We start from the raw sequence: 72,089 nt of genomic DNA, 5'->3' as shown, positions 1-72,089 counted from the left end.
CTGAATCAAATTAAATACTAAATTAAAAGGTCACTATTAGCATTAATGTACTGCATGTAAGTGAAGCTTTGTCCCTTTTTCGTTATTGATTTAACAAAATTAAATAGTTTGGTATTTTTCAAATAACTCTATAAAATAAATCAGTCCAAGTAACAAACAAATCTCAGAAGGAATGAAATAACTTGACTTTTTTTGACATTTTTTTTTTTCAGAAATCAACGGAAAAGTTCTTTCAATTTCCTTATTTTTGATGGAGTTATTTATTTCAATCCAATCAGTAATAGCATGCAAATTACAAAGCGTTATATCTTTATTACCTTTAAACAGACCAATGACCTCCTTGTGGATGTTGAACTCAAATGCCGTGAATGCAGAATTGGGTCATTACACATTTTCACGAAAACACAAATTCATCGTCGTATTTCTGAATCGATACCAATATTAATTGGCTTAATTCACGATTTGTTATATTACAGATGCAAAATTTCATTGTTTGATTCTCAAAACCTCTATTCGAAATACGCTTATAGAATAAAAATATCCTTGAACATTTAACACAATCAAGCTCATTTAAAGATCTCCAGATAGCTTGCGATCCTCCACTTTGTATGTGATACATAGCATACTCCAAAACTTGATAAATACATATCCAAATAAGAACAAATACATTCACAAATTGTACTAGACTCCAATGTTTACAAAACTTAAAGAATTTAGGACACGTCGCCATTACTAACTGAAATACTGAACTGAGCATGCGCGATTATATATACAAAATGTAGCCAAAAATCGACCTACCCTTGCAGAAAATCGCTCCAGGTTATGTTCATTGATACAGTTAAGAGGTCATAATTGCTCAGAAGGTGTCCCTGTATCTCTTCTTTTGATTAATGACGATATCTTTTAGATATATATTTCATTTTATAAAGATATTCACAGAAAACTGGCGTCCGTACCCAATTAGGTTGTTTATCACACTTCGATATATACGCCAAAAAGGGGTAGTCCCTTAAAAAAGTCAATATTTCAATTAATTGACAATATACAAAGCTATCTCTTATATCAATGTAGAGATAAAAGGACAACGTTTCACATATATGAAGCATGTCTGTTGATTTTATTAGATGAAGGAGTTCTAGCGATAATAAAAACAGCCCTGAATTAGGTCCGGCTCAAAAACAGCACCTAATTTTCAGCCGCACCCAAGTTGGTGTAACTTCACTATAGAGCATCAGCCAAGTTAGGGAAAGGATGTATATCCTTAAAATTATTATATAAAAATTATTTTTGTTATGATTTTACTTTAACAAAGGACAAGATAGGGTAACAGACGAATCTGGCCCCTTTTTTGATGGAAAAATCAGAACACTGGTAAAATTGTGATAGTTTGTAGTTAAGAAGTTAAAATAATACATTTCTCTTCGGAAAACATAGAACAAAAGCTTGCCTATGCTTGCCTTTTTACATATAAACTGTATCTGATATAAGTGTTTAAATTACATAAATTTGGATAATAGGCAAGCGAGTGCTCTGTTTTCCGAGAGAAAATGTTCTGTAAATTTATTGAAAATTTGCATAAAAATGAGAAATTTCGAAAATTGACCTATTTTATTACCTCACTTTCACCACTGTATATTTTCTAAATATATACTCTAAATCTTAAAACCAATACTGTAAACCAACTTTTATTCGCGTGCGAGAAATTTTCGCGAAGTTCGCGGGGGCATTGTTATCGCGAATATTTCTCGCCGTGAACCAGTCCATAATGTCTATATGAACAGATCAAAAAAGGCTTGATCGCGAAAATTAATCGACGCGAACTAGTTTTATCCCGGCAAATCGCGAAATAAAGTCGTCGCGAATAAAAGTTGGTTTACAGTACTCATTTTGTGGCAGGGGTGACAACAGGTTTTTATGCATAAAGTGTTGGATCATTCTGAAAGACACCCCGAATCGTGGCCAAATAATTGTCTTACCCATTCTTGTCCTTTCCAGTTTATTTGTTGTAAAGAGACTAAAGTTTTGAATATATCAAATGAATCTGATTTTCGAATGAACTAAAATCATGTTAGCTTTTGTAAGCTTCCAGTCTGCGTACCAAAATGGCCATAGACCGTGCGAGTTTACAATGATTGTCTACTTTAAATCCGAATAAAATAGCCTAATTTATATTAAATATGAAAGATCGCCTGAAATATTCAACTATTAATGAGTTATCATTATTGATACGAAAATGCTCCATGAATATCAAAAATATATATATATATTTTTTTGATTTTGGTTTTAGGCCAAATACTTCGATTTTTTTCTACATTTGAACCTACCGATTCCTTCGGCTGCTTAATTATATAGAGAGATATGACATTACATCAGCTATTATATACCCAGTTGCATTCCTTCAGAAAGAAATTAAAAAAAACGTATGTGTAACTTGGATTATAAATACAGAAATACATAAATACATAAATAAAGAAAATACAGCCGTAATTAAAAGCACAAATGTTCACAAATATAATTGCGTATATTTTTTAACTGTGCTTAAATGCGCGTCATTATTAAAAAACATCATCTTGTATCATTATTTAAATCATTATATAAAAGCACACTTGTATTGATCAAACCATATGCTTAGCCAATCCCTATGAATATATGTGAAAGTATAGTTATTCAGTAATCATTTTGTCAACATATAATTGATTGTCTTTGATAAAAACATGGAGACAACCACAAGTCTCAAACAGCCCCTTGGAAGTATTGACACATTTGTAAGGTACCTTTTTTGTTTAAAAAGAGACCTTATTAGGTTTCTAGCTGTATTTTTCTCCTTCTTGGAATGTTTGGTTGTATTTTCATAATAAATTTCTTCACACGCGACGTTTAAAATTTTGTCTCACTATTTTTTTTTTCTCTATGGACCTGTAGTATTTTTGGGAGAAAGAAGTACTGTATATCTATATAACAAAAAACAATAATTTGTATTGCAAAACATCAACCTAACACTTTTATTTTATCATGGTCTTCAAAATAAAAAATTTAATTTTAAAGATCTCCGAAATAGAATTTATCATACACTGAAAAAGATTTACCATAAACTAAGACTATGCAAAACACCTAGCTTTTTGTTAAACCCGATACTTTTATTATATATGGAAAAATCTCAGTGGCTAATTGTAATGCATTTGATTAAAAAAGTCAATACCAGACATCAAATTTTCAACACAGTGGATCGATACAAAAAATGAAATGTTCTCTGAAAAGAGCACTAAATGCATATTTTATGCAACATATCTTACTTGAGTATCTTACTTGAACTTCTTATTCTTTCTTACTTGAAATTGCATGGTTCACTTTTAGATGCACAATTATTTCAATCAGAAAAGTTATTGGTAGTTAGTCAATCATGAATATATAAAGTCTGTTTAATCATTTATTAACATGTTATTTCATTTATCGTAATAAAAAATGAATTCTTTAACTATTTACATCTGAGAAATTGGAAAACTGTAAATAGCGAAACGAAATAAAAGCGAAACAAAACGAACTGAAACGAAACGGAATTTACCGAAACGAAACTTACTGAAACAAAACGAAATCTAAACAAAACCTACCGAAAAGAAGTAAAAAAAAATATCATTTTTTTTTCAAATCAAGGTACATTTAATTACATATGTGTAACTGCATGTTGAGTTTTTCTATTTCATATAAAATCTATATAGTTCAAGCACTTGTTTATATGAAATTAAAACCGATAAATTATACTCAGTTTTCTTGTGATGTATTTACTTTTATCCCGCTTCAGACAAATTTGTCGATTACTGGTTGGATGAAAGCTAATCACTTGATGCCCTGAAATTTTCCGTATTAGGTCTCCTTTTCCGTATTACGTCTCCATTGAGGCGTAATATGAAAATCGGGCACGCGATTCCGTTGGAAGCGTTGTTATTGTAAATAAAAATGGCAGCTAAGAAATGGTTTACGTAGGTAGTTTAGTTAAATTTCTTGTTACCAGAACGATATTTTATGTTGATTGTTATTGGATTAAAACTTAATATTTTCATAATATGCACAAATATTTTTTTTTATTGAAAAAGGTCTTCAGCGGGAAAAATTTGTAACACAGTCAGTTTGTGACCTAATACGGATTCATACAGGGTGTGAAATGGAAATCCGTACTTCGCCTCGCCCAATACGGATTTCCATTTCAGACCCTGTATGAATCCGTATTAGGTCACTAACTGACTGTGTAACTAATAGTATGAACTGCTGTCAACCGAAAACATGCACGAGCATACTATGCATGCAAAATTTTGGTATGTGTACATGTATTCTAATTTTTATGCCTTGATAGCTCTTAATTTCAGCCCTTATTCATCTAGATACAACATTTCTATAAAAAATGATGACATTGTGTGACATGTAAAGGTACTGTATTGTTGTATTGCGAATGTCTTAAAACCAGAAATTTTTGAGTAATTCAAACCGTAATTCCTAGTTTTATCGTTCACTTAAAACCCAAACCGGAGGCCTGTGTATCCCGTCTACATGTACACATACAGTGTTATTTTGCATTGAGGTAACTTTAGAGGAATAAATAAGTGCTTTACTATAAAGAGGCCCGACCAAAGACATCTAAAACGATTTAATTTACACAAAAAAATATCTCAAAGCGAACGTTTTGGTTAGTTTCATTTCGTCTTAATAATAATAACAGTAATAACTAGATGCGATCTCGTTGCAAGCAACGAGAAGGTCTTCCGTCCGATATCTGATCGAATAAGACCTGTGTTGGGATAATTCCACTGATCGGATAAAAAATGTCAAAAAGGCACAAGAATTCTTCAAAATATGTTTAGAAACACAAATAAAATGTAGGATCTTTCAATTCCAATCAACTTCCGGTGCGATCGTATGTGCTCAAAACTACTTTCAACTCTACATCAACCAAGCGGTTATCATCCCTGAAAGTTAAGATGGAAAATACTCATTTTTAGACAACTTCCGGTTTGAACGAACCGTTCTTCCGGTGGAAATATTAAGATGCTACGCATTCTTTAAATTTCTATAATGACCAATTACATTCATTAGAAAATGAAAAAAAAATCGCTACAAATGTACATGTATTTAAATTACATGTACTTCCGGTTTACAACGGAAGTGTCGACGAAAAAATGAAATTAAAAGTATGCATATTGTTGGGAACATTATGTTGACCATCTTTTGTTCAATATTGCTTATCAAAAAATTCACGCTTTTCGAGATATAAAGCGTCAAAGATTTAGTATTCTAGTCCCCTGTGTCCCTTTATTACGAAACATATGATCAAAGTTTTAGTATATATTGTTTCAAATCGTTAAGTTGAATATCTTTGCTTTAGTAATGTATCACAAAATAATAATAATAGGGAAAAAGAAACCGAACGAAAACGATAAGGTCTTCCGTTGGAGACAGAAGACCTTAATTGATTACAAGGGTTCACGGCAAAATATGGCTACTTCAAAATAATTCCTGAAATTTCCCCTTCAATTCGAGCATTTCTGCATTGGACAGGTCTGATATTTGTTATGAGATGATTAACCATGTGTAAACGTTCTTAGTTTGGCGGAACAATTGAACATTTTTCGGCGTGATGACTGTTTTGCTTATGGTAACGATGAGGCCATGCACAGCTGCTGGAGCGGATCCAAGGATTTATGAATGAAATAAAAAAGATGGAAATGAAGTTCGATTTCTTCTACATTATTTAATGGCATTATGCATATGCAAGTAATAGATATACAGGAAAACGCGAAATGCTAATAAATGCAGATGACAATCTTTATTTTCTCAAGATATTTTTTTTTTAATGAACTAATTATAAATTCTACAGACAAAACATAGGAAGAATGAATGATAGCAAATTAACAGATGATATTAGGGGAACTGATTTTTTATGAATGAAACTTTTAAAACGTTACTTGTAAGTTGTAAATGTTATATCTGCGAAGGCTACTTGTCTGCGCGCTTCCGGGGGGGGGGGGGCTCTCTTGAATGTCTATTTATGAGAAAATGAAATGAATATTTTTTAGTGTTTAAGGAAACGTTGAACCTACGTTTGCGAAAATTTTAAGATATTTAAATCGTTCTTAATCAAATCAAGAAACTGGTTATACGTAAAATCAGCAAATAGGGGCCTTTACTTTTGCCATGAATATCACAGAAAAAGAAAGAAAGAAAGACAAAGAAATTTTAAAAATCGACTATATTCAAAGTACTTCTGGTTTACAACGGTAGTGTCGACGGAAAAAATGAAAAAATGAAAAAAAATTAAAGTATGCATATTGTTGAGAACATTATTTTGACCATCTTTTATTTAATATTGCTTATCAAAATATTCACGCTTTCTGAGATATAAAGTGTCAAAGATTTAGCATTCTGACCCCGTTTGACCCCTTATTACGTAACATATGATCAAAATTTTATTATGTATTGTTGCAAATCTTTAAGATTAAAGAGTTAAAGATGAGAGACTTTTGGCCCCTCTTAGCCCCTAAATTGAAGGGCTAACCCCATTTTCTTGATATCAATTGAAAGGTCTCACTATATTGCACATCTTTTGTTATATATGTTATGACAAATTATTTACAAGTAAAAAGATATAAAAGAAAGCGTGTCAAATTTTGCGAGATGCTTGTTAGCCTATTTTTTGAGCCCAGGCGAGCGTCGATGCCTTTTCCCCTGGAAAGGTCTATATGCAAAATGTCACATCTACTATCCTATCTCTACCTTCACTGAAAATCTCAACTCAATATCTTAAGTCGTTTAGGAGATCTCAGGACAACCCGAACCTCTAAAAATCAGAAAATCCTCCATATCTCACGACCGGAAGTGACGTCATCGACGACGAAAATTTCCGACAAGGTTCACATAAATATCTATTTGATCTGAAAGTTTGGTGAAAATCGGGCGAGCCGTTTCCGAGAAATCGCGTGCACAAAATCGGTAAGAAAAAAAATAATAATAGGGAAAAAGAAACCGAACGAAAACAATAAGCTCTTCCTTTGGAGACGGAAGACCTTAATAATAGCAGAAATAATAATAATGATTATAATAATACTTCATTTAAAGAAGGTAACCTGATTAGTCCAAGCACTATTCTTCCCCAGGGCCTTCTGACAATCAACAATATAAAGATACATGGTTATACATATACAGACATTTTATAAATATATACATAAATATACAAATACAAATAAACATGAATCACAAATTATTCTGGCGTTGTTTTACATAAAGTTTTACTTGTCTCTTGAAAGCATTAAGTGTTGGTGACATTTCTATGTGCACCGGTAAAGTATTCCATAAAATTGCACCAGAGTACTGGAAAGAATTTTAAAAAAGTTTACATTTATGAATTGATTTCGTTTCGATTCAGTTTGCTTCGTTTCTTTTAGGTAGAGTTCGTTTCATTTCGTTTTGTTTTTACTCGTTTCCTTTTCGTATTGCATTTACAGGTACCGAAAAAAATGTTTTACACACATTATGAACTGTTATTAGGTCGACATCCTAAAGATCATTTACTAAACCACGCCGGTTTGCAGTGAAAAACTTGTAAGCAGGAGCTGTAGGAATATGTTTCCAGATATCCTCTTTCAGAAAACCCATCATCTGATCAATTTGGTCTTGTTTAAGCGTACCAGGGAGTAATTGTGGGCAAGAAACTCTAGGTAATTTTGGGCCTTGTTGAAACTTCTCATTTTTTGATTGATAATTTATTATCGCCGTTGGGTCATTACCACTAATAATATCTTTGTTATTTTTAATGATTTGCATTATTTCCTTTTTATCTCTATCTGCTAAAGAAAGACTTTCTCTGCTCATCTTTTCAGCTTCATCTTTCTCTTCAGAAATTTTGTCTTTTAGTTTAATGCTAGCTTCATATACAGCTTTGCAAATTTTGTCTTCTTGTTCTTCTATTGCAGACAAAACCTGATCAAACTTTAAAGTCGGGTTTATGTTTTGATATTTCGGAACAATGGTATTCTGTAGTTCATTAGTGTCCGAAATAATTTGCTTCCTCATTTTTTCAAGAGTATCAAGGATATCAGTAAATTCATGCTTTTTATGTGAACCCATCAGACACTGTATGCAAATTGGCAATTTACAGTCTTTGCAGTAAGTTTCACACCGGTTTTTCTTGTGTGTTAGACATGTTGGAAGAACGACAGTTTCTTTTTTTCTCGAAGTGTATTCGACTATTTCATGTTTTTTTGATTTGTCCGTCATGTGCGTTGGTACGCATGAGAGGCAGAGGTCTATTCGACAAAGGTTGCAGTGGTGTTCCACAGGGTCTGAACATAATTGACAACGAATGACATTTTGTCCTTGAACAGTAGCCATATCTAAAGAGGAATAAGATTTCAATTACATGTATTTCTTTTATCAATTGAACACATTTACATTTAAAGTGATGCACGAAACTCAGCCAAAAGAACGAGAACAAGCTGCTTGTCTGTCAGCACCTGTTAATTGTCCAGTTGCGTTTAAATTTGTTGAAATTGCACTTTTTTTTCAGAAAACATTTGTTTTAAATGCTGACATTCACAAAAAGTGCTGAATGTCGAACAAATACTTGTAAAAAAAATGTTTATAAAGTGTTTATCTGACTTTGAGGGTAATCAAAAAGTTGGCGAACTATCTCTATAAAACATAATTCAGATTAGAATAAAATTTGGTACTCAAATCGCCATATAGCATAATATGCTGTATGAAGTATTGCTCCTTGATTTTATGTCATAATATGAAATTGACTTTATTATGTAGATCACTTGTGACAAGATATGGTTGTCTTACATGTAGTCTTATTCGTTCAACGAAAGAGTGTAAAATAACTAGGTTCAATTTATCATATTTATGCATAAAACGACCCTGTGTTTATATCAATTAATTCACTACCACCCTTGTTCCCATTTCATATATATCATAATAAATTAGATACTTTGTGCTTTAATCTCCTACGACAAACTTTTTTTTTTGAGAATCCAGATATTGTAAAAGAAAAAAGGCTTTTAGAAATTGTAATGATATAAAAATTTGCAGAAAATGTGTGTATTTGACTATGTGTACCTTCACAAGAATTAAGATAACGATCCAAAAAAAGATGATTCAAATCTTCAGAATCAGATCTTTCATAATATATTTGTATATTCTCGATCAGAGGTTGTGCTCTATAAGAGATATTGAAAAAAAAACTTAAAGGATATGGGGAAAATGACGCATTCTATGACTTCATAATACATTGATTAGATGAAAATTAACGTCATGATAAATTGATACGTGGTAAACAAAACTCCAGGTGATAAATACTTCATTTGCCACTTAAACTGAGCAGTTTTATATTTTTTTCCAGAAATCATTATGGCCAACAGTTGATCTTGCTTTTTATCATTATCTCCGAAATTCCTTTGCTGCAGCATATGGTAATTTGAACAAATTTACTTTAGACAAAAGACTTCCTAAAAATTCAATTGGTGATTGGGTTGATCGTTTTAGTAAGGAAAGGAGATGGTAAAACATGATTGTTCATTGAACAGAATGACTGTTCCGTTGCCCAGTGAAAGTAAGTTTGAAAAGGAATTTTTTTCTAACCTATTCTGTTGACGAAATTTGACCATTTTTGACAAAAGAACCGTTCTTAAAAAAAACTTCTATAAAAATCAGTTTGCCTGAAAAGTCATATTAAACTTAGAAAAATCGTAGTGCTTTTGTGACAGAACGCTCAGGTGCAGGTCACTTGAACGTCTATATCACGTGATTCGAGCAAGAGCAGAACAGCGAATATATGAATTAAAATAAGAAAGGATTTAAAATATAATCAATACTGAAAACAAATAGTGTTGTTTCTTTTTTGGAAGTTGTTCAGTTAGTTCGCAGACTTGTTTTGCTTGCCCCAGCTCATCTTTTATAACCTTAAGGTAAGTCCAAATTTATAGCTCGTTGGTCAGAGATCAAGTGAGGTATTCATGTTTTACAGAAGGGCTACGAATGCTGTTTAAATGAATTCAGTCCATTGATGTCTAGTAACATGCTGAAATTAAACGAGGAAAAAAATAGCCTTTTGTATTTCACTTAAACAGTCGTATCAAAATGATGACCAAATTCGGCTTATCCTTTGAAGAAAACATTCAGAGTGTTTTGAATATCAGAAATCTTGGAGCATTTTCCCATCGAATCATATGTTGTGAAAAGCAATGAAATGCTGTAACAAGGACATGCTACTCGCAAATTCTCAAAATAGGACGCATTTGATATGTCCTTACGAATAGGGCTGGAAGTGCACTTGTCCACTCTCTGGGGACATCACAATTGGAGTACACACTCTTATTCAAGATCGACAACGCATATCTCAGTAAATTGAAGAGGGTTCAGAACACATCTGCTAGACTCATTACTCGACAGACAAGCGTGAACATATTCAGCCCATACTTAAACTTCATGAATCAGCATCTACTTATCTTTCAGATCTAATTTGCAAATTCGGAACTGCCAATTGGTTGTGCTTTGCTAGTGAAAAATTTAAAGTGTAAAGATCAAATCTTCAGGGATTAATGGTTAGTTGGTAAAATGTTTATTCATTTATGTGAAATAAATCCAGATTTAATTCCAGGTATACATTCCAATATATCTGCTTTTCATAACAAACTGTAATTAATATATATTTTTTCTAAATAAAAAAAGATGAAGCGAAAACCTCGCGCTGTAGAATTATCCAACGTTGAGTGCAAACTTTGCAATATTCTATTTTTCATTATTACTATTTTCAAGAATGGTAATAAATTCAAAATGTGTGTCCTATTTGTACCCTTTGAGAAGCGCCTTATATTTTTTTTAGTAAGCACATCTCATACTTTTACTCAAAGAAAGAAAAAGATTTGAAATAACCTTCGGACTTTTGTTGTGTTTAAAAAGAGAAGCTTGAGCTCGAAACAGCCTTAAAAGAGCTAAAGTATTTACAAGCAGTACACTAAGGTTATGTGTTGAGTATTTATTTCTCTGTTTTAGTAACATTTTGAAATCAGGATTATCATGTATTTCCTAAAACTTTCTGTAAATACATATATTTACTGGCTGTTTTTTTTTAATATGTTTGCTTATTGAATTGAATATTAAATAGGATATCCATGTATTTACTAAAACATTTATCAAGTTTTACCCATGCTGACGGAACTACATGTAAGCAGGATTAACATAGATAAATAAACATTTTTAAATATTGTCATTTGAAAATAGTAGAGTGTAAAAAAATACTCACTTATTTTTTCTCTGTACTTCACAAAGTCTACATAAAGTACAATTTTATTGATGTTAAATCTTCTGGACTGGTATGCAGATGTTTGAAACAGTCAGGTGATGTATATTGTTTATCTAGCATTTAACTGTGTTGTCTATTCATAGTCCAGAATTCTTTATCAGTGTCCATGTCTACATAATATAAGGTACAATTTTATTGATGTTAAATCTTCTTGACTGGTATGCAGATTTTAGAAACAGTAAGGTGATGTATACTGTTTACCTAGCATACATGTATAACCCTGTTATATGTCCATAGTCCAGAATTCTTTATCAGTGTATATTTCTACATAAGGTGCAATTTAATTGATGTTAAATCTTCTGGACTGATATGCAGATTTTTGAAACAGTCAGGTGATGTTTATTGATTATCTAGCATAAACCTGTGTTATCTGTTCATAGTCCAAAATTCTTTATCAGTGTATATTTTGTCCTTACGTTTAAAAACCTACTGATTTGTCAAGTTTCAGTTTGTGTTTTTAAACGAAAAACTCCATCTTATTCTGATAAATATTCAAGGAACAATAAGATGTAAGTCTGCAAAATAGTAGAAAACAGATACTAAATCTGAATTAATAAATACCAGATAAAATGGAAATGACTTAATAAGAGAGAATTCATCAAATCAAACAGTAAAAAGTAAAAAAAAATGTGCATGCAGCAATATTTATACTGTCCACGGTTTTGCACCTGAATGCATAAAAAACACAAGATTTTATTTCGAGCAAAAATAATTTTTAAAAAGCTAACAGCGTAAATGTTTTACGATCTGCTTAAATGGAATCTTTTACAAACTGGCAAATGTCTGAAATCATACTTTTTAATGCTATTAATGTCTTTGTTTTCATCTGAGACGGAAAAAATTAATCATGACTCTTGCATTTCTCATCATATTTAAAGGAAAAATTGAAAGATGTTTGAGATTCAAAAAGGTCAAAGATCAGACCTAAAATCTCTTTCATTTTTATAATGCTATCCTTTATATGTCATTCTAAACTTGAATTAATTTCTTTCTGATTTGCAGTTTGCTTGTACTAGGTATAAATGAACATTTCGAACTTCATTTTTTAAAACCTTCATACTGTTTTCCATTATCAATGTTCTGTTTCTATCCTTTTTACCACTGACAGCTAAAGTTCGTAGAGAAAGCTTATATAGGCTATGCCTGCTGCCCAATCCATTTATGCATTTACATAATAAAATATGTTCAAATCAAATCAAGCTAAAGTGTGTGTCAATGAGGCCATGTTGCTTAAGAAGGATATGGAAATAACGAACAGTATTCAATCTCAACGCCCATTAAACAAATATACAAAATAAGAGCAGAGCAAACACGGACCTCCGAAACATCAGAGGTGGGATCAGGTGCCATGGAGGAGTGAGCATCCCCTGCCGACCAGTCATAACCACCATGTGCTCCAAGTCATCGGGAACTAACGGAAAATCAGTCTAAAATCATTGTATAAATAATGGACTAACAATTGGTATGAAACCACTTTCGAGCTTTTTTAGGTCTCTCTTTCTGAAGATCCCAGTTATCTGTCCGATGACACACGTCTTTTAGTGCAATAAATTTCTGTGATATTTCTGTAATTTATTGGTCAGTAGTTTAAAGTTTGTGATTTAATTCTTGATAATATTGTTCAGTGGATTCAATTCTGAACTTAAAGTTAGAAATTTAGAAATTTCTGTCTCAGCTTCTGACCGATTCCTTTTAGAACTTGAGACTTCATTTGTAAGGAGTTGTACGCTGTTTTCTAAATGTGACATTTGTTTGATAAAAAGTTGGTGAATAGCCGCTGCATCTTTGGAAACGGAATTATGATCAACTGGTGTGCTGTTTACATGGTCATGAAACAAGAGGCACCAATCGAGAAAGTTGTATAAGATGAATATTTTGCAATTTTTCTCAAAGTTTTAAACTCCATCTTTCTAAAAGCTCAAACAATCAAATGATAATGCTTTATCTTTTGTCCACGCTACTAGAATATAGAAAGGTTCAATTGGTTTTATCAATGCTTAAAACTGTGCATATATGGTGTAAATGACTTTGTCATTTTTTCAATTGATAAAAAACGTTATCGCTCTAGTCAGGTCAGCGATATCATATTCCTGTTTTGTTCAAATATTGATCGATACATTTATAATGTACATGTATATTGACAACAAGAACTGCAGGGAACATTGTTGACATCACCAGATTTACAGTATTGGGGAGATCAGTATATCGTATCTCTGTAGCTCATTGGTTAGAGCAATGACACAATTGACAGAGGCGTTAAATTAAATTAATTAAGGACATATTTTTGATCACTTTTGATAATTGGTTCCCAACATTTAAAACAGCTTGCAGATATTCCTCTGAAAACCGAGTCATAATACAGGGCAGATTAAAGATGATATCATCTGGGGAGGCTCTGAACATGTTTGGCATACACTTTTACTAGCTTTCGTGATAAAATAGTAAAAAAAATCAGATGTAATTCCATGTGTTGATTTTATAATATGACATTCTATACTATAGGTTGTCTTTTTAATTGGAACCAATAAGTTTTAATTACACTCAGTCTTTATTAGATTTAAATGGTTCTTGTAATTTAATTTTCTTTACTCTAATACCTGTATTGTATAAGTTATATGTAAATGATATAATATACAATTATGGACTGTTTAGAAGGGAGACATCACCAATTATCAGGTCTGAGTAGGGTTGTCACCCGAGGGCGCTTGCGCCCGAGGGTGACAACCCTACTCAGACCTGATAATTGGTGATGTCTCCCTTCTAAACAGTCCATAATAGTTTTATTATCCTGAAGAATATACAATTATCAATAAGATAGATTTGAAAATATAATCAAACCTCTTGTTTTCTTCTACTCTGCTCCGATTCCATACTTTCAAAATATGTCAACAGACGACTCTGACGTCATCGTTAGAATTTATTGTTTACCGATCCCGCATATTTAGCCATTGTACTTATAAACAGGAGTTATCTCGCTTAAACCACTGTAGTTTTATTCAAAGGGCGACTACACAGTTGTAACCCTGCATACTGGCTTACGCTATCTCATTGTCATCTGAAGGGAGATAACAGTTGTCACCCTGCACGTGAGGGAGACATCACGAGTTGTCTCCCTGCACGTGACCTGCTCTAAACCAATCAGATTGACTGTATAATTCTGAAGGATAATAATCTATCTTATTTCAATCAAGGTATAATGAATGTACACTACCTACTTTAAAATCCGGTATGGTTTGAAGTCAAAGAAGTTTATGCCAGGTTAAATTTAAGATTGCCTAATCTGATAACAAAAAAAATGAAAATAGAACCAAGCCGAAAATTGTACGATGGAAAATGATACTTCTAGCCTCACTGGTTTTTAAATAGCACAGATGAATAGTTATTTATGTTAATAGCTGCATGTATGAATAATGAAAATGTTTCTATTTCTTTAATTAAGCTGTAAAGAGAACTATGGCTTTTAATACACTATTCTTTTATTTTTTATATAATGGTAACGTGAAATTTTTAGGTCCGTTTTTAGCACACCTGTACATGAAAGTTTGTAAAAATAAAAATGATAACAAGCATTCTGAGAGTATTGCATAAGCAATACATGTCCCCTACCGGGTTCCCCTTTTTCTTCAGGTTGTTATTTTTTAATGTGCAAAAGTCATGTCCAAGGTTCAACTGAAAGATGTTTAAGTTGTAAATGCCTTAAATCTAATAAAATAATAAACATTAAAACGACAATTCAACTCATTTATCCATCGTCTTTTCCTCGCTTCATACTTTTGTCGACAATCGGAAGTTAGCGCAGTTCAAACCCGATCTTAATTAAGCGATTATGAAAAATATTCAAAATGCCATAATTCTGTCAGAAATCAATGAAGCGAAACGAAATTCATACCTGATCTGGAACTTATTAAGATACACTCACTTACCAAAATTCAGCTCAATATCTGCAAGCGTTTAGAAAAAAAGTGCGGAAAACCAAGTGGGAATAAAAAATATTCAAAATGCCATTATTCTGTCAAAAATCAATGAAGCGAAACGAAATTAAACTTGATCTGTAACTCATTAAGATATACTCACGTACCAAAATTCAGCTCAATATCTGCAAGCGTTTAGAAAAAAAGTGCGGAAAACCAAGTGGGACAGATTGACGGGGACAGACAGACAGACGGACAGACGGACGGACACACATTTGGTTATATATTGGGTACATCAAGTCCAAGTCCTATTGGATACTGCTTATTGGATACAAAAAAAGTGTACACACGAGAGAGCATTATTTGGGTAGTTACTGTTCAAATCTTATTGGATATTAATCCTCGTGTCCGTATTTTATTGGGTTTTCTCTTATTGTTTTTTAATTCATTTCAAATTAATATATATTTAATATTTGCTGGTAAATTCAGACAAGACTGAAAACTTTTGGTTTTGAACCCATATTTTTGTCAATTTCTGTGATATAGCTCTTTTATTGTAACACCTAACTAATTTGTTCTTAGCAATAAGGATATACACCTGTATATTTCAAAATAACTAATATTAAAATATATGAATACTTAAGTGCAAAAAAACTGAATTGTGAAAACACAACTCAACACATCTCAACCTCTGTTCAACCTTTCTTGAATAACAAAATTAAGTATTTAAGGAGAAACCTTTTTGATTCATGACCACTTAATAATAAACAAATGCCCATTACATGTTGGACAGAATGAAGGTATCCAACAGGCATTGGACAGGTGTCCTATCCTTGTTGGGTTGTATTTTGACGAAAGGATTAAACTACCCAAGAACAATTGAACATGTGTACAGTGTCCGATTCTATTTGGGTTTCTTGAATCTCCTCATCAAAATACAACCCAACAGGTAATGGACACCTGTCCAACTCCTCTTGAATATCTACATCCCATCCAACCCAACAGGTAATGGACACTTGTCCAATTCTTCTTGGGTTTCTTGAATTGTTTCATCGAAATACAACCCAACAGGTAATGGACATCTGTCCAACTCCTCTTGGATATCTACATCCCACCCAACAGGCAATGGACACTTGTCTAATTCTTGGGTTTCTTGAATTGCCTCATCAAAATACAACCCAACAGGTAATGGACACCTGTCCAACTCCTCTTGGATATCTACATCCCACCCAACAGGTAATGCCCACTTGTCAAATTCTTCTTGGGTTTCTTGAATTGTTTCATCAGAATACCACCCAACAGGTAACGGACACCTGTCCAACTCCTCTTGAATATCTACATCCCACCCAACAGGTAATGGACACTTGTCCAATTCTTCTTAGGTTTCTTTAATTGTTTCATCGAAATACCACCCAACAGGTAATGGACATCTGTCCAACTCCTCTTGGATATCTACATCCCACCCAACAGGTAATGGACACTTGTCAAATTCTTCTTGGGTTTCTTGAATTGTTTCATCAGAATACCACCCAACAGGTAATGGACACCTGTCCAACTCCTCTTGGATATCTACGTCTCACCCAACAGGTAATGGACACTTGTCCAATTCTTCTTGGGTTTCTTGAATTGTTTCATCAGAATACCATCCAACAGGTAATGGACATCCGTCCAACTCCTCTTGGATATCTACATCCCACCCAACAGGCAATGGACACTTGTCTAATTCTTGGGTTTCTTGAGAATCCCCTCATCAGAATACAACCCAACATGTAATGTACACCTGTCCAATTCCTCTTGGATATCTTCATCCCTTCAATAGTATATAAACATAAAGGTATTGGACATTCTTCTTGGGTTACTCAAATTTTTTTTCATAAGAAAGAAAACCCAATAGGTTTTGGACATCGGTTCAACTCTTCTTGGATATTACATCCCAACATTAGAATAAAACCCAACAGGTGATGTTTACCTGTCCATTCTTCTTGGGTTACTTATACCCTTCATTAAAATTGTCAACTTTGTCTTGGATATTTATACTCTTGCATTAGATTGCAAACCCAATAAGTATGACATTTACCTTCCCTATTTGAATTCAAATTTATCTGCATAAGCATACATAAGTCCAAAACATATTTAATACTTTAATTCTAACATTCCACATCTCATTCAGTGTATACTTTACAAATAATAGGAAAAATATAAGCATTTTGTGCCTAAACTATTTGGCTTTTAAAGAATTTTATAACCATGTTTGCAAAATTTAAATTTAAATATTGGAACTTGGAGCAAGTCATTACAGGTAGAGCAAGATGCTGAAAACCATATTGATAAATAGATCACACCCTTGATAAAATATTTGCCTTCAGTTGCTAAGATTGTGTTGTATTATATGGAAAATTTCTATAATCCTGTTTATTTCAGATACATGTACAATGCATATTTTCCCTGTAATAAGAAAAGTACTTCTGAGATGTAAAAGAATGGATTAAATAGTAACCGATGTTAAAAGATATTACATGATCTCATTAATCTGGTTTGGAAATAAAAAACTAAGTTTCGAAGCCGATAAAACAGTGTCGCACCAGAAAACTCAGTTACAAGTACAATGAATGAATTCGTTGTATCAAAACTTTAAAATAATTGATGCACTATGTCCAAATCTTTTCGACAAATCGGGATAAAGATATTAAATCAAATCGTCACTGTTATAAGTCTTAGAGCTATAGAAAAGTCATAACATGCCCAAATTTAACATGTAAGATTTGATCCTATAATTCAATTAATGTCAAAATGGTTTTATTTTTGTTTCTGTTCAATACTTTCTTCTTCAGGGTCTCTCATGGCCTATACTGTATGATACCTCCATTGACCCTGCTCTTTTAAATTGCCATATGTTTATCCAGTAGCAGTGGCTATGCTCAGGCAATCTTTGAAATATTCCTCATTTCATGCATCTCCTTCAGTTCTGCCTCTGTCCATTTTATTCATTCTGCAATTAGATAAAGGCATTTCTTTGCCGTATAAAACATGTTTTTCTTGACTACAGCAAGATCACCCTTTATGTTGATCAAACCCAACCAAGAAGTAGAAGTATATTTCTTATTCAGAAATATGTATTGATAAATAAAATGGAAGAAAACTAAATTCTATCAACTCTTTTTTTTTCTTTTATGTCTAACTGCATCTTCATCCTACCCCCCATCCGCCATAATTTTATCAAAATGGAATCATCATTCAACACACAAAACGATGTTGCATATTAATTAGACAGTATGTTAGTTTCTGATTGTTAAGAAGTAGATGTTAAAAAGATTTTACACCCATTCCTTGCAAAATTCCTTGCATAATCTTCAAAAACATCTCTACACTTAATGTTAAGGCCTAAAATAAAAAAGTGTTTGTTTGCAGTTGCCGACCGACCCACTGAAAATGCACTCGACCTAAACTTTTTTAGCCATTTTGTAATATTATTTTTTTCTCCAATTTTTCAGGATATTAAAACTGTTTCATATTCAATTTTTATCTTCATCAATCATTAGTTTATACCAAGAGTGTAGCTTATTCATATAAAGTAGGCCTATGAAAAACTCTATTTTATGTTATCTAACAAAAATCTGGAAACATTTAAAAAAAAATGGCTACCTACCTACCCAGACTAAAAATTATAGGTCGGCAACTGCAAACAAAGTATTTGTTAAGCTTGGCCTAAAGCTTTCACACTAGTATTGTCTTTAGCCCAATGGTTCAGCTAAAGAGGATTTAAAAATGACCCAAACCTTACTAACTGCTTTGAAATTATATTGATAGGGACAGAGACACACTTGACACTCCATCCCCCCTTTCTGGGGTATGCTTTGCACAAAATTTAATTAAAATTGACTAAGCTGGATAGAAGTTGAAAATATTAAAAATTACAGTCAAACAGATTATGAATAACTTTCAGCACATATCAGACATGAAGTAGTGGTCCTTAAATAAAATACACCTACAAGATGAAGCTGTTTTATTCTTTTGAAGTGATATCTAGTATTGTTTCTTTTCCTGTATGCCACCTCTATCAGAACAAAATGTTATACATGTGTTAACATAACCTATGACCGTATAGTACCCCAGTATTTACTTTACAATTAATTAAGTTCTGGAACCAACCCTCAGATGCCCTTAAAACAAATGATTCTAACCTGGTAAAGGGCATCTGAAGAATTTAAAATAAAATGATAGTATAAACAAGCAAACAGTGTGCATGAAAATGTTGGCAAACACTAGAAAAAATACTAAGGTACTTTCTCAACTTAACATGAATACTAAAGAGGTTTTATGTAGCTGTATTGCACATATCAAAAGCATTCCTGCAGTTAAAGGTTGGTTGCCTAGTAGTTATGTAGTATGTTCAAGTTTTTCCCTCTATCTCTTCTAATTTAAAAGCGAAAATGTCTCTAAAAATCTTATGGTTGGCATGAAGTATTCCTGTTCATTTTACTGATTACTTACAATTGTCCTATTTCTGAGGGTCATCTTCTGATGGGTGTGTTCTCTGCAATGTTCACAATTGAAGTTCCTGTTTGACCTGTTACATATTGAAAATCCTCAATGAACATGATTATGGTTTTAATTTCCATTGTAATTATTGATTACTTTTATAAAAAAATCTAAACCAATTTATTGTAACATAATACTTAGGAAAATATTTATGTAATATCAATGGAATCATTATCTCCAGTTATCCTAAAAGCACAAGTAAGCATTAATCATATAAATTCACATAGGTAAACCCATTAGCTTTTTGTGCTATGTATTAAATCATAGTCATCGCTGTGCAATAAAGGGAATCAAGTACTAATCCACAGCTTTGTGGCAATAAAGTTACTATCCCCGAGTAAAAAGTGACAAGCCCAAATATAGAGGCAAAAATTAAAAAGTAACATTGAAAAAAAGTCCATCATGAAAAAAGTCAGGGGCCCGCTTCATCAAAAGTCGTAAAGTTAAGCCTTAACTTAGGCGTACTTCCGGGGATTACGCCAAAATTTAGTCGGGCGTATTCACCAAGTGGCGTAAGTCACTTGCGTTTCACCAAGTGGCGTAAGTCTAGTCGTAAAAGATACGCTTAGTCACGGGACTAAGCCCTTGACAACGTTGCATTGCGCAGGCGCAAAAACATAAACATTGCCCAAAGCGTACACACATGTATAAATTGTAGCACATCAAAGTACAGAATAACACAAGTTATAGATAAATTAATACTTGCACTAATTGAAACATGCATGGGTTTATAGTGTTATGTAAGAGACATGCATCTTTTAAGAAACTAATTTTAGTTTTTTACAATATTTCAATAATAAAAGTCTAATAAATTGAAAGGATGAAAAGGACAGTACATGTACTTGTATTTCGGAATTAAGCAAAACTATTCATTTTGGAAATTTAATTACAGCCATACCCCCTCTTCCCGAAATTGATACAGGTTAATAATTCCAATCTTCATTTTATCTATTGATTTCCTGTGTTTTGATTGGACGAGAACACGTTCCAGAAAATTTTTACACATCGATAAATTCTTTCAATCAGAACTACTTTCTTGACGACACTACTAGGTTATCGTATAAACAATGAAAGCAGTTATTTCTGGGTCTGTTCTGGCTAAATAATGAATACAAGAAACTTTAAATTTAATTAGGGCTTAAACAAAACTGGCAACATACTAGACTGCCTAACTGATGGACGCCGTGAAAATGTTTATTTCACTGTCCGATCACGAGTGTGAATTTTAAAAATCGCTGTCTCAACGTTCATACGTAGAAAATAAGCTCAGTCTGTATCGTTTTGACAGGGAAAAGAAACGTACCTCAAACTCTTGCCCTATTAGCATCAAATTCATATTTACTTTCTATATTGTTCCTCAATATTTGAATAAACAAGTGCAAATTGAAGGCGTCGTCGGTCTGCAATTTTCGCTTTGAGAGTTGTTGTTTATGTCAACATGGCCATGGTCAAAGACGAACTATTCTGAAGTAAACTCGTAATTACGATATTTGTTGACTTAAACAACATTCGATTAGTTGTTATAAGTTTATTTATCGATTGTTTTGACAATTTAAGTTGAACTCTATCGAAATTCATCTCGATTACGTTCCTTTACGGTAAAATGTATTCCTACGCCTTCCAGAAATAACGGATTGTATGGAAGCCTCAAAGAGAAATAATTTAAATATTTTTAAAAATTCGATATTGGAATTATAAGAATTAAACGTTCTTTTTGAAAAATTTATCGATGTGTAAACTCTTGACATTTTACTCACAAACTTAACATAAAAGTGCTTCGCACTTTTATTTAGTTTGTGAGTAAAATGTCAAGAGTTTACACATCGATAAATTTTTCAAAAAGAACGTTTAATCCTATAATAACTTCGCCTTTGATAATAAATTTCATGATTCGATAAATACTGATTCTACTGACAAATACTAATAATTAAGTTTGAGACAGAATGAGATTTAAAAAGTTTAATAAGAAATGCATATGCTAGCAAAAATAATGAAAACAAAATGGAAACGGTTTACATATGAACACATTTTGAGTCAAGAAATAAATTTTACACATTTACCCCTACTATGGTACATGTAAGATAATCCTAAATGTGATGTACCATTTTAAAAGTACGCAGAGAGAGAGAGAGAGAGAGAGAGAGAGAGAGAGAGAGAGAGAGGCGGGTTGGAAAAATGACTACAGAGCTAATCTTACAAAAATTCTCTGCTTGTGTGGTCTCTGTCTTTAAAATTTAGTTACAGCTACTCTTTATTTTGTTTTCATTAAAATGTAAGTAATGCAGGTAATCAAAAACATGTATATTTTCATCTTATATGTGCTTTATATGCGCTCAGATTATCTTATACTATGTAAGATTTGCTCTTTAAAACAAAATTATGAAAATTAAATATGTCTTCTGCATCAATGTTTGTCTGAGAAAAAAAAAATTAGGAATAATTAATTCTTGAACTTAACTGTGTGATTATCACCGTCTTACATCGATATTATAAAAGCAATAATTTATTACCACTTTCAAAAATCTTTTATTGTCTATGAGACCCCAACCCCCTCCCTGGGTTGGGGTCTATGATTCGCCGGGAACATCACTTGTCCCAGATACCTAAGAAAAATAATAATTTTCGTCCTTAACTAAGTAATCAGTACATTCAATGTTAATTAATCTGCAAATTCGGGAGATTCTGAACCCTCTCTCCGACCCCCTCTGGATCTACACATGTGGACGAGAAGTAAATAAGAAATGGAGTTTTCAAACATGACAAAAACTATTTGGTTTTAAGATGGGTTATTTTTTTTTGTAATTTTTGTTTTTCAGAAAATATGCTGTTGGAAAATATTTTTCAAAATAGACAATTTTAATGGGTCTCTTTTTAGTAAATGAAAAAGAAACTAGAGGTACCGTAAGCAATGAGTTCAATAAAAGATATCCCCCCCCCACCTTCCATATAAATATAATGCCAGTGTCCATGTTTTGCTGTGGGAAACCCAAAATATGTGTCGGATGAAAAAGTACAATAAGGCACAATGGCAATATAGAATAAAGATTCTGTCAAAATTTCACCAAATTTCAATCAGTGATATGAAAGGAGTTGTGGATAGAGATGGGTACCCCCAAAGCGTTACAGATGGACGGACGGACATCCCGATTACTAAATAGTATATACATGTACATATACATGTACCGTCCCGCTTTTCAAGCGGGGTGTAGAAATACAGTTATATATGTAAATTGATTTACAATACCACAATCAAATGTGTATGAATGCATTGTCAAAACATAAGGATCTCTAATAAGACAATCTTTTCTTCTCAGCAAAAATTTATCAAAATATTATTTGAGTACGTTATTACTCAAATCAAGTACGTCCCCAAGTAGTTGTAACAACACCCCCCCCCCTCCCCCTCTTCATAATATGTATAATTAAATAATGCATTATTTGTATTTTAAATTCTTCTTTTAGAACTCGCTAAAACTAATAAAAAAGGCCTTATTTTAACTTTACGCCCTAACTTACGCCTACCCATGAGTAGACGTAAAATTTTAGCCTAAATTTAGTCAGGCGTAACGATACACTCTTTAATGAAATGCATATATTTGTGCTAGTCCCGACTTTACGCCGGCGTAGCGCTACGACTGGGCATACGACCTTTGATGAAACGGACCCCCAGGGTATTAACTACAGATGATTCTTTTTAAAATTAAAGTTTAATTTAATTTTCGCTAGTAAAATTTAATCATATATTAATTAATGATTTAAAAAAATGAAAAAAGATTTTAAATATCCCTTTTCTGGTCATTCACTAGTTCGTCTAATTAAAACGAAGCAAAAATCATTTTGTTTTCATCTTGAATCATTAAAGATATATATGACGTATGTACAATGAAAATTATTAGACTAAAACTATTAAAACTTATTATTTGTATCATTACTTTATATAAACATGATAAAGATAGAGATTTTCCGTAAATTACAAAATCTAAGAATAGTGCCGTGGCCCCTTTTTCGGACCCCTCTAACTTTATCTAATTAACTCAAATGTTAATTACTTTACACCTAACTCATACTTTGTTATCTTTGTGGTATATTACTCGCAAAAAATTCACATTGAAAACGGTGCCTTAGTTTTATAAATTGTAATTAAAAAAGCCATATACTGGGTGTTGATTCCGGAATTTTTGCTTATCCGAGCTGGGTTTTAGTTGTGTCACATTAATATTCTGAGAAGGCGGGGCATTTCATCGATCGATTGAAAATATGTAATATTTAGCCAGTTAAAGTGGCTTCTGGAATTGAATACAAAATACAAACTGTATACAGAAAAATAAACACAAAGAATTTCTCAAGGATTACGTCAATTTTTTTAAGGAAAGATGGTACTGGGGGAGGATCTTTGAGATATATATGATATCTATAAATCCAGATCCCCCCCCCCCATTTATGGTCGTTTCTAGGTGGAAATTTAACACTTAATTAGATAAACTGAGCCTACTTGTATATGAAAACGGGGAAAATTCAAATTTAAGAAAAGCTTCTTTATTTTCAAAAAGCAGAGACATATAAAACCATACGTCTCTGCTAAAAGAATAGTGCCGTAATGAAATTTTAAATCTCCATCTCTCTCTCTCTCTCTCTCTCTCTCTCTCTCTCTCTCTCTCTCTCTCTCTCTCGTATTTTTTAAAGAACAGTAAATACTTCTTACAAATAATGGTGTACGAAATATTTTTTGTGATGCTGCATGTGGTGATATCTTATCACTAAAACATTTTTTTTACTGTATGTGCGATTGTTTTTTTTTTTTTTTTTTTTTTTTTTTTTGTTTTGTGGGGGAGGGGGGTAGATGTACCAGTAAGAATTTCATGCCAGTGTTAAACAATCTACATGTACACGTACGTACTTCTACCTCGTGTCCTTAAATTTTTACAGTCAAAAACACTTTGAGGAATGATGCTACTTCGAAGATGGGAGCTAAATCTTTGAAACTCGTTGAGCCTCCAAACGTGCCCCCTAAATCCAAGGACTTAATAAAATAAAATATTGTTACATTTTTCCAATTTTATATTCCATCATCCTATTAAAACACTTGACAAAAAAGAAATAATTTATATGTTGATTAATTGAAAATATACATGTACATGTTAATTATTGCCTAAGTTGGACGCCTTTCGGCGGAATCTACAACCACGTGGTTTATTGATTTTTTGTATTCACAAAGTTACCTGAGTCTACAAATCACGTGCTAAATTGAAATATTAAACAGGTCACAATGAGGTCAATGACATGTAAATACCCGTAAACAGTGAAGAAAACTGTCGGCGTTTTGTACCTTTTTTCAAAAAATTTACCCCGAGCGCAGGCTTGCCCAAAATTTTCCCTTAAATATGTTGAATTTCCAACAGTTCTACACCTTCTATCCTCTTGAGAAATCTGGGCAAGCATGCGCTCACTATGTATTCCATCTCTATAAATCGGAAAAACTTTTAATAACAATGGAGATTCGTGATTTGCATTGACCCCTCTTACAAAACACAGCTTAGTTTATTAATTTTACTCACTTCTTATTTCTGTAATTTTGCAAAGTTGCGATACCCCCCGGTATAGACCTTGAAGAATTGCTTTATTAATTTCATTAGGCTACTTTCTATACCTTATTTTTGCGCAATTTATCTGGGGTCATGTTTTGTACATTAAGCGCAATCATTCTTTAATTTGGATTCTCGGAATTTTCTCCGACTTGGAAGAAAATACAAAAGATTTAAATAACACGTTACAGAGAAGATAAAATCGTTTTATAAGGTGTTTTCCGTGTTCAGAATTGTATGAAAAGCTTTAATTTAAATGTATTAACTATATTTCTTTACTTAATTTTGTATTTTTCAAAAATATATTTTTTGATCAGTTACGCCATATATGGCTTTAAAAAAACGCTACATAATTGCATGACACGTATCATTGAGCTGATTGAGTGAATGTATATAATTTAATAACGAGATATCTGTGTGGCATATATGTACAAGTAAATATTGCTATATTAAACAAAGGAAAGGGGGGAATTCAAATTAGGAAATAAAAGATCGTTTTTTTAGTAAATCAGTCTTGTAGTACTGCAAAACGGATGCAGTTGTGGAGATTTATGGATAATATGAGGATGCTGTCTGGAATACTTCCATGTTAGGGAATTTAATAGCAAAAAAGAGTGAAAATATCGGTGGTGCTTTTCAGGTATTACATGTGTATTTTAAAATTCCTAATAGCCCAAGGGGATTCCTCAGTGCAGAAAACCACTAGCCCCATCCTCAAAAATGGAAGCCCCGGGTGTAGCGCGATGCTAATTACACAACCATCATGTGAAATAGTTATAGTAGCCCTATATCAATTTCTTTATTGTTTTAAATTGATTAAAACAAATGACAAAAACAATAATTTAAAAAAAATCAAAATAAAGCAGACACTCAGTCAAAATCAAAGACAGAAAGAAGCACTGTTTTGACTGAAAGTTTTTCAGTGTAACAGAATTTAAAAAGTGGCTATGCGTTGTATATAGTGAGGCCACGCTCCTACTAGCAATAGCTAGTGGGTTAACCCTTTAGCTTATTCGGTAGAGCGTTGGATTTTAAATCTGAGGGTCGTAGGTTCGAGCCACAGTGTGGACACCCCCTAGCTAATCGGTCATATCAGTAATACAATGAATCTCTTAAGTTACATATCAGATGAGGTAAACTTACATACAATTATTTAGTTGTTGTCAATTATCCCATTTATCATCATCTCAGCTCACTTTGCGATTGTAATACTGTCTACATTGGTCTACATGAACCGATAATTTACAGCTGATTTATGAACACACGATTGTTAAAATTTTCATTTCCCTTTCCAATATACATTGTCAGAACATACTTAGTTGGTTATGATATAAAATCAAATAATAAACACTTTAGATTTATTAAAGATTATCTAACAATATACGATCATTTACTAAATACTTCGCGCCCTCAAGAGAGTTAAAAAGACAGAGAAAATTCAAAATACAAACAAATGCAACTTAGGATTAATTGTTCCGATATATCTATTTTGATTTTGTGCACAATTGTTTTCAAAATTACATTAAAATGTATTTTCCTTAAACAAGAACCAAGCAATGGATAAATATTAATCGAATAAACTTACCTTTTCTCTTGTCAATCAGAAAATCTTGTTGACATTAAGTGTTTCTTAGTCGCCATATTTTTTTTCCATGAAAACAAACGTTGTTATGATCAGGATCAACCGAAGTTGATTTTCGGAACTCTCGAGAATTTAGAGTTCCGAATGTAAAACTGAAACAACAAAACACGGTGCGTCCGTGAAAGCAACTTTTTTGGACACTTTTTTGGACAAATCGTCGTGTCCAAGTTTTGTTGGGTACTAACCTGCAAATACCCAATTAGGGTGTTTTAAGCATATTCAGCGACACTTCTTATTGGGTATACCCAATAAGCAAAAAGTACCCAATAAGTACAATCTTGGCATGAAAAATACCCAATAAATGCACTCTCGTAAACACGGACGGACGGACGGACGGACGGACGCAGAGGAAACCTATAGTCCCCTCTGGTTTCACCGGTAGGGGACTAAACTAATAATAAAATAAACGTCAATCAGGTTGTATCTGCTTACAAGGGCATAGAACTAACAAAATGATTACTTTAAACGAGACTTAGGGAATTTTTGTTTCATCAACTTGCCTATTAATCAATAATTTAGCTCGTTTAAGATATTGCTCATACGTGGAGCATGCTCTTGCGTAGCAGATCAACTAAAATATATACTCCGAATGCAGGTGATGAAGGTATATTGCTGTACAAGTAAGGGAAGTTGACTACAGAAAAGTAGGAATGTAGGAAACAATATTAAGTGGATATGAAAACTGTTGCAAGAAAGCATAATAATTGAATATATTTTACCATGTATCTTTAAATGTAAGGTACGTAGATACTCATTCACGGCTTTTTCTCAATATTGTAATGGAAACACAACACAAACTCTTTACAACTTACTGAATAATTACGCAATATAAACTTAATGTTCACGAGATAGAAATATGTTAACGTTTTTTACCATTTCCCCGCAGGCAATTTATAGCATAGTACGTTTTTCTCTAACGTTTAGCTTAAAATAATATCATGACGCATCATTCAAATAAAAAAGAAAGCTTTCTTATTTCATGAGATTCCAGCTAGTGTGAAATAGAGGGAATTTAAGCATTAAATTGAAAGAATAAATGAACTTTTTCAAGTCCGTGACAATGCGTGATTGCGGGGAAACGGTATATGCGTGATTTTGCGTTTGAAATAGGAAATGGTATATACGCTTAAATGCGTGACTGCGGGGAAGGGGTTAAAGCTGTAACTTTATTTAAAGTAGTATGTGCTGTATCTTCGAAAATTTTATTTTGCTGGCAAAAATGTGCTATTATGATTAATTTGTATGTAATTTAAACCCTTATGACTAATAAACCCAAATAAAGTTTAAAAATATTTCAGAAGAAATATCTCTGTACAACCGAACATAACTTTTAATCATTATTGTACAGGACGACAATAATTGACTTTTACGTACTTATAAAGGCACGCTCTCGATATAAAGAAGCAGCAGCACTTTTCAAGTTAAGGAACATATTCTTTATTTATAATCAAAAATTGGTCAAGTAGCATTTTTTTAGTGTATGCCCTTGCGAAAGAACGATATTTTAGGCATTTCGATGTAAAATAAACGTAATCTGAACATAAAAACACGACAAAATCATTTTAATTAAAAACATTCTCTCAATAGTTCATGAATAATCGCACTAAACAAAGGATATATTATGGTATCATTAGCCTATTTAAATCCTGTAAATAATATTCTGTTTTATAGAAAAACGCATTTGTCATTGTTAAAAAAAATCCCAATATGCTTCTCACAGCATATGAAATACGTCATATTTACCAAATTGATGTCATGATTAACAAGATCATCAAGATCAGAGATGTGTTTATAACCAGTTGTATGGGATTTAGATAACGACTTTTGATAATGCATTGATAAGTTTTATTGCTGCTCATTATGCTAATACAGTTTAAAGTTGCAAAGTATTTCATTTTCGGGTTTAATGAGTAATGCATAAAAGAGCATATTTTTTGTGTGATGTAACAGTAAACTTTCCCCGTATATTATTCCCCGCCTCCTTTTTCAAGTCTTAACAGTGCTGCATTTGAGATGTAGTTTTAGTTTCAGCAGGTTGGTCAGTGTGGAACAGAGTTCTACTTTACGCTACACAAAATATTTGGTCTCTCACTACCTTACCTGTAATCAGATTTCTTGCTGCTTTAAATTATATCCATATATTCCCGATCATAACATGAAGTCAGAATAGAATTAATTTAAGGGGACCGACTATAGTTTCCATTGCGCAATATTTTGGGCATCATAGTAAAATGAGGCGTATTTACTGTTTTAATGCAACCTTTTTTGCTTAATTATTAAGATTAAACAAAATTAAGAAATTATAGGTATAAAAATGTAATTACAATTTGATGTAACTGATTTTTTAACCGATTTTGCAAATGATAGGTAGGTTGACGCCGTTGCAGCGTGTTTTTGACGTTATGATAATCTGTAGCTCTTAAAAAACGTGTGATAGAATATTATTTTATAAAAAAGTAATAAACATACGCACTTGAAACTTAAAACACAGAAATTTTAGAATATCTTCAATATTTTTATTATGTTTTCAAGTGAATCCATTGTGTACGTCATATTTTGTAATACTCTATAAAAATAGTAAAATTTGCTAATTTTTTGCATTTTGAAATTCCCCCTTAGGTAACAACACGGTAGAATTTTGTGTCTCTTACATATATTGTATAATATAGTATTACTCATCAACTATTATATTTTGAACAAAATATCTATTGTAGTATTTCTATAATTTGCTTTAAAGTGCTAAAAATTGGCATTTTCCTATATACATTGTAATCCTCTTGTAAATGTACGTGTATTTTGAGACGGTTCCTCAAAAATACCTGGACTGTAGATCTCCCCCAAACTCTGCATGTACGCTGAAGTTAATGCAAGTTATAAATGGTATAAAAATTAGTTATTGTATACACACAATAAAACTATAGTCAGCCCCCTTTAATAATATACATTAATTTTCCACCGCGGGTTGATCGTTAGTGTTGCATTTTTCAATATCCGATTTTCTGCGTCGATAACACCTGCAATTGACTCATTTATATACCATTGAACAGAAGATATTTGTTATTTGTAAATTATATCTTGCTTTTCTGAATTATTCAAAACTTGGAGCAAACTTCTGAATTATTTAAAACTTGGGGCAGTTTACGTTATTTTATAAAGCGCTTCGCGGTTTATAAAAAAGCGTAAACTGCCCCAAGTTTTGTTATATCGTATAATAGTTGAAATAAGAAAAGTTGAAATAAACTTCATTCCTTATTATTTAATTTCAGAATAGACAAGGAGACAATTTTTCCCCAGAATAAGGCTTCACATTGATTAAATTTTAAAAATAACGTCGAAGGGAGTAATACGTTCCTGACGTAACCCATTGTGACGCAGGCAACTTATGTTAGTTATACAAAGTGGGCAAAATCTTTTATCCAATCAAATGGCATGTTACAAGTAAAATTAAATAATTATTAATGTTTGTCGAACGGGTATGCCAACTTTCACCGAAAGACGTTAGAAATAAGAATATACAAACTGTCTCAAAAATTTCCGAACAGCCCTCTTGCATTAACATTTAAGCAAACAGAATATTAAAATTTGCATTTAGGATGTCCAGTAAAGTGCATTTAATTTAATTATGATTTACTACAGCACAAAAAATTTTTACTGTACCATAGGAAACAAGTAGGCAACAAAGATAGATGTTGAAAAAATATAATTTCAGAAAACATCAACAGCCTTAAATTTTGGGGAGGGAAATATCTTTTGTTTACTTATACTTATATAAAAAATATCAAGCTGCATTCTCACAAAAAAATTAAACTTATAATTTTATAAATACATATGTATGAAAATCATAGAAAACCTGTCGTCAATGCATAAAATTGAATACATTTATTTACCTCTATAATTGTATGCAAAAAACAGGGTGTTTCCAACTTTCCATTTTGACAGTTGTCTTTTTTTTCTAGTCGAGAAGGAGAGGACTTCCGCCAGTCTCAAACAATGCCAGGATCTTCTGATAGAGGCAAAGACAGTGAAAACCCAGCTGATCTCCAAGCCATTAACAGTAAAGTGGATGGTCTACAAAGGGGGAGAAAGGAGGTACATGTAGGAAAAAAATGAAAACATGAAATAGCTTGGCCTTCTTTTTTGTTGGCAAGTCAATTCGCTCTCCTATTTTCCCTTTCTTTTTTTTTTGTTTTTTTTCCGTCTATAGCCTTTACAATTTTTTGGTGGATACTGTAGCATTATATTCTAAACATGAATATGTATTGTTATCACATACAGCATTATTTCATAAGAAATAATTGCTAAACAAAACAGTCATTTTGTTCATTTGATAGATTATATAAATTACTTAAGGAAAACACTGGTTATAGTTGTGAATTAATGGTTAATGCTATCACGTCATCATTTGTATGAATTGTATTGAGAATGGACCCTGTCTTGTCTATTTGATTGATTGTTTTGTTATCTCCACTGATAAAGATCTCATCTCTCCCAGCACACTGCACTCTCCGCAGTTTATGCCAAAGTGCATAAGACTTTGTATTGTGCTTAGTTCCACAGGGTCATTCATCATTTCAGCATTCTTGCTTTTTTCACGTCATCTTCTGTCTGAAGAAAACCTAACATATCAACAATTCTGTCTTGTTCTAAAATACCAGCAAGGAAAGGTGGACATGGAAAAATTGGCATTTTAAGTCCTCCTCGGATATCACCATTTCTTGATTTATAATTCATAATTGCTATGGCATCATTTCTTCCAAGAACATTTTTTTTATTCTGTATTATTTGACTAAGTTCCTTTTCAGTTTTTTTTTAGTTATAGACGTGCACTTCCTGACAGCTTCTTTCTTCTCTTTTGTTACTTTGTTTTTTAGATAAATGTTAACTTCATGTACAGCTTTGCAGAATTTATCATCTTGTTCGTCTATGGCAGACAAAACTTTGTCAAACTCTACAGTGCTTGTGGCAGGGTTGACATTTCGATATTTAGGAACAATTGCATTTTCCATTTCTTTTGTGTCTGCCAGGATTTGTTGTTACCGTTTTTGAAGAATTTCATCAATATCTGTAAATTTATGATTTTTGTGTGAACCCATTGGACAATAAATGCAAATTTGTATTTCACAGTCTTGGGAATACATTTCACATCGCTTTTTCTCATGTGTTAGACAGGTCGGGAGAAAAACGGTGTATTCCTTTTTAAAAGTGTATCTAACAACTTCATGTTCTCTTGATTTGTCGGCAATATGCTTTGGTACACATGAGAGGCAGAAGTCTACATGACAAAGATTGCACTGATGTTCTACAGGGTTGAAACACAACTGGCAGCAAATAATATCCTGTCCCTGGGCATTGGCCATATCTACGGTGAACTAGGATTAGAATAGAACCATATTTACCTGGTTGTATTATATCTTATTGATGCAATCATTAATTTTACAAATTTAATTATTATTTTCATGCTTACGCATAGACGGGTCATTCAAAAAATATGCAGACAATACTCCTCATTGTCATATTATTTCAGATTCCCTATAAATCAAACAAACAATATAGATGTTATTTTGCTTGTTTAATATGGCGCTTCTGGCCGCGGTGATCAATTTGCTGGGGCTACCACAGGGCTGCCCCACAATCAACAATCAATACAACAAATGTGACGACCCAAATCGGGCGGATCATGCACTGGGTAGGTCACAAGTGCATGAACGTCACCAATGCAATAATCAATCAAATTCAATCAATCAATTATTAATCAATCAGTCAATCAATCAATTCAAATATCAATCAAGTCAATTACTTGTCAATCAATCAATTATTAATCAATCAATCAATTCAAATATCAATCAAGTCAATAAACAATGGAATGAGCGTAAGAATATGTGTTGCACTCGTCCAATTGCGTTGAGGTGCGACGGAATACGCCACTTGCAAGGGCCATGACTACTCGTGTCTACTACGAGTAATCATGGAACTGCAACCGCCACCAATGGGGTGCCAAGAACCATGGTGACGGCGGCAGTACCTCAACGCAAATGGTCACCGTCGACCAGGGCCTGCTCATTCACCAATAAAAATTTACAGAATAAGTGATTACACAAGTTTTACAAAAGGAGCCAAGGACTTGTCCGTATAAAACAACTACTATTTCCTCTAACATTGTTGATACTTACCGACACTGTATTTTTCCATTGGTTACTTGTATAAATTACCTAAAAGGCTGTAACTCTTTTATGGCTTTTAAATCATTAAAACACCTCTTACCAAGTTTCCTTGAGTGACAAAGCAATATAGAACTTAGAAAAATATAACTATCTTTGCAAGTGTTGCTTATAGTTGTCTTAAAGGATTGTGTACTGAAATAAACCAAAATTGGAACAGGACAAGATACTGTAACGGTTTCACCTCTTCGCTTAAGGTACTAAGCTACTTTTAACAACTTTTAACAATAACAATGTGTCCTAATACCCCCCCCCCCCAAACCGATCCCTTTATATACCTGTCTATATAAATTAAGACCCTTCTTTAGTTCTTCACAATTTATGAACCAAATATCGATTAGTAATAGGGAAAAAATAGAAGACCAGTAAAGAGTGTAAAAATAGGTGAACACATGGTAAGCCTAATATTTTGACTCGAAATGGAGCAGCCCGTTATTCGAATATTCGGCTATTCTGATACCAGAAGTCTGACAAACTTACTATTGGATTAAACGGGATCCACTGTGCATTTATTAATGTTTAAACAATATGCTTTTGAAAAGCAGCAATTTTCAAAATTATAATAACCTTGTCCTCCCTGTAGCATTCTGATGGGAAATGTGTAGTATTTGCTTCAGTAATTGAAATGAGCGAGATTTAATATTTATCCTACAAAAATGAAAAATATATTTTATAAACTATCCAATACTGTCTAAACCCGCCCGCAATTTCTGTTAATAAGGGGGTTGAGCCAAACGTCCCATTCAACCTCTCATATAAAGCTTCGATTAAAGAAACCGTATATTTTAGATTTATATTGCATCTTGTCAACCGGGCAATTTAACTCAGATAAAACAAAAACAAGAATTGTAAGAATGTTGACCAAAAAATATTGTTCGAAGAGAATAGTTTCCTCTCAGAAATGATGATGGTAATAGTAATTTATATCAAGTTTACTTCCTTAACTTTAAACCTTGAAATGCATATTTGGTAATTAAGGAAAATCCTAACTTATACGAATCTGGTTTAAATTATTTTATACATGCCTTTGTTATGTTTACTTGAGGTTGTTGAGCATATGGAATTTGGTATATCGTTATATTCATGCGAAAATTAATATTTGTCATCTGCAAGTTTGATTAACTTAAGCTAGGTCATTGTATGCTGACACACAGAGTGATACACCCAATTCTTAGTTGCCTTAACAGTAAAAAGGAATTGTTTTTATTTTTGTACAAATTTACTTTAGATGTATAATCCATTTCAAAAGAGCATGATTCTTTGTATTTTATTTTTAAAATTTTGCCAATAATTTTGGTAAATTGATATTACTAAAATTGGGGTATACCTGTCCCAAAGACTGCTTTGTAAAACTTATTTTGATCAATCATGATAAAACATGTGCCTTATCAATTAAGTTCCCATAGATATTATCCTATCCAATACAAAATGGCATAATAAAATCATTTGAGAGTTATTATGATTATAAAAAATTAAGGTATTTTGTGATGCAGACTCAAGATCAATCTGTTGATTTTGTGTATTGGTGCAAAACTACAATATAAAATATCCTACATTAAATTTTGGCAATTGAATTTTGAGGGTTATGTACTCCGAAACAAGTTGTAATGTATGACAATAAGCAAACACCTATGTCTTTTATGGCTTTTTCATTGGTTTATGTTACTTGAGAACTTCCTTAAACAATGCTTCTTATACGATCAGTCACACATGCAAAATAGTTCAGATAAGTTGGTGGGCTATGGACATACCTATATGTAAATGAAAATGGATTGGTCAATGTACAACAATTTTGAATGATAAAATTATTTAAATATATGAGAATATAGAGTCTGGAGTATGATGTAGGTCTGAGACATTGAATACATTAAAGATATGTTACTGTTAAATACTCAATTTATTTCGACATAACTCTCATTTATTACCATTAGGCTTAGCATGTACGGGTGGAATGTGTCCTAATTTATGACCTTAAATTTTGGTAAGAATTATTTCCCTTCATTTAAATTAATTAAAAGAATTAATTTAAGATATTTAATTTAATTTGATTTGATTTGATTTTTTTTTTATTTATTTTCTAATTTATTTATTTTCTAATTGCCATTCTATTTCTACTGTTTTCATACATCTTTCCACCCCAGCATTTAATTAAAATATTCTATTATTTTAATTTTTATTTGTTTAAAGATCACTTTCCCCCAATGCAATCTTTGTTAATTAAGTACTGCTAAGTTGCTCAATTTTGTTTCTACTGGGCAATGCTTGCTCGACTATAAAATGCTTTAAAATGTCAGAGTATTACGACATTTAAGGGTAGATAATTTAGTCCTATTAGAGATTGAAATTATTAAAATTTTTATTTAAATGCTTATTTACAAGCTTTAATTTGCATTCCAGACAATCCTATCAAGTTATTAAAAACTCAATCTGAGCAGAATGATTTATTTTCTTATCAATTTGTGAAGTTTAATTTCATTTTTAAAGGACCAGTATAAATCTCGAGGCATGCCGAGATAAAAGTAAAAGCTTCTTACCCTTGTGCGACTCTTATGCCTTGTACTAATATAATTTATAATTTGCTCCTTGTTTGTGGCTGAACCCAGCATATCTATTCTAGGGCATATGAATGATTGATTATTGCTGCTTTATGCTACGGTTTATGAAGCCAAATTCTACATCTTTCTTGTCTACAATATGTAGAACCTTAGTTACCCTGAGGCAAAAAGCTCACTCTAAAAGACTTAAAATTGTATTTTTTATAGCTGTTGACCAGGTGGACAACAACAATTTCCATGGTTAACCATTGAGTATCCTCATTTTGAGGTACCCCCCACCCCCCTAAAAAAAGAGAAAAATCAGTTCATGTCCTTTTATTTTTCGGCAAAATATTATCTGTTTATGCCTTTAAGCATTTTCTTAAAATGTTCTCATAGACCAGTAAATAAATGAAACGATACCAAACTGCAAAATGACTCATAACAATGATGATATTAACCAACATCCTTTCGGTACTTTCAGTACTTTGATTACTGCAGAAGTGAAAGTGACGCAATTCTCGTGAATGTTCAATAGTCAAGGACATTTAAAGACTATTAAATTTTGGCAAAATGTGCAAGTACTAAGTACCCTCTTCAGGCTTCATAACATTGGAAAACAAAGCTTAAAACGGATTAGTATGCCTGACTTCACCTTTCTGCGCTTGACCCCCCCCCCCCCACCCCAACCCATAAGCGAATCGGAAATTAATTACATTTTACTCCTAAAAAATAATTACTTAAGTTAAACCATCCCTTGACTTCCATATGTTTCATATTGCTGTTATCTATCATTCAAATTATACCATATCGTGTAAATTCAACCAATTAGCCGACGTTTGATCTTGACAAAAATATCTTGCAAAATCCGAAGTATAATTACACCATCGGCACGTCTAACTTGGCTAGAAATCACAAACCATGATAGTTACTCATGAAATTAAACTTATTTCATTACGAAAATTAAAATATTGCAACAATACAACTTCACAAAATTTTCCATGACCTTACCGTTTTATCGATTTATCAAGAAAGGAAGAGGAGGAAACAACTAAGTATTAGACTAGTACATGTAAATGGACCTAATTTTCCGGATTGATAGATTGGGACGAAAGGTACATATAGTTATATATCTGTAAGGGCTTAAGATATCCGGAATGGAAGGACATAGGGTTACTGAAATAAACTCACTTATCCGAGACAGGCTCGTATAAGTGGTATTATTATTACAAGATTAAAGATTAACACATTTTCTTCAATATTTTTTTTGTCGAATTGTGAAGCTTCATTCCATTTGGTTAATTTGAACTCATTATAGCCAATTTTCAAAGCAATATATTTTTTAACCATGAGCACGGTTAACTAACATTGTAAGATCAAAAACAACGTCGACACTCTAAATTACTTTGATTTTTAATTTCATACGCAGTCTGTAGTGTCTGTGATGATGATGGAAATTGACCATTTGACCTAATTCTGACTTGATGCAGGAATCTTACCATTTTGTCTTTATCAAGGAATTTGACCAGTTGACCATAGTCTGTCTTTATGCTGAAAACTGACCATTTGACATAATTCTGTCTTTATGCTGTATACTTAGCTTTTGACCTTATTCTGACTTTCTTTTGATGTTGTAAACTGACCATTTAATGACCTAATTCTGTCTTGATGCTGGAAACCGGTCCTTATGCTGGAAACTGACCGTGTGACCTAATTCTGACTTGATCCTTACAGAGAGCCCATTGTCATTGTGGGGGAGGATGAAGATCCCTCTGCCATGGGAGGGGTGGAACAGGAAAACGTTCCCTTTCCCCAGCTCTACCTCCCTGGGGGGGGGGGGAGGGCGTCCCAAATATAGCTCAGGGTCAGTACGACTTGATGTCCTCACTGAGACAATCTCAGGAGAGCTTTAGGGCATCTCAAGAGCTGCTGAGATCATCTCAAAAGGGAAGTTTGTATTATAGCTGTATGACTGTATTGACTGTATACTGTTTAACGTCCCTCTCCAGAATATTTCAGTGATATGATGACGTCACCATTGCCGGTGAAGGGCTGCAAATGTAGGCCTAAGGATCTTTAGGATCTTTATCTTGCCACCACTGCTGTGACTCGGGGCCTCGGTTTATACGGTCTCATCCGAAGGACCGCCCCATTTAGTCGCCTTTTACGACAAGCAAGGGGGTATTGAGGACCAGTTCTAACCCGGATCCCCACGGGGTTAAAATTGTACGTTTTCCATACAAATTGTTACTCCATTATCTATACACCGAATTGACAACGGATTTTTTCTGTTATTTCCTGATCATGACAAGGAGCACACGGCGGATGTGACCGTTCAGCAAAGGATGCTCAGTCCTCCATGACACCTGATCCCATCTCTGATGTTTTGGAGGTCCGTGTTTGCTTTGCTCCTATTTTGTATAGTTTTATGGATTTTAAGATTGAATACTGTTCGTTATCTCAATATCCTTCATGAAATATCTATATAGAATTATTGAGTCATTACTTATGCTTCATTATGAAAATTTTCCTCAGGAAAATTAAATTCTGCAGAGATTGCTTAGACTCTTGACCCCCAACTTAAATTTGCAGATGACATCTATGAAAACGCCAATATCTACATGTATTGGTCTTAATACAGTATATTGAATTCTAAGTTTAAATACTACCAAGCCTTAGTTTAAGAAATGTTTATATGCATGACAATATGTTTATGATAAAACAAATATCTGATGATCTTAGAAAAGTCTAATGAAGTGTCAGCTAAGAAATGTTCAACTTTAGTTTAGGAAATGCATGTTTACATGTCAACATTATTTTATCAACAGTTTTGAGAAGATCCCAGGAGGGCTTGTTAAAGAGTGATAGTTACCATAGCAACAGTAAACAAAGCAGCACCAAATCATCAAATCACCATCACCGACCTCAACGACATCATCACCATCAGTTTCACCAGGTTCGTGATAGGTCTAATCAAAATATCTTCTCACATCAGGGTCAGCCGAATGTTTATGACCCCTCTCACCATGGTAACACATACATACCGCATCATGTGACTTCGGGGGATCATTTTATGTACGGGGAAACTCCAAAGAGACAGGAAGCAGAAGGCGGGGCTGATGAACATTCAGATGTCGGGGTGTACCTGGGCATTACCATTATCATCATCCCCATCATTACATCGGATATTACAGGTAAATATTTAGGTTTTATCAGTTCCTTTGCATTGAAATAATTGTTATAATGTGACAATATATAATGTAAATTGTTGAATAATTTAAAAAAAAAAAAACTGTCTAATCCAACATACACTGGGAGACACATTTGTCAGAATAGACAGCGTGTTGGTTAACAGGATCTCGATTCTCTAAATCTGGGCCGATATTCGGCCCCGTTCCCTATGCAAAAAAAGGTACCATTTTTTCCAATAGAAAGGTGTAAATTTCCCAATTCCTATAGCAAAATATTTTTATAAAAAATAAAAGTTATTCAAACCACGATAAATTTGACCCCTGAAAAATATGTGATTCTACAGAAAGATCTGATGGGGAATATTTTCCCTGATGTTTTAAAATTAAAATACTCTAATGGAACACTTAATTAAATGTCAAAACAAGAAAGGAATAAGATAAGTTCAACAGTAATATTCCATATGTTTTATTTGCACAGTTTCCAGTTGAGGAGTTTGACAACAGACAGTTTGCTCAGCTTTAAATCCTGTATAAAGCCCGAGGCAGCAAACATGAGGAGATCATCCGAGACTTTGAACAGTACAAGCAGGAGACAAGCAGGGAGATCAGGATATACAAACATCAATTCTCCCTAGCAAAAAGTAACTGTTAATTTATCACATCTCAATGGCTTAACTAGTATTGACTCTATATCTAACAGGCTCATTCAATAAAATTTAGGTAATTGTATCACATCTGAAATGCTGAATCAGTATTGACTCTATTTTGAATGGGCTGAAGGCACTGAAAACATTCACTGAATTCTTTTTTACTCTGTTTCACTTAAACTTTTTAAGAAAAATTCTGTACATTCAAACCTCTTTATCTCATTCTCATTCTTAGTGAAATAAAAACATCTTTGATATTTTCATGGATTTGAAGCATCAAAGATTAAATATTTGAATAATAAAGTGGTTGAGTGTACAAAATCACCTTGGCATGTCCATGGTATTCAAGATATCTTTGTTGGAGACACAGAAGTTCAAATCCCTAGTATAATAATAACCTGTAGTTAATGATACCAACATTTTATTTTTTTTTTAATAGGATAGGAAAAAGAGATGACATGAATTTTTCAATTTATTTTATAAGAAAATACATTATGTACAAAAAAGTCCCTCAAAATTAAATGTGTTGGGGATAAAAAATTTTTAACACACACTCAATACACTACATTTACAAAATGATTCACAAACTGATTATAGTGAATTGAACTTACACTTTAACTTAGAAAAAAACAGGATACAAACAACATAGTAAAACACATAATATAAAACACCCCAAAAAAACTCGGTTTTCTGAAGCAGTCACGTTTTTGTATATGTTGCAAAACTCAAGCTGTGAAGACCTTAAAAACTGAAACACACTGTTATCATATAGAATAAGATGACCATTGTTGGATATCCATGGTCAATCTCACATATGCATATTTGAATCGATGAGTGTATAATATATTGAGGATGGGTTTCCATCAATGACAACAGTAGGAAAAATATCAATCAATGTTTCTAATACAGGTGAGAAGAAGGGGACCTCCACCAGTCTCAAACAATGTCAGGATCTTCTGATGGAGGCCAAGACAGAGAACGCCCAACTGAAGGGGAAACTCCAGGCTACCGAGAGTCAGGTGGAGGCCCTACAAAGGGGGAAAGAGGAGGTACGTAGTGAATTGATAGAGGCCCTACAAAGGGGGAAAGAGGAGGTACGTAGTGAATTGATAGAGGCCTTGCAAAGGGGGAAAGAGGAGGTATGTAGTGAATTGTAGAATTTGGGTGGCTTTTCCTCTCACAGGGCTTCACCATTCACAACTCAGACACAATGACATCACGGGAAGTTGAGATGTGTATAAGATACACAATCTTTCATTTCGGATGGCTTTCTTCTTGGTAAATAACAGTAGTCAATTTGGTTTCCTTATTGCCTTTTCCTCCCTTCCCTCTCCTTTCTTTTCGTTATTCATTTTGTAGCCTTTGTTTCCTGTTGATATTTCAGCAATATTTTCTAAACATTTAATAACATTTTTTAACTGATAATGAATTACATTAGGTGCCTTTTAATATAGTTACACAATGCAAATACTACTTGTAGCACTAAGAATATCTGAGTTATGAGTTTGTGACATGGTTCTTAATACTTGACATTGTTTTTTTTTTTCACTGAGTAAAATACTGCAGTCATGGGAAACTTGATGAGACAAAGAGTGTAATTTTGTCGGTTTTTTTCTTTATCATTCATAATTGTCATCACTCTAGATATTTGATAATCTGAATTTTTCCACTTTTGCTTTCTCCAATGAGAAGATTGTGATCTTCATCAATACTAATACTGAGTCTTCCGTTACATAGATTCTCTATATAACGGACAAAGTTACCATTACAGTCTATGATGTGGACCACGTTGTTTGAGAGATCACTGATAAGTATTTGAGTATTGACATCAGTAGAGATATTACATGGTTCAAACTCTCTGTACTTTGATTGGTTAAAGAGATTGCCTTTATACTTGAATCTTAATCCCCCAGAAGAATTCATCACAACAACTGCCTTCCCTTTATTGTCTGAAACACAGATGTCACCATTGCCATTCTCAGTCAGGAGAAGCACATTTGTATCACCAGTAGAAAACAGAGGTTGGCCCTGACTGTCATACTGAATCTTTCGAATCTCTGTGGTCCCTGAGTATCTAACAACTTTACTCTGTGTTTTATCCATAGATCGCATACTCACCAGCAGATCTCCATTATCTGTGTAACAAAGACCGACAGGAAACCAATTGAGTATGCTGAATAATACATTCACTGCCTTCTTATTATAAACATAAATGTCTGCATTTTGTTTATGAGCATAACTTATGGAATGCACTGGTTCCATTTGTGAGTTAATCGTTAATGCCCACACAATAGCATTTGTATGAATTGTTCTTAATATGGATCCAGTCCTGTCTATCTCTTTTATTGTTTTGTCACCTCCACTGGTCAAGATCTTATCCCTCCCAACACACTGAACATTCCGTAGCTGATGCTCAATACCAAATTCCTCATGGTTTCCATAAGGACTTTGTATGGTGCCTAGTACCAAAGGGACATCAATCATTTTCAGCATTCTTGGTTTTTCCTGCAGTTCGTCCCTAGTCTGAAGAAAACCAAACATTTCTGTAATATGGTTTTCTTTAATAATACCAGGAAGTAACATTGGACAAGAAAAACTTTGTAAATGTGGGCCCTTTCTGAAATCCCCATTTCTTGATTGGTATTTAAGTATGGCTGTGGCATCATTATCATTTAGAATATCTTTATTTTTGGTAACAATTTGGTTGACTTCTTTTTCAGCTTTTTCTGCTAAAGACTGGCTTTCCTTGTTCTTTCTTATAGCTTTTTTCTTTCGACTGCTTACTTCTTCTGTGAGTTGAATGCTTTTTTCATGTACAGCTTTGCAGATTTTATCTTCTTGTTCTTTAATGGTGGAGAGAACTTTGTCAAACTCAGCAGTTGTACCTAGACTGATGTTTCTGTATTTTGGAACAATTGTATTTTCCAACTCTTCTGTGTCTGATAAAAGTTTTTGTTTATGATCTTGAAGAATAATTTTGATATCAGTAAACTCATGCTTTTTATGTGAATCCATCAGGCATTGAACACACATTGGTGTTTTACAATCTTTACAGTACATTTCACATTGTTTCTTTTCATGAGCATTGCATTTTGGGAGAACAATAGTGTCTTTTTTTCTGGAAGTGTATCCGACAACTTCATGTTCCCTTGAATTGTCATCCATGTGTTTTGGTATGCAGGACGGACAGAGGTCCATATGACAAAGATTGCAGTGATGTTCTACAGGGTTTGGACAAAACTTACAGCAAATGATGTCCTGTCCCTGGGCGGTGGCCATACCTTATGTGATGTTGCAAATTGTAAAGTATCTACAATAAAATATGTTCAAATCATCTAATGTGATCTGGGATTTAAACAAACTAACAAAATTTACCTGAAGGTTGAAGTACATAGTAATGATGTACATATGTTATCATTGAATTTCATAGATTTAATTCTGTCGTTGATGCATGTGCATACATCATTTTTAGACACTTGTACTGTAAGCAAATCAAATATACAAACTCACAAATTAAAAAAAAAATATATATTATATTAAGAAATTAAAAAAGAATTCTGATTATACATGTTATAAGTTCAGCATCTTATTTGAAATGTTGATTTCATGAAAAAGTTGTAGAAAACTCAATCTGATACTCACTATTTCCTGTCAAATCTTCATAAAAATCATCTTTTTTTACTTTCGTTTTAAGCTGGTGTAATGAATATTCTGGATCGATATACAGCTCAATATCATGGGGTTCTCAGGTAGTCAGTTGATTTAAATTTTCAATTGAAAGCTTAAAATTGGGTCACCTTTACAGCTATATAGATAAACATTATAATTTAAGAAACATTACAAAAAATCAGACCTTTAAAAACTACTATGTTTTTTTTATCTGCAAATTTCTTTTTCATCTCATTTTTGAATGGAGTGATTAATCTGAATTTGTGGTTTTGGATTATTTATCATAAAGTTTTTTAAATATATTAATAGAGAATGTTCAAGTGCTGCTTAGATGATTGGTTTGCATATATATATATATATATATATATATATATATATATATATATATATATATTATGCAAACCAATATATATATATATATATAAAGCACTAAAAAGCCAACAACACTGTATATCATATATGTCGGATCTACTAAGTGGATACAAGGTCACGGAAGGAAATTTATATAAAGCACTAAAATGACCAACGACACCGTACGAACAATAAAAATTGTCAAATTTTCGGGACGCCCTGTCCCTTCCTCAGGACAAAGAAAAAAGTTAAAAAGTCATAAAAACAAAGGGAAAAGAGACACAAAAAGAACTAGCACTACTACTAAACTACTAAACACTAGATATTTACATCTTTACATGTTACCTAAGGGTCTAGCCACCAGAATTCGACGCATCTGTTCCTCCCCTGCCTTATATCAGGAGCAAAGTGGTCTTCTTAAGTCCCACTTATGCAAAAGAGGCTATAATGCCCGCACCGTACAAACAGCTCTTGATGAGATGGCAGGGCATGACAGGCAAAACCTATTACGCTACAAGGAGAAAGACAATAGCAGCAGGGTCCCTCTGGTAACCATATACCATCCCGTCCTTAAGAACCTTAGCGGTATCCTTCAAAAGAACCTTCCAATTCTCCATTCAAACAAACGAATGGAAGAGGTCTTTAAGGAACCCCCACTGGCTGCATACAGACGCCCAATGAACCTAAAGGACATGGTAGTAAGAACCTGACTGGACAACCCATTACCTAACGGGGGCTTTAAAACTTGCTCTGACAGAAGATGTCTACTTTGTAAGCACAGCACTGACACAGACAGTTTTAACAGCCCTGTTACAGGCCGCAGCTACAACATACTAGGGAATTTGTCCTGTCAGACTGACAACTGCATTTATCTCATCAGTTGCAAAGTTTGCTACAAACAGTATATTGGTGAAACAGGATATCTCCGCAGGAGAGTCAATAACCACCGCTCGACCATTAGGACTAAAAAACTCAATGAACCCGTTGGGGAATATTTCAACCTTGAGGGTCACAAATGGGAGGACATGACAGTAGTGGTGATCCAATTCTTGATGATACTAAACAAGATTATTCACTCAATTTAGTGTTAACTCTACAGTTAATTTGCATCAACAACTCTCGGACAACCCACAAAACTTTTTATTGTTTACGCTTTTGCTAATTTTTTCCCGGTAATAAATCCTTAAATATTTCAAAATTTATAATGGATCATAATTCATATGTTTAAATATCCCTACTATATTATTTTTCTTTGATTATTCTTTATTAAGTAAAGTTTCGCCATTTTGAGAGAATGAAACAATGTACAGTTTACTGATTATCGTAATTAATTAGCTTAATTAATTCGTTCAATTATGTAAATCGCACTTCACCCGAGTATATCCGATGGACGCATTTCACAGCGGTCCGGATTTCTTTCTTAATTAGTGTTCTTAAAAATTTCCAATTCAACATGTAATTATGTAAATATCTAGTGTTTAGTAGTTTAGTAGTAGTGCTAGTTCTTTTTGTGTCTCTTTTCCTTTTGTTTTTATGACTTTTTAACTTTTTTCTTTGTCCCGAGGAAGGGACAGGGCGTCCCGAAAATTTGACAATTTTTATTGTTCGTGTCGTTGGTCATTTTAGTGCTTTATATATATATATATATATATATATATATATATATATATATATATATATATATATATATATATATATATATATATATATATATATATATATATTATTTATTTATTTATTTCCAAGAAAAATCACAGTGGTCGGTGATAAATATGAACATTATTTTAAATAAATAAAAACACAGAGAACGAGTAAAACAAAAGCGCTTTCATTTCTTCTTCATGATGTTTTACAATACTCATGGTAACGTTTATTATGACGTCATAATAACTTAACGTTAACAAGTCTTTGATTGACGTCATATTTTTCCCGTACTTTCACAGAACAATGCATTTACAAAGCATACAAAATCAAAGCAAAAAATTTGACTCAGTAACATATTTTATATGTTAAAAAACAATTCTTTTACATTAAACTATTTAATTTAGGTTTGAAAGTCTTTATTAAATGTCTTTCTTTATCATGTCTTTCGATTGTGTTAGAGTTGTGCAGTCTATAAAATGGAAAGACAGTAAAAGTTCTATTTCCGCACACGTCTAAGTGTTCATTGACTTTGAGTTTGCGATATTACGGTACGTTTATTTGTTGTTTGTGTACTCTTATCCTTTCCCGTAAGGTACTTCCCGTCTAGCCGATATATAGTTCCCCGCAACCGGAACATATTATAACGTATATAACATTTCTAGTTTGACATGACATGTTATTATTACCCGTTAAAGTTGAAACTTTGTCCTTGTGGTATGTATGGGCAGGTACCACAACGCGGATCCTGGCACTTGGTCACATGAAATTCTGTCGTTTCTTTAAAAGAGGACTTTGTGAGAAATCGTCTGAGGTTCTTCTGCTGCCTCCTTCTGTTTATGAATTTCCGATTTTTAAATATTTTAGACATAGTTTCGTCGGTTTTCAAAACGTCGTTGAGTTGGTAAACAATCGGTGCAACGTTTGTATTCTGGGGATTATGGGTCGTTACTAAAGGCAAGATTCTGGAATCCGTCTTGTTTTGTTGCACAGGGTTGAGGAGGTCCTCTCTGTCTAAATCCATTGCTTTTTTAATAGCATTATCAATATTTTTTTCGGGATATCTTTGTTTCCATAGATACTCTATCAGTTCTTGTAGTCTTTGCATTTTGGTTGTTTCCTTATTTACGATGGTGCATATTCTCCTTGCTAAATTATAAGGGATGGCTCTTTTCGTATGCCGTATCACGAATTAAAATGAAGATACTGATGCGTGTCTGTTGGCTTGTAATAGATATCTGTCAATATGACATCGTTTTCCTTAATTACCATGATATCCAGAGGTCGGTTCGACTTACTTTTTTGACAACGTCAGACACCACTGAACGTTTAATCTGTCCAATCTCCTATCTTTCGGTCTTCTTGTCCTCTGCTGATCACACCCGCCCAAAATTGCTAAAACCATCTATTAAGATGTGTTTTATTTTCATTCGTTCTTCTGTAAGTCTGATTAATTATTGTAACTGTCACTTGTGATGATTCCCGTATTTTGAAGCAAACATGCATAACAACTCATGGATCCGTTTTTTTCCCCCATTTCAACAATCCCTTTGTTCAATGCAACAGAGTAAAACAACAATGTTTATGATAAAAAATACCAAGGCCTTCATTTAATTTTCAATTAAAGACAAAGAAATGACGAGAATTGTGTCTTTTAAAAAATTTGGGAGATTAGATTCTTTTTTAGAATTTTTTTAATGTGTTTGTCTTCTTCATTCTAAGAAAAAAATACAATTTAAATGTGACGTTAAGTTGTGACGCGGCGACACCCCCTATGCTCTATGTTTTAAACATTTATTAAATAAATTCAAATAAACATTGTTAAATTAAAATTTCAATGTTGATTAGATTCAAATTTGTGCTTCTTTTTTTATTTTTATTAAAAAATATGACGCCAAATATAAAAGATATGGACACTGTGACATTACTTTTGGATCAATCCTCGTACAATTCATTTATTATTATTCTCTTACATTTAACTGATCTAAAAAATGAATTTAAACATTCATATCTCACAAAATGCAGAGAACTCAACATTAAGACAGAAACTGAAGGAGATTTATAAAGAAGCAGAGAACTCACAGATCTCAAGAACTGAGAACATCAATCGTCTACCTCGCAGTCTGTAAGATTCCCAGAAACAATGCAGGATGCTCCTAGAGTCAGATACTTATAACAAAAATGATTTTTAAAATGTAATTGTTTACATTTAAAATTTGCTGAGTATGAATATGTGTATTATTAAGCATTTGATTTGAGAAGGAACCTCTTTTTGCTAACTAGATAGTGCTTAGAGTATCTGATAAACACGCTGATTCTTCTATTGAATTTATTTAATGATCTTGAAGATAATAGGAAATGTAAATTTTAGTGAACTATTTGAGGGAAAAAAAGGAAAAGAATGTAGATAATTTCTTCATTGTAGCCTCCTCACATGAAGCAAGTCAGTTGACGATCCAGCTGCAGCAATGTAAGAAAATCGCTGATGAAATGATTCTCTCTTACCATGTAACTGTCAACATTCAGACCTCTTCTATTCCCTTCCTTTACATTTTTTAAAAATATTTATAGCCAGTTTGATTGTTGTAGTATTTCATCAGTGGATTTATTATATAATGAAATAAGTTCCCAAGACCATGAACTGAGAATAGACTTTGAAATTTCAATTTTTATTATCTTTTATTTTATTTTCATTTGTCTTTCAAAAATTGCATCTTTGTTTAATAGAATTTATTAAGATTCAAATACATGATATTTTGTTTCATTATGAAAATAATTTGAATCCAGAAATTATATTCATCCGAAATTTTGATATAATTACCCGGAAAGTCTTTCCTCAATTTATGGTCTTGGAGCTTTATTTTTAAAAATCTAATTAAAAAATGAAAGCATTGTTTATTCAAGATATAATAAAATGATTTCAGAAAGTGTTCAAATAACCAATGAATATTCTGTTACAGGAAGAGGTCAAGGATTTGAAGGAGCAGCTGAACATGTTCAAGGCGGCGTCTTGTCAGGGCTCGACATTTTTTTTCCTACTTGTCCATTCGGACAATTGACCAAGATATTTACTTGTCCGAACTTCAACTTCACTTGTCCGAAAATTTTTCAATTAATGTCTTGTTATGTCAACTTGAAAACAATTAAAAAATTAAATGTGCTTGATTTATAAGTGTTGTTATTGATAAATAAGACAAACACATATAAAACAAAATTTTATCTAGACTTCCTGTCCTGGCAACAGCATAGATATTCGCAAGTGAATCTGTAATATCAATCAAATATATTCTAAACTCACAAACGTTGTAAGATCCACGCCATACAATAGTATGGCTGCAATTAGTGAACATCGATCCCGAACAAGTGTGAACTTAGTACATAGTGATTGATATCGGGATCGAAATTAAGGTTTATGTACTGCTTCCGTTTTTATTTCGATAAACTTTACAATGGTTGTTTTCTATGACTATTTTTATTTGAAGACTTCTTTATATAGAAAAATCACTTGTCCAATCGTACAAGTGCCCAGCAATGTTCACTTGTCCGAAATACTTTTTCATTGGTACCGGACAAGCGTTAATGTCGAGCCCTGCTTGTCTGGGCGTGCTCAGTCAGGAAAACACAAGGGAGACAATTCATGATGACTCGATGGTGGACCTCAGAATCAAGAAAACTACTGACTTTGATGAAACCCTAGAGTCTACCTGCTAAGTAAGAAAGAAAAAAATGCTTATAGAGCTATTATCTACCATCAGTTGGACATTTTAAAAATTGTGATTGCTATTAAATCAACTTTCTTTTTAGAGAGTTACCTATATACTCGCCTATAAGTCGGTATTTTGGGAGTTAAATATTGGTCTAAAACTCTATGTCCGACTTATAGGCGAGTCATAAAGAGATTGGTATTTTTCTGGAGGGTGAAATGTAGTATCTTATTTGCATTTCCGATGATTATCGAAGAAAATGTCTGGATATATGTGATAATTTATGTATTCTTAGATTATATAGATAAAGTACAAGTATTTACATATTTTAATAATTTTATTTGTATTTTAAGTGAGCATTGCCTTTTTGTTTAATAATTTAAGATTAAATATAAGTGTCATTTCGAAAAATATTAATTGAAACTAAGTTAAAACATTAACGGATTTACTTGAAATTGTCACAAGATTTTGGCAAAAATTTGTACCGACTTATAAGCAGGTCAATAGCAATCCCTCCAAAATAACGTCAAACAATACAACAATACAACCGACTTATAGACAGATCGACTTATAGGCGAGTATATACGGTAACTAAAATGTTTGATCATCACAAGACTGTTCATTTGAATTGTTGACAATGACAGTCTCAGTTTGTGCCTTTTTTTCCAGCAGATTAAGATGCCTACATTCACAGTTCTCTCTACAGGGGACCTGTAAAGCCTGCAACATCTACCATCTCCATATTTACACGAACCCCAATTATTTCCTAGTTCCAGTCTCAAAAATAGATGTGAGGTATACGTAGGATTAAATGTAAAATATTTTCTAGTCTGTAGTATTACTAGATGAAATATAATGAGGTCAGAAATAGGCAGTGTGTAAGATAAAGAGTCATTTGTTTGTATGATTATATAGTGCATCAAACTTTGGCTCTGTTATGATTTTTACACATTCGCTATAGGCAGCGCTATGTATTTAATATAGTAACTAGTATTTGCTTAAACACCCAATTTTATGTTAATGCCCCCAAAATCTACCTGATTCAAGATCAATAATTCACCGCCTGCCAATCATAAAAAACAATAGCTTCTGATTTGATTGACAGGTCAGCTACCTGTGCTTCCTGATAATCTGAGTTTGCATGTTATGAAAACAATTACCTGGTCACGCTTCAAACTCTTTCATGTACCCGCATAATATACACATGGGTTAGAAAACTCCAATATGTTTGAATTTTATTTAATTTAATGAAAAAAAAAAATTATTGAAATTAGATTATTTAAACATTGACATTATACAATATTTCTTTGCTATCTTTGAGCACTGCTGTTTGTTTCTTGTAAGTGTTATATCGTAAATATTTAGCACTAATAATCGACATAGCATAGTTTTTTAAAAGTTTTTTTTTGATTTTGTATTATGGCTACAATCCACACAATGTTGTACAGAAATTGATGTCAGAATTAATGCTCAAATTTCCTCTAGCGTCTGTATATATACGTAATGAAAATGTGAAAATAATTAATAGTGATCGATTCTGAAAAAAACTCTTTCTAACAATAAATTTTTGTTAACATACGAAGAATAAAAAATATGACATATTTTGGACAACATTGTTGGCCAGCTAGGGAAAACAATCATTCCGATCGCGGTAAATGCATGTTCACATGCACGACGGATAGGTGGATTAATAATTTTTTATTTCAATATTCAGACTTTTTTAATCAAGTGATTTCTTTTATTAAGGATTAGAATAGATAAATGTTATTGATTTGTAGTTTATACTAGTGATTTTTTATTTTATATAAGGAAAACATTTTTTATAACGATATACATGTATCTTATAATTTTTTTTTTCCTTCAAAACATTACCATGATTACGATGAATGCTTTATTTTCACAATAAATTTCATATTAGAATAATTGTTTTACGTAGTTTCACCTAAAACCAGACCAAAAGCAAGTAATGTTGACCCTGATTACCAAACACAGACATCCTGTGTGATGCCACGTATACACAGATTTTTGACATCTTGGGTATTGGGGGTCTCCAGGTAAATAACACCACTATTACTTCGACCACTCCCCCTCCTCAGGTAACCCTATGGTAAAAAAAATTGGGTCTTTAAGCTAGAATATTGTAAATCTTTTTATTCATGAGAACTTTATTTTCGCATATTACACTTGTACGTGAGACAGTATGCTTGCAAAATTTGAATTCTCGCATATGTTTTTTCGGTTTGTTCCCGTTTTGCACACATTTTAATTACAAGCAATTAAAAAATGCATGAAAACGGGAATTTGACCAGGTGAGATAATTACTTAATTCCTATAGTCTATCCCATGATTAGTAAGTATGTGGAAGGTAAACTTATAGTGAAAAAGTAAGAGAATAAATACAAAGTTATTGAATTATAATAATATTTTTGAATGTGATAACTCTGAATTTTTTCCTCACTTTTATAGTTCAAAATGTTGATACAACTGCATATATATTCACTTTGATGATAAAACATAGATTTAAATAATAATCAACAATTTACTAACATGGAAGGACACAAAACTTCTGTACTATTTGTTACATCTTGAATACATTTAGAATTTTATCAAGACTTCACAGCTATCAAGACTGAAAATTATTTTTTTTTTAAAGAAAATGTACTTAATTAATAAAACAATATTAAGAAAATATTAATATTGTATTCAATAAAATCAAATATTTTCCCATAAATATATATAGAATTTTAATGAAATGTTTGTAAAATTGTATTAAACCCCTTAAGAATACATTAAGCTAAATCAGGTATTCACAGGTAAATCCAGGTAAATCAAAACCAGAAATCAGACTATAATTGCTATAAAAACACACTTCACACCTATTGTTCAATACCTTATTACAAATGTGTGCAAAACGGGAACACACCGTTTTCTCTAGGATCATATAGTGCAATAACTACAATATGGGAAAAATTTGTTTCGCTTATCAAGAGTCAATGGCTATCTCGCAAAAATAAGGTGGTGCGAAAATTACGTTATCTACAGTTGTTGAAGTTTTCTATTGTCATTTATCTAGACTGAATCTCTCTCTTTCTCTCTCTCTCTTTATCCTTTATGAACAACTTTTTAGGTCACCTGCTCTGAACAATTAGGTATCATCTAGGTGAATTTTCTGACTGAAATTTCTCTGTGATCTGTCGTTGTTGGCGTCTCTATTGTTTATTTTTTGAGTGTCAAAGGATTAAATTGCATGTACCGGTACATTCGTTCCTCAAAGAAATTGCAAACAAGAAAATATGCCCATTTACTTGAATATCACAAACTTTTTAGAGTCTTATGATCCCTCTCTGCTCAAAGGCCGCTAGTACCGAGCATATGCCTAAATCTGCAGCCCTTCACCGGCAATGGTGACGTCTCCATATCAGTGAAATATTCTGGAGAGGGACGTTAAACAGTATACAATCAATCAATCAATCTAACTCAATAGGGAGTTTGCCGATTAGGTGTTCACATTTTAAATAACTGTTACTAAATTAATTTTCAGGGATAAAAAAGAGCATGATCATCTATTAAAAGCAAACGAATTACATGCTGACTTTTATGTCTATGGTTTATCAATGAAATACCCATTTTAATCAATACCAACCACCCGGCATAGTTGTTTCGAATTAAGTTGTAAATGTGTGTAAAAGGAACTGACCACAACATTACACATTTGTCTCTTTCAAAAGTTTGAAAAGCTGATTGTTCGTCAGTATTAGATAAATGTAGAAAGTGTTTCCTTTTAAAGGAGAATAACTCGCCATACCTGGACCTCCCACCCCCTTGGAAAGTCAGTATTACCAAAAATTCGAAATCAACTCTCCTCAGGACGATGTAGGATGTTTTTCCATTTTAAGGGGAATGGCTCGCCAAACATAGGCCATCCCAAACGACTCTGTCTACTGGCAGACATTCGAATATTGTTCATGTATTTGATCATTTCCTGAGCTTTTCCGGAAAACATCAGTAGGTAGACATGTTCAGACATTTAAACAAATAATGCAGTTTTCCAACCATGTATAATTATTGATTAACATTGTGTTATTGATTTTAACTGTTGTTTTTCAACAACCAGTTAACCATTACATCTTTCCTGTGGTTTCTTAGGTCGGGAGTCTATTTCAAAAACAATCCGAGATCTATTAAGGAACCTTCCCATGCATACCATTCCCGGCAAATGACTAGTAATGGACACTTGTTCTCCAGTGAGAGACCCCAGGTACATTGAGACACTGATTTTTTTTCTGACCTCGACTAATTAGGGCCACGCAAGGATTTGCGGGTGCCCTATAGTAATCATTCTGTCTGTCCGTCTGTCCGTCTGTCTGTCTGTATGTATGTCTGTCTGTCTGTCTGTCTGTCCGTCCGTCTGTCACTCTTCCGTCCACGAATTTTCTGTTTTTTTCTAATAACTTTTTTATGGTTGCCCAATCAAGTTCAAATTTGGTATGGTAGTTCAGTAGGCAGAAATACATATTTTGATGCTAAGTTTGGTTCTCTATGTCTTCTGGTTTGGAGCTGGGGTGGTGGGGTAGATTCCTTAACTATGCATAAGAATGAATGGGCAACTTTTTTATGGTTGCCCAGTCAAGTTCATATTTGGTATGGTAGTTCAGTAGGCCGAAAGACATATTTTAATGCTAAGTTTGTTTCTCTATGTCCCCTGGTTTGGGGCTGGGGTGGTGGGGTAGATTCCTTTACTTTATATAAGAATGCATTGGCAAAGAGAGATAACTGCTGAAGATGTTCCCAGTGTAAACTGAATGCTGCTATGAGTCCCTTGGGATTAATTAGCTTTCCTCCTGAAGAAAATCCAGAGCATTATCTTTATCTGTCACATTGAGATGAATTACCGCAAATGAAGTTTGTTTTGAAGTTAAGTCAATTTGGAATGCTATGAACACTCTGAAATGTGGATTTAAATGTAAATTTTTATAATTTATTTTTGTTAAATAGTTATGATTTCATTGAATTCTAAAAACAAGAAATAGATTAAACATGTTAAAGAAGATATATTTCTTATTTTTACTTTTTTTTTTCCTTTTTGTAAATTTTTAATACTGAAAAAGTTCTTATTGTAACTTTAGAAGAAAATGATTAGAGAGGTACAATTAGTCCCTTGGGATTAATTATCCAGCCTGCTACAAAAAATTTAGTAGGCTTTTCTTTATGTGTCATTTTAAGATTATTGAAAATCTTTGTCTGCAACTGCTGTTTGTTTGAAGTTGAATTTGCATTCATTGAAGGCTGGCATTTTATATAAGATAAGCTTCATAACTGTGTAAATATACATTCAATGCTTCATAATTGTGTAAATATACATTCAATGCTTCATAATTGTGTAAATAAACATTCAATGCTAAGTTTTTCTTTATTGCCTAATGTAAATGCAAGGATATTATTTTCAGGTTTTTGAATATTCAGGAATTATCTTAAAATTATAAGAATACAGTTGCTGTTGCTTATTCTTCGTACATTTTTTAATTATTCCGTAAGCAGCACCCTTATAATTCTATCCCATGGCGGGGCCCTTGCTGACTGGTCAGTTTTCTAGTTGTATTTCACGCTAACTTTTCACTGCGGGTAAATTTTTTTATAATCAATATTTTCATGTGCACGTGTATTTTGCTGTGAAGGACTTGCCATAAAATCTATTAATTTTTTGACTTCACGGGCTAGGAATTTTGAAATTTCTTCTAAAAGTTTGGATATAACATTCGAATTGAGTTTCATATCCCATATATGTCTTATATATTTATTAAGACAAGCCTTTTTTCGGGGTAACAATATATTTGATCTGTTGAATTGCCTTTGAAGATTGAAGCCATCAACAATATTATGAAGAAAAATACTTCACGAAAGAAAAGATCTAATAAAATTATATCATACAATGTAAAATTTAAGCAAGGTGGCACTTTGTTTAAATGTAAATAAAAGTATGACAGAAAAAAAATCCAAGAGTTTTCAATTCTATTCTTAATTCTTTGAATGTAGAGGATGCAAATGATAAGCTTTTTTACCTCACTTGAACTACAGCTCAAGTGAGATTTTCTGATCAAGATGTGTAATCCGTTTTGAACCCTTTTGTGGCCTCCCTGTATTTGTTGAATCATAATTATTGTTGGGTTGAAAACAAACACGATTTACAGTTCTAGACTGCAAAACAATCACAATTTTTCTGTGATTTCCCCTGCGAAATGATCAAGAATAATTCTTGAACTTTGAAGAAAAGTTCATGAATTATATTCTTGAATCAGCTCATGAATTGTTCATGAAGATCCCATGAAGTTAAAATTGGACACTCATGATTTCATGGATTTTATTCATGAAAACCAAGTTCAAGAATATTCAAGAATTATTTGTTGTTCATGAACAAACTTGGATTTTTTAATTGCCTGCAAAATGATCAAGAATAATTCTTGAACTTTCAAGAAAACTTCATGAATTATTTTCTTGAACTTTCAAGAAAACTTCATGAATGATATTAATAGGTTCAATGCATTTTCATGAACTAATCATGAATAATTTGTAAAAGTTATTTAGGAATGTTCATGAACTATTCATGAATGTTCTTGCTTTTTTAAAACAAAAATGTTATAAAGTATGCAAAATGAAAAAAAATTGTAAAAGAAAATATTTTAATAGTATCTTGAAAGATTTCACAGAATTTTTGTTTTCCAATCATGGTAACAAAATCTTTGTTCAAGTAAACAACTCTGATAAGTGATATCGATAATAAATAAAATTATGTAGTTCATTCCTAGTAAAATTATGAAAAAATTTAATTCAAACGCGACTCTTTGCAGAATCCTTAACCTTACTTGGTCAAGAGGAGTGTGGGTTCCTTATTCAGCGTATTTCAAAGTGTATGCTTAAAATGGAATGGTTTTTAATCCAAGTCTCACTGTCTGGCAGAAAAGTGTGTTCAGCAATTAGGGCATCAGCTAAAAGGGCTTTCAAGGATTTTGAGAAGAGGTGGTCAAATAAAAAAAATCTTATTGGCTTTCCCTGTGGAATTTTCAGAATTTCATCACTTGGATACTTTGATCGATTACGATTCATATTTTCATTCCTTTCTTTTGCTTTTCTTCAAGATCCTGGATTTTTTTTTTTTTTTTTTTTTTTTTTTTTTAATCTTCTGATCTCAACTCATCAACATTATCTGTGAACTGCTTCTCTTTTCCCTACAAGAACAAAGATTTTCTGAAAATGCTCATAAATGTGAAAACTTAAGACTTAATTTTTTTTTTTTTTTGCAAAATTGTTTCATTTAAATCTGCATCATAGGCACTGCCATATTTTAAAGCATTCCGAGCGGGAGTTTAGCCTGTTTCCCTTGCCCGCCATGTTCAAGATGTTATAGGTGAACAGGATGGATTTTTCAATCTTTAATTATTAAATGTAACGTAATTTGGTTGGATCCTTACTCATAACACAGTTTGACAAAATTTTCATTGAAAAAGACATAACTGAACTCTTACAAATAGACAGTAACATCTTGACAAATATCTCAGATTCAGCGATTGCCTCCATTTTTTTGTAACTCACCATTAATATCTGCAGTTATTAAGTAAATTGATCCTCTGGATTTTCCTTCTTCATATTCTGTTATTTTCTTCAAAGGTTGACAAAAAATGACTAGATCTACGCTAATAATCCTCCCACTCTACCGATTCGCTTTCCAACGTCTCGCGCGTTTCAAAGTTTGCGCCTTTTAAAAAGTGTCATGCAGAGCTAATTAAGAAATAGTTTCGAATTGCCAAGATTGTTGTTAAACAAAAAATAACAAACACTATCTGAATGCTTTTTCACTGAAATTATTTTTTTTAAAATTAATATAAGTTAAATCATTTATTGAATTGGATTTTTTACATTATACCTAAAGAGCCACAGTTTCGTATTTTCAAGTATGGCTGCCCCCATATCATGAGGACAACAAATAAATCTTTAGAACCACTCGCCCTCAAACAGAGTACCCTTAGCTATGTATAGGTATATAGTGTATAGGAGAATAGACTACATAATACGAATGTGGGTCATGTCATAGATACTTCACAACCATGCAGTCTGTGCTGTATCATTTACACACGATGGACAGAAAAATGTGACTTGATAGCTGCATCAAAATATAAAGCGTTTGACACAAGAATAGTACGGACAAGAGATATGATTTTTTAGCTGTAAGTAAATCTAAGAAACGTTTTTACGAAGATCATGAAATTTTTCCTAGACTATAAGTCTGTTTCATTTTCTCTCAACTTGTTAAAAGTTTGACAAATAGAAAAAATTCTGTCGAACAAAGTTGTGTCGTGAAAAATGAGATAATTTAAAGCACAATATTAATATAGCTGGCCATTTTAAATCATGAAGAAACATTAGTAATTCAATATGAGAAAAAAATGCTGTAAATATTGATGCAGTGTTCTTTAAATTACGATCATAATTTAATTACAATCTCCCTTCTAGACAGTACATAACAGAGTTTTATTATCCTGAAGAATCTAAGTTACCGATTCGGAGAGTAGAAAATAGTGATTTTAACCTCTTAATAGATGTTCTCCTACTTGTCTCTGATCCAATACTTTCAAAATCAAAACAAAAGCATGTCATTAATTAAATCAGGGGTTTGTTCAACAATTGCATCTGCATGCAAAAGTTGTATTATGGGAGTAATGAGTGTTTTCTGGAGATCGTTTGTGACAATTATTTTTACATTTTTAGTCTTCATGAAAATTCATGAACATTCATTACCTTGAATTATTAAGTTTTTTTTCTTTAAACTGAAAATTAACAATATTCATATTTGTTCATCATTTGTTCATGAACTATGAATTATGAATGTTTTCATGAATTTTATTCATGAACAACTTTTATGAACCTGTTAAGAATCCTTTAAGAACCATTCATGAACAATTATGAACAACTCATAAAGGTTCTTAAAATCATGAATATCATTTCGCAGGGGTTGTTACCTCAAATAATATAATGTAAAAGTAACCTTCACTTGGAAAATGTTTAATACTGCAATGAATTTTTGATGAAATGAACAAATTACTCCAATGTTAAGTTTAGCAATAATTATGAAAATGAACTGCGGGGTAGAGTTGATACAGAAAAAATAATCAAGTTAATTGGATCGTTTACGTCATTACATGAAAAATCGTGTTTCAATACCTATTTTAATTAGAACATTGAATCTCAACTCATCATCATAGGTAAACACTTTTCTGTATTGACACTGTATTTAAACTGTCAGTTCTGTCTAACTGATTGTTAATAACTTTGATTTGTCATACATATTTTAATTTGAAACGGTTAATTATCATTTTGAATTAAAAGTTTTAAAGATTATATTGACCCGTGTTTAGATTTCTTCACTTAGATTTTTGATTTTTTTATTTTCCAAGACATCATATCCCCTACAACTGGACTTCCATCAGCACCATGCTAAGTCCTCAGGTGCAAGGATTCCTTACAAAGTGGAGTAAGACTATTTTGTTGGCAATGTTACTCACCAGCAATTGATACACGGCATCAGAATCGGTCTGATACGGTTTGATACGGAATTGTCTCCTTCGTTAGAAAAAGTACATTGTACCTCGGGAAGTAAAGTGCAGACCTCCTGGGGCAACCATCACAGGACGTTTTCTTCCGCCATAGTATGCAATACAGACATCCAATTTTCTATTTTCAGCTATTTGGTGTAATACGAATATTCATGAATATAAGGCTTTTCCAACAATGTAGTTTAGAATATTTAGTCTCCCGTTGGCATCTGTACACATCCGAATGCTGCTTTTGTCTTTTTTATTGAGGGCAAGTTATTCAACATATCCCTTATCATGGTTCACAAAGGGCCAATTAAAAAGAAAGTGTTTAGGTTGATTGATGTTTCAAATTTAATGTTTTTTTTAATATATACACTTCTGTATTTGACAAAACATGTACAATTTCATTATATAGCTTGTCAGAATCCTAGAACGATTCATTGTGCGAATCGTATGTAGAAGAGTCCCAGCTCTGTTTATTCGCTGGATTGAAGGAATATCTCTGATCTCGGAGTCGTTATACAAATTTTTAAGTCTGGGAAAATATCAAAACAGCAGTACTAAATTTGAATTCTGTGAACAAAAATATTAAGCATTTCACGTGATCGAGCTGGTAATAAAGCTTTTTTCATATATCACCAAAGTCAATGACCTTGTGACCTTGATTTTGACCCCATTGTTAAATAGAGCGTTTTTGAACTTCACTGTGTCTTTTGAACCATAGACGTTAGAGTCCGTATATTTGGTATGCAAATTCCATTAGTTAAGTTTTTTTTAAATGACACCAAGGTTAAAGACCTTGTGACCTTGAATATGACCTAATTGCTAATAATAGCTTTTTCAAACATTGTTGCCACTGAGAGTTCAAACGCATCTTGTTTACCCTTAAACTGAAGATCTTGGTGATGAAGCTTTAAGGAATCGTAATGTTCTTGAATTATTATTATTATTATGTAAACGGGTTTATTTAAATACTTTCAGAGAAGAGAACTATTATGAGCGCATTTCTAATCTAAAAAATAAAACATATCTTCTAATCCTCAGAAACAGTTTCATAACTTACTAGTGGCTTATTTTAGATCAGAGGCTGCGCTCTGTTTTGAATAACAAAATTACCTTTAAATATTAACTTGAAAGTTAAATGGAGAATCAAATTAAATAGTATTAAGAAAATCAAAATAGAGATAGAGAACTAAAAGTGTATTCAGTTCTATTGATTTGCCAGAAAAGCATTGTTAACACTCTCATTAATCGTCCTTTAAAAGCAGCAACTTTTGAAAAAAAAAATTGATCAAACATCCATAATCAAACTTTTCTGTCGCAAATTTTTATTTTTCAAATAGTAGACAATTAGTATATCTAAAACCATTTATATTGACAAATATGAATTTGTCCAACAATTTTACGAACAACCCTTTTAAAAACAAGCATTTCAAAAGAGAACAAAAGATCAAAAAAATAAACTCACTTTATTTCAATATATTTCATATCGCTTTTAAACAAATAACTAATGTTATAACATGTTTAAAAACATGCCTTTTGTATACATATTTCTTTATAATCGAAAGCCACTAAAGGTAACAATCGGTACATCTCGATCTGTGAAGTACTTTCCACCATTATGATTTTTATCCAAACCCTGTCTCCAGTCTGAAGATGTCGGATTGCTACATTTGTTCCTGTTTGAATGATATGTGTTAATGTTGGAGTCCACGAGTATGTTCTAACTTTTGCAGCACCATTTAACACAATGTCCAGAAACAGATCATTTGTCGATTGTGAGACAGCCACAATATAAAAAACAAAAACACCTGTCACAGGTGAAGTGAAAACACCTGTAGACGAATCATAACCACCACCAATACTGTAGATCAGTTTGTTAAAGAGCAAAGTTGAACCAAACAAAGAGTTGCTAATTGTTGACCCAGCAGTGAATCCAACATGATTTGCAATATCTTAATAGAAAGTGGTTAAAGTGGTTAAAAGAAATTATTTTGGATGCATTTTCCTATTAAGATATCTTGAAAGGAATGATGTAAGGGAAAACATATATTTTGAAAATTTCATGTTACTCTCCTTATCATTTGCAAAATTACTTTGTTAAAAGTATTCTGATTGTACACACTAGTTTACATTCAAAAGATGCTTATGGTTTTTCGAGAATCAAGTGGAATTCCCATGGGACCCAATTGCGTTCCGGTATTATCAAACCTATTTTTTTTATATTTATAGGAATCAGATTTTCCTTAAACTATACGTGTAAAGAAGAAAAGAAGAAAACCTAGCTGTGGCGTTTTACTTGACATTTAAATATATCAACGATGCATATTCAATGCACAATAGTTATTACCATTCTTATATCGATAAGAAATCTCCAGATACGCTTCAAATAAAACACACCACAGATTGTGACACACCGGTTTTATATTTGTATAATTTACTTGAGGAAAACAGAAATCTAACAACCAAGATTTATTCAAACGTGGTTAAAATATCTTTTATTCGTCAGCGTCTCTTAATAATGCATCAGTTGATATAGTTTTAATACTTGTTCACGGGTTTTAATTATATTAGTTGATTTGACTCGCATGGAAATGTATGAAAACGTAGTTACGTACTATGAAAAATGTCTACATCAAGGTAAATTATTTAAAAGCAAGTTTATGAAATAAGAATATCAGAAGTCTCGTTTAATTGATGTATCTTTTAACTTTATATACATTTAAATCAATAAAATATTGTAAAAAGAAATACCTATAATCTTTTGAATTTTGGTTGTGCTATCATTCATAAAATATTCTAAAGTTGAATTGATTTTATCTGTTTTGCTGCTTGCTTGCACTAGGTATAAATGGACATTTCCTAAGTTCATCTTTTAGAAATGACACGCTGTTTTCTGTTATCGATGTTCTGTTTCTATCTTTTTCACCATTGACAGCTAAGGTTCTTGTCAATGACACCGTGTTAGTTAAATCACTTTAAGGTTTTTAAGTCTGTCTTCCTGAAGATAGATTTCAGTTTTGACTTAAGTTATCTGTTCGATTACACATGTCTTCTAGTGACAACAATTTTTGTGACATTTCTGTAATCTGTTGTTCTGTACCTTTAAGTCTTGGCTTTAAATCTTGATTATGTTGTTCAGTGGACTCAAGTCTCTGGTTTAAGTTTGAAATTTCAGTGTCAGCTTTTGAACGATTCCTTTTTAGACTTGAGACTTCATCTGTAAGTAGTCGTACGCTGTTTTCCAAGTATGACATTTGTTTGATCAGAAGTTGGTGAATCCCCGCTGCATCTTGGGAAACGGAAGTATGATCAACTGATGTGCTGTTCAAATGATCATGAAACAAGAGAAACCATCCGTATTCCATATTTGAAAAGCACAAGAAACATATTACCAAGAAGGTTGTATAAGATGAATATTTTGCCATCTTTCTAAAAGTTTAAATTTTCAAATGATTATGCTTTATCTTAGTCTTCACTACTGAAATATAGAAAAGTTCATTTGGTTTTATTAATGCTTTAACCTCTGCATATAAGGTGTAACTGACATTGTCATTTTATCAATTGATGAAAATACGTTATCGCTCTTTTCAGGTCAGCGATATCGAAATCCTGTTTTTGTTAAAATATTGATCATGATATAATGTACATGTATATTGACAACAGGAACTGTAGGGGACATTGTTGACGCCACCTGATTTTTAGTAGTGGGGAGATCAGTGATTTGGATCTCTGTAGCTCACTGGTTAGAGCAAAAAATGACGCAATTGACAGAGGCCTTTAATTAAGTAAAGATATATATTTTCATCACTAGTTATAGTATTTGGTTCCCAACATTTAAAAGAGCTTGAAGAAATTCCTAAGGACAGGAATTAATAAATAACCTTCCTCTCTTTTTAAACGAGATCTTATCAAGAATTTCTGAAAATTTAATGACATTTTACCCCACAAAAATCTCTCAAGAACCATCGGACCAGAGAAACACTACATAATAGTCTCATAATAAACAGCAGATTATTTTTATTTATTTTTCAAATCATGTTCCCGGTGAAAATTGTTTGGTCTGCTGTCTTGTTTTACTTTAATTTCCGTAAACAGCGTCAAAATTCTGCTCGCCGAGTAGAAAAGTCTTGTTCGACTTTTCTTCTCGGCGAGCAGATAAGAAAGTAAAGACAAGCAAGACATATATGGTTGTGTAGATAAATTATTGTAGAGGACATGGGTATAAACATAATGCCACTGCCTTTCCTCTGAAAGTGTACATGAGCATGGCTCTAAGGGAGGAGTAATAAGTTTAATTTGGGGTGAGATCCATGTACATGTACCTTGTTTTATTATTAGTTCAAGGTGATCAAAAAGTTCGCAAAAAAATTGATTAACTTCGAAAAAAAAATTGAAAAATAGTCTTCTCTGATTTTAACCCGCATCTGCAATCCTTCAGTCAATTGCGGGTGACTTGATATAGTCGAACAAGGGACATGCTCTGTCACATAAGCTTAAAGATTTTTGCGACTAATATATTTCTTTCCATGTAAGTTTTTTTATGACAAAAATTGTTTATTTGTAGATATGTTCAAATATCGGAAATAGTATAGATGGATTCAGTTCCTGGTTCACCGGGTGTAGCTATCGAGTAGTGTCATCAGTCAGAGGCCCAGTTTTACAGATCAGGCGTCCTGAAAAAGAGAAATTCATTTAGTTTATTATATTTCTAAAAAATTAAGTCTCCAAAAACATTTCTAATAGAAGTTTTTTTTCTGACTTTAAGACTTATCTATGACCAACTTTCTTCTTTCGTTTTGCATACAAAATGCCCTATTCAAATACACTTTACCCTCCATTTGTGTATCCTGCTTAAAACGACAGAGTTTAGTCCTATTTTAAATTAATTAACTGTCACTTAATATAATTTAAAATTTTAAATTATTTTAGAAAATATTGATTTTAAAAGAAAGACTTTAAGGTCAGACGACACTTTCCAAAAATACATGCTTTGTTTGTCTTGGTTTTATATCAAATATTATTCTTATTTCTCATTCTCTCCTGATTTCTACATTGTTCTCTAAATGTTTTGTATATGTTAGAACACCAAAAATGGTGATATAGACCATTCAGAAGATTACACATAAAGGTTATATAAGAAATGTGGCCCTGTGTTATCTTGTCCAAATGTCTGGTAAGGTATCCTAGTTTTTTTTGTGAGTAAACTTGTTCAAGTTCCTAGACTTCAATGACAAATTCCTAGGATAAATTATTTAATTTTAGGAACGTGTCGTCTGACCTTAAGTAAGTGAAAAAAATAAATAAAACATCTAGAAAATTAAGGTATGATAAACTTCATTGTTTGTTCAATCATAACGATCATGTACAAGTATTCTTATACAAAAATTGTGACAGCAGATCAATTTTCTATCGACAATTTGAAACGTAAGATATTTAGAGCATAAAATAAAAGGTGAATTATGCAGTAAAAGAAAGGGACTTGGTTCTCCATGAGAAATGTTTTGATATACAATAAATTTTCTATAGAGCCATTTATTTTAACAAAAACGTTATTGTCCACGAACTTTTTGGAAAACCATCGTACAATACAGATAAGAAATTATTAAATGCATGTGCTAAATATATAGAATGCAAATAGAAGATTATACCGATCAATTGATTTTTACAATGCAAATAGAAAATATAGAATACAAAAAAGTCAATTCAAATGCAAAATTATAGAATGCAATTAGAAAATGATAGAATAAAATAAATATTATGCAATAAAAATGAAAAAAAAAAATGCATAATAAAAATGGAAAATCAATTAATATCATTGTATAACCTTACATAACTTTAAATTAATTGTATTTATGGAGATTTTTTTTTTTGTATTTTTTTTTAACAAATTCAATAACCTTAATATAACTTAAGTACCGATCCATATAAAAATCAGACAAAAGGTGATACATGAAGGTTCTCAGAATTTGTTGATTTTCCACACATAGATTTCTCTTACCCTATGATCCACATATTCAAAATAAAAAATGTGTCTGTTCATGGTTACTATGGAAACCTGGCCAAAGAAATTTCCCTAGCAACCGGCCAATTTTTACATGTGGTAGGATAAAAAGTCACTTATCTTTTAAAACTTAAAATGAAATGTAAATATAGAAATTTATTCCTCTTCACTACCATAAAGAAGATAGGTATTTTAAGTGTTTTAACAACCCAACACGAAGGTATTAGATTTAAAGTTAGTTTTGAATAGACAATGAAAGATATACATGTTTTGCATTTTTTCTGATTAAGCGTTTTCTTGATTTTGGCTATATTCAAGGTCAAATTAATATTTGCATCTAAAAATTCCAGCTTTTGCATGTATTTCACATAAATGGAGAGGAATTTCTTTGATGAAATCAGACTTGAAATTTTCAGTGTCAGTATGAGACCAATTCCTTTTAAGACTAGAGACTTCATCTGTAAGGAGTTGTACGCTGTTTTCCAAGTATGACATTTGCTTGATAAGAAATTGGTGAATCGCCGCTGCATCTTGGAAAACGGAAGTGTGATCAACTGTTGTGCTGTTAACATGATTGTGAAAAAAGAGGCACCGTCCATATTTGAAAAGCACAAAAACATATCAACAAAAAGGTTGTATAATATGAATATTTTGCCATCTTTCTAAAAGTTTAAATTTTCAAATGATAATGCTTTATTTTTTGTCTACGCTTTTGGGATATAGAAAATTTCAACTGGTTTTAGCATTGCTTTAACCTCTTCATATAAGGTGTGACTGATTTTGTCATTATATCAATTGATAAAAAAAGTTATTGCAATATTCAGGTCAGCGATATCAAAATCTTTTTTTGTTGTTGAAATGTTGATCGGGACTTAATGTACATGTATATTGTCAACCAGAACTGTAGGGGACATTGCTTACGTCACCGGGTTTACCGTAGTGGGGAGTGGTGGGTTGATCATCAATCGGATCTCTGCAGATCACTGGATAGAGCAATGGCACAACTGACAGAGGCCTTAAATATAGTTAAGACATGAATTTTCAACACTTATACCCGATGTAATAATTGTTTATATCATTTTGCTGCGCCTCGGTTGACAATGGTTTTCTTGGGGTGAAAATTTTCAATGTTACACTCAACTACATGCAATATTTATATAATAACACCCCAACTTTCATTTTTGTTATCTGGAATAAAATGCGATGAAAAATAACCATTTTCTTTTCTTTAAATTGAATAATTTTTGCTGACAAAAGCTGAAGGGTCTTATATCATTTAATTAAAGGATCATTCTCTATTAGGCAATTTTGCAGCCTAGAATGACTTCATTTTCACATTGTATTTAATCCCTTAAAAATTGCATGAATCAGTAGGCTTATGTTCCAATTCAATGATAAATATTTGCTGGTTAATGATACAATGGTATTTGTTTTGATATAGTGTCACAAAGTAAGGTACCATCGGTCCGTAGTAGCATTTAAGAGCAATGGGAAAACTTAAGGGGGTTGCTGTGTTAGATAACACCTTTGAATGTCATAACCACCTTTAACCAACACCAAATTTTCTATATAAATTTCTTATAAACTTCAAAAGTGACTACCAAATTATGAATTTGGTGAAAGATCGTTATGACATGCCGTTGCCATGGTTACTAAAAATAGAAATTTCTGTAAAATACTCTAAAAATGCTACTTCAAATACAGTTTTAGTCTGATTATAATATAATGTCGCATGCAAGTAGACTTCACTAAGAACATAAAGAGACTTAATCAAGGATCATTATTCTATTTATTGCTGTTGAAAAGTTTCAATTTACCACTGCTTAAGTACTTTTCTCTTCCTTTGCTATAAGTACAAACCAGTAGAGCTTCAGTCTCTACAGAGACTTCTGGTTTTTGTAAACCTTAGATTCCCTCTTGTTGCCCTGCCCTACCCCTGGGGTCAAGATTTTACCAATTGAAAATCCACACTACCCTATGATGCTTCTACGTAAGTTTCAGCTTTCCTGGCCCACTGGAACCTGAGAAGAATATTTTTAAAGATTATTCCTATATAAATTTCTATGTAAAACTAAGATTCCCTATTGTGGCCCCGCCCTACCCCCCGGGGGTCATGATTTAAACGATTTAAAATTTACACTACCCTAGGATGCTTCCACATAAGTGTCAGCTTTTCTGGCACCCTGGTTCTCGTGAAGAAGATTTTTTTTTCAATATACTTCTATGTAAAACTTTGATTCCCCATTGTGGCCCCGCCCTACCCCCGGGGGGCAGGATTTGAACAATTTAGAATTTACACTACCCCAGGATGCTTCCACATAAGTTTCAGCTTTTCTGGCTCAGTGGTTCTTGAGAAGAAGATTTTTTAATGATTTGTCCTATATATTTCTATGTAAAACTTTGATTTCCCATTGTGACCCCGCCGTACCCTTGGGGGTCATGATTTAAACACTTTAGAATTTAGGCTACGCCAGGATGCTTCCACATAAGTTTCATCTTTTCTGGCCCAGTGGTTCTTGAGAAGAAGATTTTTTATATCCACAACTTTTCCACTAATAAAAGTAAATCTCATAATATGAAAAGCCTTTCCGTAGCTTGTTCTTGTTACTTGAAACACTAGAGAAAACATGAGAAATTGAGTTGAGTGAAAATGTCATTTATTGACCAGATAAATGACGAAAGTGAACAAAAGCACATAAATATGCAATATTACACACAATCATGTAAATTATAGCTGGGATAAGGCCAAATAATGAATAGTTTCAACTTAGATATGATATATTGCGACTTAGTGCTTATCCCAGCTATTGTTATATAATGATTACCATTGGCGTCGGAAGCAAATTGAAAGTGGGGGGGGGGGGATAAGTGTAAGAAAAAAAATTTTGTACCTCCAAAAAAACTTGACAAGCAAAAAAAAAAAAAAAAAAAGGAAAATGCGACTATTGTCCTAACACGAAAAGAAAATCCTATTTCGTGGGGGGGGGGGGGGGGGGGGGGGGGCATGGATCGAACTCCAGTACCAAAAATAAAATTTTCTTCCAAACACCAACACTTTTACCAATTTTAACCTATACCAAGACGTATCTGTGGAAAGTGGGGAGGGGGGCTAAACTTACGAAGATATGTTCAATATCTATACTGTAAGTATATATTTGGAAAAAAGTGGGGGGGCTAAGCCCCCCCTATCCCCCCGGTTCCGACGCCTATGATTACCAAGTTTGTGTAACAAGAAGGTGGCGTGAACAAAGAGGCCACACAGCATGCTAAATGCTTGATCTTATACAATGAGGAAAAATCTATACAACAAAAATACAACAATCAAAATTTTCCTTTTCAAATATTTATATTATATGGGAGGAGGATGGGAGGTGGCGGTAAATTGACTTCACCTCGTGTTTCTGCAAAATTGAATTAAATGAGCACTCCATCCCGATCAAGTCGAACCCGATCCAAACATGAGTTCGATCCCGATCCAGTCGACCCCAGTATATAAAATTCAGTAACTGCAATTTTAATTTACATAAGTCAAACACAATGTAAAAAGATTGTATATAAAACATTTTATGAAACATAAAATTTTATTAATGACCCTTCCCTATTTTGGTATTTCCTTAGTTATCTCCCCTTTTGAGGGGACTTGGTCCTTTATTTTGACAAATTATATTCCCCTTCACCTAAGAATGCTTTGTACCAAGTTTGGTCAAAATCGGTGCATTGGTTCTTGAGAAGAAGTCAAAAATGTGAAAAGTTTACCGACAGACGACAGACGGACGAACGACAGACAAAATGTGATTAGAAAATCTTACTTGAGCCTTCGGCTCAGGTGAGCTAAAAATGATTATGATATTGATATTGTTTCAGTTTCAAACGTTTAAAGCTTTCCATAGGAGATATGCCTTAAATTATTCCGAAAAAATCAAAATAATGTTGATATTTTTTTATTAGCATGAGTTTTAATTTAATAGGAATTAAACTAATGCATATGTATGTATTTAGTCTCAAATGAGTTCGGCCAAAGCGACTTCACGTACATCAGCTGTTTGTCACGTGACATGTTTAAAATTAGAAAAAATATGTACGGATACAAAGATAGTAAAAGTTCAACGATATGCGGATAAATTTGCACTATGAAATTGATTGTTGTTTCCTTGAGACAAATTTCTTAACCCGAAAAGTGCTGGGAGCAACTTCTCCATGCCCGGGAATTATATAAAATTTAGCCGACTTTTGATAAACTATGTACATTTAAACAATACGCATTGAAGAAATGTAAAATTACGGAAAAAATCAACAGCGCACAATTTGCTCCGAGCACTTTTCAAAATAGTAGGGGCAGTAGCTACATGTGTATTAAATATCATAATTTATACAGTAATCAAGCGGATATCGTTGAACTTTTGAGATTTTAGAAGGGTGTTACCTGCGATTGCAGTACTTTTCTGTATAAAAGAGCATGACTGCGGCTTTATATAAAGAGATCTAATAGTTTTCAATTAAATAAGACTGTGAACTATTGATTAATGCATTCAAAAATATGAATCAATTTTAGTCAGATCAAGCTTATTTAGTTTTAATTTTTATATTTTCAGTTCCACTAATAGCTTTATTTGCGTCTCAAGTACAGAGAAACTGCGTGTCAAACTAGTAGTCCAGTCAAACTATCATAAACCTCAACAGAATTGTTTCCTTTATTTATAATTAGTAAATTGTATTCAAATAAACATATAAAAACTCTAGAAAAATATATAAAGGCAAAAGATGTCTCTTTTAGGAATAAAAATTTACTACTTTGAAAAAATATGTTTTGCAGAAATGTGCTACAATTGTACCATATGCAAAAAGAGAGACAATTTTTACCACTGTAAACAAACATCTTTTCGTTTTAAACAAACATAATTAAATTAATAATTCATTTTGTAAACATTCCAGGATTTATATTTCACCTATTTCTTGAAGATTGTAAGTTTTGAAAATTTTATATATGTCTAATTAAATGTAGTGTTAACTTCTCCTTTACTATATGTTTGAAACATTAGGAGAAATAATCTATGGAGAGTCGTCAGTGGTTTTATTGCAACATAAAAATATTTTATTATTTTAAAGTCAAAGTTTTGTTGTTTGACTTTGTTTAAAGATTTTTTTTCTTCTTTAGAATATTGATTCTTTTAGTGAGATCTACTTTACTAGTAAAAATACAGGTAATATAGATTAGAACATCTTTAAAAAATGTTTGGTTACCCTCTCTCCTGACTGACTGACTAAAATGACCTGTTTCGAAACCTTTTTTTACATTCCAGGACATGACATTTTTTTTATACTTATCTCATTAACAGATATGTTAAAATTTTCTGGGAAAAAGAATTTGCAAATAATTTTTGAGTCTGGAGAAGCATTATTTGTTTATTATTTTTTTTTAACCGCTTTAAACAAGCATTATTTTAAAGATAGCCTTATTCTTGACCTGAGTGTGTGTGTATTTAGTTTTTCAATGGTGTTCATATGTAAAGTTTATTTTACTGTATTTGTAATTTGTAAACACATTTCTGAAACATTATTAATCACTTTGATTCACATTTGGTTTCTTGTTATTTCTGAACATAACCCTGGAGCCAAGTATAGGGTCACACAAGGGATTTAATTTTATGGGAATTCTTTGAAATAGGCCACATTGTAAGATTTTCATATATTTTTTTTAAAATACATATCCTATGATGTAATAGATTCGTGCATTCCAGCTTTTTAAAAACTACACTATATTTTCGACTTATCCAAAATTACAGCAGATTGAGGGATCTTTGTTTATAGGTCTCATCCAAAGGGCCAAACAGATCGGTTGATAGTATGTTGTTTACGCCCCGCTCGAGAACTTTTTAGTTAAATAAAAACTTCACCATATACTTAAGGGATTCAAAAGACTTTTACTCGGTGCTTAGGCCATTGAGCAGTTAGGGTTCTTTATCATGCCAACGACTGCATGTAACGCTCTCATCCCGAAGACCTGCAACGTTTACTTCAAAGTGTCAAGAGCTTAATTAGTAAAGTGATTGCCCCACCCCACCAAACAAAAAATTACAAAATAAATCAAAGAATATAAAAACTAGCAATGGATATTATATTGAATACAGTGAGAAGCAATTCGAATACTATATTGAGGTTAACATTTAGGAGAGGAACCAGTTCCAGTTTCAAGATAGTCATTAATGCATTTTTAGGGATTCCATTGCATCCCCAGTGGATTTTACAGATGTATGTTTTTTTCTTTGATATAAGCTGCGAATAATTTACATGTATTTTTTTCAGTTTCTAGCTCACCTGAGCCGAAGGCTCAAGTGAGCTTTTCTGATCACATTTTGTGCGGCGTCCGTCTGTCCGTCTGTCTGTCTGTCTGTTAACTTTTCACATTTTCGACTTCTTCTCAAGAACCACTGGGCCAATTTCAACCAAACTTTATACAAAGCATCCTTGGGTGAAGATATTTCAAGTTTGTTCAAATGAAGGGCCACGCCCTCATTCAAGGGGAAAAATTGGGAATTAATGAAAATTTGGTGGTATGTTTTAAAAATCTTCTTCTCAAGAACCACTGTGCCAGTAAAGATGAAACTTATTAGGAAACATCCTCAGGTAATGTAGATTCAAATTTGTTCAAATCATGACTCCCAGGGGTAGGGCGGGGCCACAATGGACGACCAAAGTTTTACATAGAAATATTAGGAAACTTCTTTAAAAACCATCTTCTCAAGAATAACAAAGCCATAATTGATCATATTTATCTGGAAGCATCCTCAAATAGTGAAGATTCAAGTTTGTTCAAATCATGACCCCCGGGGGTAGGGCGGGGCCACAATGGCCGACAAAAGTTTTACATAGAAATTTATAGGAAAATTCTTTAAAAATCTTCTTCTCAAGAATAGCAAAGCCACAATACGCAAGTTTCGAGATTATCTTCCTTGGTGCGCTCTTTCGTTGAGGAGGGCAGTTTGGTTTCCCCGTAAACAAACAGGTGGGACAGATTTTATTATTGGATATATCGCATCATCGAAATACTAGTTTATCGTAACTATGTAACTGTAATGATGCACTGTTCAACTCGATAATAACCGAATTAAAGTAAAGGTGTCATTTTTTAAGGCAAAAAATCGGAACAAAAAAGAAAACTCTTTGGCTGTAAGACTTTTCAGACGAGGGAAGAGATAAATGGACCTCTAATAAAAACAGTAAACATGAATCTGATCATTACATGTCGTCAATCTAAACGACACATTGATTTTTTTCCTTATTATAACTTTATAAAATCTACTAACTTTTGAGAGAATGTTTGTACAATCAAGAAAAATATTTAACTTTTTTTAAAGACCACGACGTTTATTTCTTTTTCAAGTACCCTTTAATTGAAAGTAGATATGAAAATATACACAGTTAAGCTTGATAAAATCATAAAATGCATCACTGCTTAACATTTTTATCTTTCTATTGCATTAAATAAATTTTAAAAGCCATAAACATCGTTCATTTATTTTTG

General features: G+C 32.6%; 2 protein-coding genes and 1 long non-coding RNA gene across 3 annotated transcripts; all 3 read right to left on the bottom strand.

The window, feature by feature from the left end:
* Positions 1-7,107: 7,107 nt before the first annotated feature.
* Positions 7,108-8,374, bottom strand: LOC134234407 (tripartite motif-containing protein 67-like). Its single transcript, XM_062716497.1, has one exon. It carries the CDS (start codon positions 8,260-8,262, stop codon positions 7,543-7,545), a length of 720 nt encoding a protein of 239 aa, XP_062572481.1. The 5' UTR covers positions 8,263-8,374; the 3' UTR covers positions 7,108-7,542.
* An 8,816-nt stretch (positions 8,375-17,190) lies between these two features.
* LOC134234345 (uncharacterized) lies at positions 17,191-27,128 on the bottom strand. The gene is made up of 3 exons (XR_009985167.1): positions 26,965-27,128; positions 19,750-19,825; positions 17,191-18,247 (listed from the first exon to the last, which is right to left on the bottom strand). It is a non-coding gene; the product is annotated as an uncharacterized LOC134234345 (long non-coding RNA).
* Positions 27,129-41,246: 14,118 nt separating this feature from the next.
* LOC134234491 (E3 ubiquitin-protein ligase TRIM71-like) lies at positions 41,247-42,890 on the bottom strand. Its single transcript, XM_062716601.1, has one exon. It carries the CDS (start codon positions 42,888-42,890, stop codon positions 41,247-41,249), a length of 1,644 nt encoding a protein of 547 aa, XP_062572585.1.
* Between the last annotated feature and the right edge of the window lie 29,199 nt (positions 42,891-72,089).

The sequence above is a fragment of the Saccostrea cucullata genome, unplaced genomic scaffold (assembly GCF_032062105.1).
Source record: "Saccostrea cucullata isolate Sc308-1 unplaced genomic scaffold, CSIRO_AGI_Scuc_v1 ctg776, whole genome shotgun sequence".
In the NCBI taxonomy this organism is placed as follows: Eukaryota; Metazoa; Mollusca; class Bivalvia; order Ostreida; family Ostreidae; genus Saccostrea; species Saccostrea cuccullata.
This window is presented reverse-complemented; position numbering and strand designations above follow the sequence as displayed.

Excerpts from the sequence above, each read along its gene's own strand:
- LOC134234407 (XM_062716497.1), bottom strand. The coding sequence starts at position 8,262 with ATGACGGACAAATCAAAAAAACATGAAATAGTCGAATACACTTCGAGA.
- LOC134234491 (XM_062716601.1), bottom strand. The coding sequence starts at position 42,890 with ATGGCCACCGCCCAGGGACAGGACATCATTTGCTGTAAGTTTTGTCCA.